General features: G+C 46.9%; 3 protein-coding genes and 2 long non-coding RNA genes across 14 annotated transcripts in view; 2 read left to right on the top strand and 3 right to left on the bottom strand.

Moving 5' to 3' along the window:
- The first annotated feature begins 6979 nt into the window (after positions 1-6979).
- LOC120712035 (myosin-11-like) lies at positions 6980-18037 on the top strand. The gene is made up of 39 exons (XM_039997720.1): positions 6980-7114; positions 7319-7447; positions 7564-7707; positions 7841-7986; positions 8197-8353; positions 8437-8495; positions 8583-8742; positions 8897-9046; positions 9137-9273; positions 9363-9509; positions 9619-9720; positions 9802-9859; positions 9964-10065; positions 10451-10488; positions 10600-10726; positions 10816-10986; positions 11075-11206; positions 11289-11398; positions 11482-11545; positions 11793-11970; positions 12053-12258; positions 12354-12473; positions 12674-12772; positions 12935-13153; positions 13309-13448; positions 13674-13785; positions 13862-13912; positions 14000-14080; positions 14183-14353; positions 14439-14594; positions 15338-15544; positions 15685-15828; positions 15986-16056; positions 16160-16259; positions 16574-16630; positions 16840-16896; positions 16999-17079; positions 17158-17240; positions 17332-18037. The coding sequence occupies exons 1-39, from the start codon at positions 7112-7114 to the stop codon at positions 17453-17455; spliced, it is 4593 nt and encodes a 1530-aa protein (XP_039853654.1). The 5' UTR covers positions 6980-7111; the 3' UTR covers positions 17456-18037.
- Positions 18038-26650: 8613 nt separating this feature from the next.
- Positions 26651-44968, bottom strand: LOC120712031. Of its 8 annotated transcripts, XR_005690608.1 has the most exons (6): positions 44043-44957; positions 43880-43945; positions 43699-43772; positions 42994-43192; positions 35775-35900; positions 35203-35675 (listed from the first exon to the last, which is right to left on the bottom strand). XR_005690608.1 is itself a non-coding variant. In XM_039997719.1 (3 exons), exons 1-3 carry the CDS (start codon positions 44217-44219, stop codon positions 43082-43084), a joined length of 354 nt encoding a protein of 117 aa, XP_039853653.1. In that variant the 5' UTR covers positions 44220-44952; the 3' UTR covers positions 42788-43081. The 8 variants fall into 8 exon arrangements, 1 of the variants encoding a protein (XP_039853653.1); XR_005690604.1 differs by having other exon boundaries at positions 35204-35675; positions 43699-43945; positions 44043-44959; XR_005690605.1 differs by having other exon boundaries at positions 35208-35675; positions 42994-43772; positions 44043-44962.
- LOC120712032 lies at positions 30979-32248 on the bottom strand. Of its 2 annotated transcripts, none has more exons than XR_005690611.1 (3): positions 32057-32248; positions 31430-31764; positions 30979-31335 (listed from the first exon to the last, which is right to left on the bottom strand). It is a non-coding gene; the product is annotated as an uncharacterized LOC120712032 (long non-coding RNA). The 2 variants fall into 2 exon arrangements; XR_005690610.1 differs by having other exon boundaries at positions 30979-31276.
- Positions 36793-42901, top strand: LOC120712033. The gene is made up of 3 exons (XR_005690612.1): positions 36793-36924; positions 42275-42277; positions 42772-42901. It is a non-coding gene; the product is annotated as an uncharacterized LOC120712033 (long non-coding RNA).
- Positions 44969-64085: 19117 nt separating the features above from the next.
- The window catches only part of LOC120712030 (DNA damage-binding protein cmr1-like), a 3145-nt gene continuing 28 nt past the window's right edge, over positions 64086-67202 (bottom strand). Inside the window, exons 1-4 of one of the 2 annotated variants that reach the window (XM_039997718.1) lie at positions 66528-67202; positions 65658-66064; positions 65313-65420; positions 64086-64771 (exon numbers count right to left, since the gene is read on the bottom strand). The exon at positions 66528-67202 is cut by the window's right edge and continues 28 nt beyond it. In XM_039997718.1, coding sequence (XP_039853652.1) covers positions 64510-64771; positions 65313-65420; positions 65658-66064; positions 66528-67184 — 1434 coding nt within the window. In that variant the 5' untranslated portion in view covers positions 67185-67202 and the 3' untranslated portion in view covers positions 64086-64509. The remainder of the gene's footprint in view (positions 64772-65312; positions 65421-65657; positions 66065-66527) is intronic. The other variant, XR_005690602.1, reaches the window with a different exon arrangement.

Below are 67202 nucleotides of genomic sequence, written 5' to 3'. Positions count from 1 at the left end.
ATTTGTCCTGGCTCCAAACTGCCTTTTGTCCTGATTTTGGAACCGGGACTAGGCTTTCGGGACAAAAGCCTAGAGGCTTTAGTCCCGGGTGGTAGAACCAGGACCAAATGTCCCTGACGCTAAAATTTTTTTTGCACCCTGCGGGATTTGATCCCACGACCTCCGGCCTCATGCACAATTACTTTGGCAACCCACCTACGCAACATATGTGACTCAGTATTGAATGTCTTCCTTTTGAACTATTGTGGCAGAACCGCCTAAATTATCCCGGCTCAAGTGCGTAAACCATCACCCTAAAGGCAACATTAGCTTAAACACACTTCAAACGGAACAATTTTTGGTCTGTCGGGTAACGTCCCGATACAACCACCGATTCTCGGATCGAACAAGCATACCCCGCACGAAGGCGAGTCCAGAGATATTACAACCCCAATTTTTACAACTCAGGCATAGTAATGATTACAAACCAGTTGAAAACCTTATTACAAAGCCAAACTTAAGTAAAACAGTTATACAAGCCATGAATATAAGTTCAGAGTCTAAACAGCGGAAGATGAAACACGATCACTACAACACGTCGCCAAAAGTATACCAAGCTAGCCCAAGCCTGGTATCACTCGTCATAGTCATTGCCGGCCGAAGACGTATCCCATTCTACGGACCAGCCAGGAGGCAACGAGCAAGGATAGGTCAAGCTAGCGACCTGATCCTCAAAAGTCATACCTGAAAAAGGTTTTCAATAGCAAGGCTGAGTATTCTAATACTCAGCAAGACTTAACCGACAACGGGTATAAGTAGCCCACCTTAGCTAGACTATGCAAGGCTTTGTAAGGCTCTGGTTTTCCTTTGCTGAAAAGCAATAAAGAGTAGGTCCTTACTTTCAAGTTTTAGCTTCAAGATTCTAGTTGATTAACCATTCTATGTAAGCATCTACTAACCAAACATGGTGGAACTTCTAAGCAAACATCAAGATTAAAAGAATATTGTTGCTCTTATTACTCTGTGTGGCAAAGAGATCAAGCAGTCTCATTTCATCGTGAGAGGCGGACGATTCTGAATCGAGATTCAACCTTGCAAGGGTAACCTAGCACACACGTCTGGAATACCGTCGGGTCATTCCCAAACAACCGTTAACCTTTCTTTCTGGCTTGTGGATAGTGCCACTCTCCCCGACTACAGGGCTCCAAGGCCGAACCTTGTCCCTAGAAGTCGTAGTGTTGCGCAACATATAATAAAACCTATCCCTACTGAGAGAGTGGGAGGTATATCCACTCCCCGGTCCAATCGGCTACTAGGCTTACCGCGTACCATATTTACGGCATGTGACTAGTACTTTCAAAAACTTAACCAGCACTACCACACACCGCGACCTTAGCAAGTTCATCAACACAGACGGGGTCTCACATAGGACATGATATCGAACACAACCCCGTCCGTCGTCCTTATATTGATAACAGAAAGTAAACAAGCAAATTCCTATAAAGCTCGCGAGTGACAGGCAATCACTCGACTTTTACCGTTCCTATAAGCTTAGCAATTACTCGAACTCAAGTCTAGTGTTCAGTACATAGGTTCCTAGGATCATGCATCTAGGGTTTCATTTCAAATCCTAAGAACTGTAAATGCACAAGTAAAATATTACAGTAAATGAAATTAATTTGAAGTATAGGTTATGTCCGGGGCTTGCCTTCTCGGTAGTTGCTAACTATTTCAGCCCTAGGCTCTTCCGAACTTTGGTCCGGGGCTTCAGTTAGTTCCGCAGTGTTCACTTGAGCTTCGAGATCACCTCCGTCAGACTCCGGAATCAACTCGTACGTCCCGTCTGACAAAGTAGTCGTATCTATATGTAATGCAAGAACAACATTATAAACAAACATGGGCAATCGTTTATAGAGTAGTTAAATAACAAATTTAACTACACAAGGCATCATGATCAACAGCACAAATGAAGTTGACTAACTTCATAAACAAGTGAAGGTGATTTCCTATACAATTAAGTCACGGTTTACAAATAAATCAACAACTCAGAGTACAAGTAGAAATAAATTATACCAAAATTACACTAAACAGAACATGAACAAAGTAATCTACCCTACAAAAATCATGCTAAGATATGTAACCATTTAATCACAACAAATCATTTATGCAGGCAACACCTAGCACAAGCTTGAATTATACAGACTAAAATATAGCAAAGTAGAAGCTCAAAATTTAACAGGAGATCTACACAGGGATGATTTATCTACTGTAAATTTCTCACGATTTTATCTACACAGAAATAACTCTGAGAAAATAAACAAAACAGACATCAGTTTATAAAGATTCAATTTTAGCTCCTGTTCTAGCCATTAACTGATGCTCAAACTTCCTGGACAAGCTAATATACTCCAGAAGAACACTCAGGAATATTTTCAGGATTTAACAAGAACAGAAACTATTTATCATAAATAAAGTATACTAAACAAGGATTAAATCAAATAAAAAGCTACAACAAAGAACTGACCATGAAATTTTTATAGCAAAGCTAGTGTAACAAGAGTAAACTACCACCAAAATTTCAGAGCAATATCAGCTTTCATGTATCACATAAGAAAAAAATTAAAGAACTAGTATTTATACACCTAGTAACACAAAACAACACCTACAGAAAAAACTTGCAACTAAAGCCTAACATATTATAGTTCTACTGCATAGAGCTTTTCAAGAGGATTCCAAAACATCAAGATTTGCTAATTTACGAATTTTCTACAAATTGATATTGAATTTCAAAGATCACAGCAAACTATTTCAAACAAGTCCTTAGAGCACTATTCCTCTGAGTCACTGACATCGCAGACAACCCCCTGAGCTTTCTCAAATTCAAAACCGAGGTCCTCGGGTCGGGTCAGAGGGGGAGGCGAGGTTTGACCGGCCGTTTCCCGGCGAGGGGCTCACCGGCGGCGAGGGTGGAGGGGTGCGTGAGCCTCACGGGTTCAAGGCGCACCTCTGGGTGCTTGGAATCGAGGCTAGGGCGGTCGGAGAGGGGGTGTCGACGGCGAGCGGCGGCTTGCGGGCTCGGAGCACGGCGGCGAGGTGGCTCCGGTGGTGTTCGGGTGAGGGGCAATGGCCTGGGAGCTGCGCGAGGTCGAGGCGGTGCTAATGGTGGGGGATGTAGGGGTGGAGCGGGTCTGGGTTGGCGGCTCCGCGGTGGGGTGGAGCTCGCCGGGGTTCAAGCGGGGCGGCGATGGTGTTCTGCAGCGTGGGATCGAGGAGAGAGCAAAGGAGCGAGTGAAATCGAATCCTGGGGTTCTTGTAGTGCTCAGGCGCGCGAAAGATCGAGAGCTGGGCCTCTGGTTTGGGCTCTCCACGGCGGCGTCGCGGTGGCGGCCGCCGGGGAGGTTCTGGGCTCGGCGGGGGCGCGTGGCGAGGGGTGGAGGCTCCAGCGCGAGGCAACAGGAGGGGGAGGAGCTCGCCGGCGACGCGTGGAAGCCAGCGCACGGCGAAGTAATGGCCGGGAAAGCCGGGAAGGCGTCGGCGGGCGGCGCTGTCGGTGGCCGGCGGCGAGAAGCAGAGCAGGGAGTTGAGGTGGAAGAAAAGGTTCGTTTTGCAATTACCAAAAGTTCCAGGGACCCCACTGTAAAACAGCGATAACTTTTAAACCAAAGCTCAAATGAAAAAGTGCCCAACATGAAAGTTGTTCAATTTTTCAAGAGCTACAACTTTGATGTTGTGCAAAAATTTATTTGACCAAAGGATAGAGAGCTAAATTTGAAAACACAAGAGGGATTTTAAACTCTAGGAATTTTGTCTTTTTCAATGCAAAATCACTTCAATTATAGACTTACAAGCAAAATGACTACCATGCATTAAATGCACTGAAATTTTACACAAACACCCTCCACTAAAACTATAATTACACAACCCATTCAACACAACTGCAAAAAGGACCTTGCATAAAATTATAATTACACATATAACCTTTCATAATTACAAAAAGATCCTTTTTACGCATTTCAAGCACATGATGCAAAACAAACCTACACCATTACTGTGCAGACACTTATTTAATTACTGTGCAAACACCCGGGGTGTTACAACTATCGTGTGGAGGGGCCTTTAGTCCGGGTTGGTAACACCAACTGGGACGAAAGGGTCCTTTAGTCCGGGTTGGTGCCACCAACCGGGACTAAAGGGTCAGGAGCCACCAACCGGGACTAATGATGGACTTTTAGTCCGGGTTGGTGGCTCCAACCTGAACTAAAGAGCCCTTTGGTCCCCTAGCTTTTGAAACCAGGACTAAAGGGCTCTTTAGTCTCGGGTCCAATATTTGCTGGGACAAATGTAAAGGATCAATGCCTCTTTTTGTAGTAGTGACTCTAGCCTACCCGCTGGTCGAGGCATCAGCTTGCATGCATGCTCACACCCTTGCCACTAGCTCCACACGCCACCAGACCTGCAGCATGCCGCCAATTGCTCACCCGATCGGAGCTCCTAGCCTCCGCGTGCCGCGCGAGCCGCCGCCTGTGCTTGCTTGGTCGTGCACAACACCGAACAATCTTAGTTCGTGCAACAAGGAATCCCACACGTAGTGAATATAGTTAGCCAACATATGACTACTACTAGAATTGATTCATTTGATTCATTTGTTTCATCCATGATTGATGCATTATATTAGTACAAATATATATGGTCATTATAAACGGCTCATCACCACCGGTTTGAACCAAACCGATGGTGATAGTCTATGACCGCCAGTTCCAAATAAATCCGGTGGTGATGAGTGGTCATCACCGCCGGGTCGTATTATGAACCGGCGGTGTAGGTTTTAAAGCCGGGTCAACCCGGCAGTAATGAGGTCATGCTCCATCTTATCCACATATATCTCCTCTCTCCAGTGGCCTCGTTCCTTCCTTCCCCTCCCTTTTCTCCCTGCTCCCTTTTTGTACCACTGTCCTCTACTCACCCACGGCCTCCTCCTCCTTCTTCTTCCCGCCGCTTCCTTCATCCTCTGTTGCCCCCCTCACCTCTTTCCCGTCACCATCTCTCATGCTGCCTTCCCTCCCTCCCTTCCCACTACCTCATCTTTCTTCCCGTTACTTCCCCGGCCGGATCTGCGACGATAGCTAGGACGCTAGGCCGCGCCCGGCAGTGGCACCTAGCAGTGGCTGAAGGGCCATGCGGAGCTGCACGCCAGCAAAGCGTGGCGTCGGCGATGCACGGAGCTATGCGCGGACGAGCGCGGTGGCTGCGACAACACCGCCGGTTTCTGAATCAGCGGTGAACAGTCCAAACCATCACCGCCGGGTCTGGAACCGGCGGTGATAGCCCCATCCTTTACCGTCGACGTAAATCCAATGTCCCCCAAAAATGGCGGTGATGGCTATTTTGAACCGGCAGTGATGGGTGCACTGGAGTAGTGATGAGGACAAAATGTCGAGAAGTTCATGGGTGTGGATCATGTGGCGCAATATGACAGGGTGTTTTAGCTAGCTACTCTCACTGTCTCAAATTATTAGTTATTTTGGCTTTTTTAGATACATCAATTTTACTATGCACCTAGACATGATATATATTTAGATGCATAGCAAAATTATTAATGTATCTGAAAAAAAATCAAAACAAGTAATAATTTGGGATGGAAGGAGTATACGTCTAAATTTGATGGCTTGATGCTCGTGTGTCATTCGGTTAAGCATAGTATTTTAAGTATACGTACTGTTTCCGTTGTGTGTATGTCCTTGTATGTTTGGACGTGGTTTCTCGTTTCCGATGCCTGCTAATAATCACTTCGGCATTGTCACAGCCCGTGGGCCGTTTGAGCCGGACCGAATATGCGATATTGTAGCAAAAGGCTATTGTAGCGTCACGGGTACTGTAGCAGCGGCACAGTACTTCCCAGTTAGTCTCATCCCGGAAACGGAACGAGAGGCAGACCAAGTTAAATAGCCGGTCGCGAGAAGCTAGTAACTTCGGATCGATTCTTTTGCGCGAATCGAGGACGAAAGCGCAAGAGAGTTTATTAGCAGGTGTGGTCTACTCAACGTGTAGAGTAGATCTTAGCCGTTATCTCGGGCCGGGTCAGGCATGGAGCACCGTGAGTATACGGCCACAGAATAAGTATAGCAAGAATAAACTATATGCAAAGGGACCGTACTAATCCTTTGACGAAGATAAAAATTTTAAGATCGATCAAACTCTTATGACGTGTAGTCTGAACAAACTTCATCAGTTAGCAGGTGTTTATTTTAGTACCGTGGCCATGCAACAAGGTGTACAGAATTTTGCCAATTTTAAAATTTAAGCAGATATGCTAGCTATAGTGCCCCGGGTGAGCTACAGTTTAAGTTGACTAAATAGACTGAAATGCAATACGCAGGACATATGACTACTGTTTCCTTTATGAAGGTACGCCAACACGTGTCTTTGAGCCTACCCTTGATTTTGTATGAAAAGCTCAAAACATTGGGTGGAAGCGTTCAAAGAGAGAGATTTACGGAACATCTGTTCCTGCTTCAAAAACAAAAATCTAGCTTAATTATTAAAAACTTCTTCATATTGTATGACTAAATATTGTCAAGTATGGTCTTATTATAAAGATATTCATACGAAACATACAATGGTACAACCGAAATTTAATTTTTATATTCCATTTGAGATTTACTGTGTTTTCTCAAACTTGTTTTGCTGTGGCTCAGCAAAATATCTCTCTTTCATGCATATATCCCGTCCTCTCTCTCTCTTCTCTCGAGACAACAACAACTAGAAATTTTGTCGCTAACAAATGACATGCAACCCCGCCCATGCACGGATTCCCATCCTCTGGAGTAGATGGAAACCAGCGAGCGAACCGGGGCAGATTGCATGGCGCCCCGTAGAGATCGAGGCGGGGGCCGGTCATGGCTGCTCCACGTACTCCACCTCACCGCCACCCCCTCTTCCCTCTCCACACAGCCTTCTACACATCGCCATCTCCCTCTCCACTCCCCCGCTTTTGCGACGCGCCACCTCCCCTGCCCCCAAGACGCCGACGCTGGTGGTGGAAGAAAAAGGAGAGATATGAGTCCGGTTACTCCCTCGCTCATAGTATTGTTATTCAACTAATTATCCTTGATCCACACCAGGAGCTTGCGAAATGGTGAGTTCCTTCTTCTCGTCGCGTAATGTGGTGTCTAGGAATTAATGGTGGTGCGGTGTTCACCTGTTCGGGTCGTAGCTGATGCTTTTGCATATGGCGGATTTGGTGGAATGCAAATGTTTTATGAATGACTTGTCAAATTAATTCAGAAACTCTTCTAGGCGATACCTGAGATTACTGAGGCACCCAAATTTTCGGTTGCAGGGGACTAAAGTTAATATAATTGTGGGCTCTCATGTGTGGGCTGAGGACCCTGCTATCTGCTGGGTCGATGGAGAGGTGGTTAAAATCAATGGCGAAGAGGCGGAGATCCAAGCAACCAATGGGAAAAAGGTAACATAAATTAGAATTTTGCTAACTATCATTGATGGATAAGTTGGGTCTTATAATCTGCTTCGGGCTTTAAATTTGCTGTATCTCTGCTAATCAGTGTGCTGCCACATTTGTAGATCGTTGCAAATTTGTCAAAACTATATCCCAAAGATATGGAAGCAGCTGCTGGTGGAGTTGATGACATGACAAAACTTTCCTATCTCCATGAACCAGGAGTGCTGCAGAATTTGGCGATCAGATATGAGCTTAATGAAATCTATGTATGTTCATGCATTCCTGTGTTACATAGTGCGGCATGATCACCTTGTAAACGTGCTATTGTGTCTGTTGTAGCTGTCAGTTTTAGACTTTGAGTCTATGTTTTTAATGGCTGTCATTTTCTGGTGTTTGCAGACATACACCGGCAATATTCTCATTGCTGTCAATCCTTTCCAAAGATTGTCCCATTTATATGATCCCCATATGATGCAACAGTATAAGGGAGCACCGTTTGGAGAGTTAAGTCCACATGTTTTTGCTGTGGCAGATGTTGCATACAGGTAAGTCTGATAGCTAGAGGAGGTTTGAGCGTTGTTTCCAGCATGGGAAATGTTAAGTTTTTCTCGTTTTTATACTAGTTCGTTTTTTTTAAAAATACTTATATAGTTTTGTATACTAAAACCTTTAGTGAACTAATAAAATAGGCTGATAGCCAGAAACATTTAGGTGCTTTATAGAGTACAAGATGTCTCATACTTGCAATTTATTAGGGCTATGATTAATGAAAATAAGAGCAACGCCATTCTTGTGAGTGGTGAGAGTGGTGCTGGAAAAACAGAGACAACAAAAATGCTGATGAGGTATCTTGCCTATTTGGGTGGCCGAGCTGCAACTGAAGGAAGAACAGTGGAACAACAAGTTCTTGAAGTAAGACATTCAGTGCTTACCCTGCTTACAAGATAATTGTACTATTAGGTTTTTATACTTATTGCTTATTCTCTTATTTGCAGTCAAATCCAGTTCTTGAAGCTTTTGGCAATGCAAAAACTGTCAGAAATAATAATTCCAGGTAAGCGAACTCTAAATAAGTATCCCAAACCCTAGAGCTGCATATTTGTTTGGATCTCATTGTTTTCGTTCATAATGCTTCGTGCAGTCGGTTTGGTAAGTTCGTCGAGATTCAGTTTGATAAGCATGGGAGAATATCAGGTGCTGCGATCAGGACTTACCTTCTTGAAAGGTCACGTGTATGCCAAATATCTGACCCAGAGCGCAATTACCACTGCTTTTATCTCCTTTGCGCAGCACCTCAGGAGGTAAAGATTTATATTCTCCTTGTGTATTTGTTATGAGCATTAATGCACTTGTGGGTGGTGTCCTTCTCACGTATTTCAAATTTTGATTTTACTATTTAGTAGATATTTGGTTCTTAATTAATACAAACTATATCCTTTGACGTTGAACTTTCAGGAGGTTGAAAAGTACAAATTGGGAAGTCCTAAGACTTTTCACTATCTCAATCAATCAAATTGTTATGAGTTGGTTGGAGTAAGCGATGCCCACGAATATTTGGCGACGAGAAGAGCAATGGATATTGTTGGCATCAGTACTCAAGAACAGGTGGCTCAGTTATTTTCCTAAGCTCTTTTGGTATTCATTTAACTATCTACATGTTTTTCTCACTCGTCTACAATTTTAATTTGTATGCAGGATGCTATTTTTAGGGTTGTTGCTGCTATCCTTCATATTGGCAATATTGAATTTTCTAAGGGGAAAGAAGTTGATTCCTCAGTCTTGAAAGATGAAAAATCAAAGTTTCATCTTGAAACAACTGCGGAACTTCTTATGTGACTACCTATATCTTTGGTTTTGTTTCATAGTTTATGATATTACTATATGCATCTTGTACAGAGTGTTGAGGTGTATCCTATGTCAGGTGTAATCCTGGAGCCCTGGAAGATGCACTTTGTAAGCGTGTCATGGTAACACCAGAAGAGGTTATAAAAAGGAGTCTTGATCCTTACAATGCTACTGTTAGCAGGGATGGTCTGGCAAAGACAATATATTCTCGCTTGTTTGACTGGTAACATAATAATGCCATTTTGTTCTTTGTGATGAGTTTCATAGCATTACGTATGCAATACATAAAAAAGAGTACTGCATCACCAGTGTGACTCATCATTTTTCTATAGGCTTGTTGATAAAATCAATAGTTCCATTGGGCAAGATGCTAGCTCTAAATGTCTTATTGGTGTCCTGGACATCTATGGTTTTGAGAGCTTCAAGTCAAACAGGTAAGCTTTACTGTAGTTTAGTCATGTATCTACAATCCACTGTATTCTTTCTCAAAATATAACGAATCATAATTTATGCAGTTTTGAGCAATTCTGTATTAATTATACAAATGAGAAGTTGCAACAACATTTCAATCAGGTAACATTTATTCACAAGGAATGTTTCATGTGTTCCAGATCCACTAGCAATTTATCAACCAAAAGAAAACACATTAATGTGAAAATTATTTGTGTTCTTTTCAGCACGTTTTCAAGATGGAACAAGAAGAGTACACTAAAGAACAAATTGATTGGAGCTACATTGAGTTTGTTGATAATCAAGATGTTCTTGACCTTATTGAGAAGGTATACATGAAACAAATCTAAATTTAATTAGTAGTTTAATCTAAAGCTCAGAAAAGGTGGGGAATAACTTACATATACTCTTGGTTAGAAGTCAATAGCTTTTTGTTAAAATCTCCAACAAAATTGAATACATCAGAACGAGCATCTGATACTCATAAATTGATGCCACAGTAAGGTGATTCATTGGAAAAGCCCAAGCAAGGCAAAGGATCCTTGGTTTTGCTAGGGAAAGATGCTGAACTCCCTTTTGTTGTACTTGTTTTAGATGTCAAAATCTTTAACACCTAGTTTTCCAATGGATTCTCATTTATTTCTTTACATTTATTACTAGGTTAACAATAAGTGAGACTAATAACTTCTATTTTTATATTTTCCACATTTGCAGAAACCTGGGGGTGTGATTGCACTTCTTGATGAGGCATGGTATGCTCGCTAATCATCTTTCTTGTCTTTCATGTGTGATGTAGTTGAGTTTATGACCACTAAGTAGATGACAACATGATTTATCTCTCTTTTTTTTTCAATTTCATTAAGTATGTTTCCCAAGTCAACACATGAGACGTTTGCCCAGAAGCTTTACCAAACTTTTCAAAGACACAAACGTTTTGTCAAACCAAAGCTATCTCGAACGGACTTTACAATCTGCCACTATGCTGGAGAGGTAGCTTTTGTTGATCAAAATAAATTACATCAGGACATTATTCTCTATTCTGATGTTAGCCAATGCTTACGGAATTGTGGTATATTCAGGTGTTGTACCAGTCTGATCAATTCCTTGACAAAAATAAAGACTATGTTGTGGCAGAGCACCAGGAACTACTAAGTGCTTCTAAATGCTCATTCATCTCTGGATTATTTCCACCTCTGCCAGAGGAGACATCTAAATCTTCCAAGTTCTCTTCCATTGGAGCACGCTTTAAGGTCAAATTCACCTATCCCATTTATTTTCCCCTCTAGTTTTCTATTATGCATTACTGATTTTTCGTTATCTATGCTTTCCATCTGGCAGCAACAACTTCAAGCCCTTATGGACACATTGAATTCTACAGAACCCCATTATATTAGATGCGTGAAACCAAATAATGTCCTAAAACCAGCAATTTTTGAGAATGTTAATGTCATGCAACAGTTGCGTTGTGGTGTAAGTGATTTTGAACAATGATTTATGTTTTCTAAATCTGAGTCTTCCTATATATCCTGACTAAATCACATGCCACCATCAGGGTGTACTTGAGGCAATCAGAATTAGTTGTGCTGGGTATCCTACACGTCGCACGTTTTATGAGTTTTTGCATCGATTTGGAATACTTGCACCAGAGGCCCTTGAAGGAAAGTAAGTCCTTTTGTTGAATTTTTTTGGATTTGTAGTTTCTTAGTGCTTCTAAGTTCTAATAGAGCTGCTATTTTAAATATCAGTAGTACCGATGAAAAGGCTGCATGCAAGAAGATTTTGGAAAAGAAGGGGCTTGCGGGCTTTCAGGTAACACGAACTCAAATCCACTCATCTTATCGCGATATTTGTTTTCTGAAGCAAATTTAAAGTCTAACCTACATTTTAGCCATTAATGATCTAGCAAAGGAACATTTTCTGCTTAAAACTCGTTGACTTATTTTGTAGAGCTTGCTTGGATGTTTACATGCAATCATAAAAGTAGAAACAAGATTAATACAAGACCTTGATAGTTGTTGCTAATTTTCATCACATTAACATGATTTATATTTCTCAGATAGGGAAAACAAAAGTTTTCCTGAGAGCCGGTCAGATGGCTGAATTAGATGCTAGGAGGACTGAAGTACTCAGTGCTGCAGCAAAAACAATCCAGGGGAAGATGCGGACACATATCATGCGGAAGAAGTTCCTTTCCTTGAGGAAAGCATCTGTATGTGTTCAGGCAATATGGAGAGGTATGTCTGGCATATAATTAACTCTATCCCTAACATTATTGACTTAACTAACAAATTAACAATATCATGCTTTGTGTTTTAGGAAGACTGGCTTGTAAACTATATGATAACATGCGAAGGGAAGCAGCTGCCATCAAAGTTCAGAAAAATCAACGTAGGCATCAGGCAAGAAGGTCCTACAAACTCCAATATGCTTCTGTTCTTGTTGTGCAAACTGCATTGCGAGCAATGGCAGCAAGAAATGAGTTCAGATTTAAGAAGCAATCTAAGGCAGCAGTTACGATTCAGGTGATTTTGAGTTACTATAAACAATAATGCAACACATATTGGCTATTGTCTCTAATAAATAATACGTACCTGAATGCCCTGGCTCTCCATGGCAGGCTCGTTATAGGTGCCACAGGGCTCATTCCTACCATAGGAAGTTGAAATGTGCTGCCATTGTTGCACAATGCAGATGGAGGGGAAGAATTGCAAGGAAAGAACTCAAGAAACTCAAAATGGTATGCATTGTATGCTAGTAAATGCACTACTATTATGATCCTTTTCACGAAACTTTATGCTTTGAAAAATTTAGCTGCATGGCAGAGGAGAGTATATGAGAAGCATTAGGTCAATAAGTTGGGAATGAGGCGGCGCCATCGAAGAATGTAAATGGTTGTCATATCTAATGCATTGTAATTTGCTACCATCTTTACTCCAGGAAGCAAGAGAAACAGGTGCCCTCAAAGAAGCAAAGGACAAACTTGAAAAGAAAGTAGAAGAACTTACATGGCGTGTACAGTTAGAGAAACGGCTAAGGGTATTATTGTAAACATATTTGTTTTTTCTTATATCTTCCACCTTGTAAGCGCTTCTAAGCAGTAAAACATATTGCATTGTATAGTTTTGTACATGAACTGATATATTAATATATTATCTATTATATCAATTATTTAACATAAATCATTGTATGTGCATACAGACAGACTTGGAAGAAGCAAAAGCTCAGGAGTTGTCAAAACTGCAGAGCTCTATGGAAGCATTGCAAGCTAAACTGGAGGAGTCAAATACAATGCTTATCAAGGAACGGGAAGCTGCTAAGACTATTGTAGAAGCACCTCCTGTAGTGCAGGAAACTCAGGTTGTCGTCCAAGACACCGAAAAGATTGATTCCTTGACAACAGAGGTGCAAGAACTTAAGGTTTGTAGTCTGCAACCATTGTTGTCTTAAATATCCTAGCATTGCTTGTTCTATCATTTCTTCAATAACACACCACCAGATAAACCTAATCACTTTATATTTAAATGATTTAATACTTGTACCCATTTTATGACATCTGATTCCATTTTTTGTAGAACTCATTACAATCAGAGAAACAGAGAGCTGAAGATTTAGAAAAGAAACGCTCTGAAGAAGAACAAGCAAATGAAGAAAAGCAAAAGAGACTAGAAGAGACTGAAATAAAAATGCGCCAATTTCAGGACTACCTGAGAAGGTTATGCAATTCACATGCTCCTATTTTCCTTTTATGTTATTTTCACTGAAACTTCTTTCTTTTGTCCTTCTGTGCTAATCGTTGTAGTGTTTGTTTACTCTTCTATGGTTCTACCTAGCAGGTTTAACTTGGTTTGATCATTTTTTGAAAAATATGTATTGCTGTTATGTTATCCAATATCCAATCCTCACCTTATGTGTATGTGGTTTGCATATTCTCATTCAGGCTAGAGGAGAAACTCGCTAATGTGGAATCTGAAAATAAAGTGCTCCGTCAGCAAGCTGTCTCAATGGCTCCAAGCAAAATTCTATCTGGCCGCTCTAAGTCCAATTTACAAGTGAGTGTTGTTGTGTTTTTTCCCCTTCCATATTCGGATAAGCAATCAATTATTTGAACCTTTTGCTTGTTTACAGAGGAGTTCTGAAAATGTTCAAGTATCAAGCAATGATCCAAAAATAATTCTAGTGAGTTCATTTCTATACATTAAGAACAAATACTAAATTAGTGAATAGTCATCAAAATTAACCATTGTTTCTTTGTTGGTGCTTTAGGAGTCCAATAATACGTCCTCTCCGAAAAAGGAATATGACATCGACGATAAGCCACAAAAATCTCTTAATGAGAAGCAACAGGTGTGATCTGCTATCTAATTCACCCTTTATAATTATGGCATAGATCCTTTAGGTTCATTTTTCTCTTTTATCTTTCAACTAATATGTTCAGAACCTTTACAGGAAAATCAAGATCTATTAATTAGGTGTATTGCACAGCATTTAGGCTATGCTGGGAACCGGCCAGTTGCTGCTTGTATTATATATAAATGCCTTCTTCATTGGAGATCATTTGAAGTAGAACGGACAAGTGTTTTTGATCGCATCATTCAAACCATAGGACATGCAATTGAGGTTACAATGACGTGTGCAACTTTCTTACAATTATCTGCACTGATGCTCAAGCATCATAATATCTTTTTTTTTCTGCGATATCCAGACACAAGACAACAATGAAGTTTTAGCATATTGGCTTTCAAATGCTTCAACACTATTGCTATTGCTTCAAAGGACATTAAAGGCTAGTGGATCAACCGGTATGGCTCCACAGCGTCGACGATCGTCATCTGCTACACTTTTTGGACGAATGACACAGGTATATGTTCAGATTTCTGCCATCCTTCTATTTTGTTCTTCGTTAACTAAGGCTTTGTGACATACCGGCCCAACAAGGATGAATTTGAGCCCACTAGTGGTCTCACCAATATATAAATCCAAGTGCCAAGTGCATTTCAACCTCCGGGTTAACTCTTTTACGCGAAGCGAGGACAAAAGGGTAAGTGGGGTTGGTGTGGGTGCGTGTTTTACTCAACGTGCGTAGAACTTAGCCATATTTGGGACTGGGGGAGTTACAATTGGTGTTAGCCGACCCTCACGTTTACACGTGCGTGTGCGTTCTAGGGACGCGGACATGTGGCGCGTGTGGATCCTTGTGTGGTCGCACGGCAAGGCATTATGTGCTTGTACTTGGCGCATGGACGGCGTATGCTAAGAGGGAAAGTTTCTGGTCAATTGTCCTCGGGTCTTTTAGGGGTGAATGTGACATCCCGGCCCAACAAGGATGGATTTGAGCCCACTAGTGACCCAAGTATGAGTGACATGACATATGTGGGGAGTTATCCCACCTTGTTAGTTGAGAGTGAGTCTCACCAACATATAAACTCAAGTGTCAAGTGCATTTCAACCACTCGGTTAACCCTTTTACGCAAAGTGAGGACGAAAGCGTGTGAGTACATGTTTTACTCAACGTGCGAGTAGAACTTAGCCATATTTGGGACTGGGCATTACAGGCTTCATAGTTAATTAAGAATGAACCTGTTACTCCTTTTCTAATTTCAGAGCTTCAGAGGAACTCCACAAGGTGTAAATCTCTCTCTCATAAATGGAAGCATGGTTAGTGGAGTTGAAACACTGAGGCAAGTTGAAGCCAAGTATCCCGCTTTACTGTTTAAACAACAGCTTACAGCATATGTGGAGAAGATATATGGAATGATTCGGGATAATTTGAAGAAAGAGATTTCTCCCTTGCTTGGTTTGTGTATTCAGGTATTCGTGATTTCTGAGTACAGAGAACAATAGCCATATTTTTCGTACATTTTGTGTGTTGTGGGATGACCAATATGTGTACCTTATTTTGTCTATGTGATGGCTTAATGTAATTCTCCATTCTAATGCAAACACTACAGGCCCCAAGGACATCAAGGGCAAGCTTAATGAAAGGATCTTCACGTTCAAACACCAATACTGCTGCCCAGCAGGCTTTAATTGCTCACTGGCAAGGGATTGTGAAGAGCCTAGGAAATTTCTTGAACATACTGAAAGTGAACAATGTCAGTCTAAAGTTTCCTTACCTTCATTTATTAGGATAAATCTTTTAAACAGTTTCAAGGGCACTATTCATATAATTTTTTTGCGTGATTATAAGAAACTTAATTAAAGCTGTATAATGAATTCACCATGGCTTGCTTATAATTATCGCTACTGCAGGTTCCTCCTTTCTTGGTCCGAAAAGTATTCACTCAAATATTCTCATTTATCAACGTACAACTATTTAACAGGTAAAACATAAGAAACAGAGCACCTGCTTAACATTGACTTGCCAAACCTGACAAATGTCTTATTGAGTTTTCTTTGATGATGCGTCTGTCTGTCTGTCTTCAGTTTGCTATTGAGAAGGGAGTGCTGTTCATTCAGTAATGGTGAATATGTAAAAGCGGGATTAGCTGAACTTGAACATTGGTGCTATAGGGCTACTGATGAGGTATCATTAGCTATTATTTCGTAACATGTCTCGATTGATGCTAGACAATATAAATATATTCATGAAGCAAGATTGCACAAAATGTGTTATATAATCCAGACCTTATGTCCACATGTCAGTATTTATATTTATGCTTTTTTTTACAATGGCAAAATGAATTAAAGATAAGATACTCATCGCAAAAAAAGATAAAGATAAGATATTTTCTATTTAAAATACAGAATAAAGATAAAATAGAATGTGGTTTTAATGTTCAAACGCTTGCAACTAAGCATCAATATTGATTTCTCATCTAGTGCTTTTTCTACTTATAGTATGCAGGTTCAGCTTGGGATGAGCTTAAACATATTAGACAAGCTATTGGTTTCCTGGTAATTTTTTAACCAATTTCCTCCAATAATTTCTGGCATGAAATTTTTTTTGTTACCAACAAAGTAGTTAGGTTATTGCTGGCAGGAGAAGTTGTACAATGAAACATGAGTAAAGACCGTTCAAGATGTGATATAGAAAGTGTATCTTGCAGCATGAAAAATAGCCAAATCAAGAAAATATACAGTATTCATGCATATTTCTATTACAGGTAATTCATCAAAAGCCAAAAAAAACACTGGATGAAATAAGTCATGACCTTTGTCCGGTAAGGGAGAAATAGCTATTGCCTAATTTTCTTTTATCTGCTTTGGTAACAAAAGATGGATTTCCATGGAAATTGTTAACAACCTCTTGACTTATTTTTCAGGTGCTTAGCATACAACAACTATACAGGATTAGTACTATGTACTGGGATGACAAGTATGGAACACATAGCGTCTCGCCAGAGGTAAGGTTCACACCGTATTGCATTGTGTATTTCATTTCACCTGGACAAGAACTGAGTACATATGATTTATTGTATTAGGTTATATCAAACATGAGAGTGTTAATGACAGAAGATTCCAACAATCCTGTTAGCAATTCATTTCTGCTAGATGATGACTCAAGGTTACTATCTCTTTGCTCCTAACAATTGTTTGCCCTATCCTACCTATTTGAAGTGCTCTTCTTATGTGACTTTCCTTCCTCTGTAATGCAGCATACCATTCTCCGTCGATGACATATCCAAATCCATGCAACAGATTGACATATCTGACATTGAGCCACCTCCATTGATACGGGAGAACTCAGGCTTTGTATTCTTGTTGCCACCACCTGAATAGATGCGTGGCAAGAAGGCCAACTTGATCAATGATTGAACCCAGAATGATGCTTGGGCCACTATCCATACAAACCAAGATTTCTCAAGTTAAATGCCCAAAGGAATGTGGTGCATGGCTTCCACGTTAGCACCTTCGTGGTTTTACAAATAAGTTGATCATATACACCATAGCAAATGTAGCAAATTAAATACACTAGTTCTTTGTGGCATGCCTGGCCTCACCTAGTGTTGATCCAACTCTAGTCTACATAGTTGTACCCAGTGTTATTATTTGGCTTTTTGTTGCTATTCATCTTTGGGTTTCGATCAATTTCCAAAGTTCAGAGCTGTCATACGCTAGTTCAAGTCTAGTCTAGAAGGTCCTAGTGAAGTTAGTAGAAATTCACCCTTTCCTTAGGTTACTTTTAGTTTCTAGAGCACTCTAAGGTGATTTGCAAGAGCTGGGCAATAGGATTTTATTTTCCTCTGGAGTCAATGGTCCTGTGACTTTATTGTACTACAACAGATCTTGTGCATATGGCAACACTGAACACTGTAATGATGTTGATGATTACTTTGAATGAAATTAACATGCGAGTGCCACCGAATTTTTTTCTGAGTTAATTGGATTGGGGCATTATAATTTTCCCATTTTCGAAGCGCGCCATTACTATTCGTGAAACTATGCCCACACCATTACAATTCTTCTCAAGTTTGAGCCATGCCACTCTATACGCCGACAGCGTCTTAGGGCCACTTTCAGGCGTATTCGAGTCAAACGTATTTCCGTATGGAGTCTTTTGCCCTCGCCTAAAAGGATAAGGTGAGCACCTCATCTGTCCATTCGACTGCCTCCTCTGTCCATCAGCTTCTCCATCTACTTCCCGTCCCCTTCTTCTTCCTAGTCCCTAACCATAGACCACCTGCCCCTGTCCCCGTCTTCTTCCCGGTCTTGATCTTCGCCGACGACAGGGCTCTCTATCGGCTTCTCCGCTCTCCATCACCTGTGCCCTGTTTGTTTTGGGAGATGGCCAGCGGCACATCATCCAGCAAGGCTCAGATTGGTGACCTCCCTAGGATCAACTGCCCCAAGTGCAACCTCGTGGTGATAAGATGCAGAAGCAAGAACAATGATATGTACTACAAGTGCCCAAACCACTATGCGGTACGTTGGTTGCTTGGCCCTGGTTTGCTTTCAATTGCCTCTGTTTGTTGGCTTGAGCAAGGTTTCTTTTGTCGCAGAATGACAGCAGCAAATGCCCATACTACTGGTTTGAGGTTTGTTGACGCCTAACGTCACCACTGAGAGACAACGATTACGCCAGCAGACGCCAAGGGGGTGGCAGGTATTTCATGGACCACGAATAAATCCGTAAGCGCACGGAATACCGCAGTAGCATTTTACCCAGGAGTATACCGGGGTGTCATTTATATTTCCGCAGGGAAGGCGGCGAATGAAGATACATAGGCTATTTAATGAACTTAATCTAGATTAGATATTCAATTGCATAAATAGGGATAAGATAGATAATATGGTAGGAGGTAGTGTGACACACACACAAACTATCTTCAAAATAAATAAATAAGAGAAATGCTATAGGCAGGGAGAAAGGCAGAAGCTAGAGTCAGATGTGCTAGGCTAGCTATATCTATGCTATCTTATGGTTAGATTGTCAGGGATTAAACTACACACCCATGAGTCCGCTATCTAAATGACGGGAGGAGTCCGTGCACCCAGACGGTTTTATGTACCTCCTACTCCCCAATCCGAACGTGGAGGACTACTAGGGCTAGAACAGGGCTGTGACCACCGGCTACCTCTACAAACCATGGAAAAGGTTGACATCCAGCAACACTTAACTAGTCTAGACACCATGTCTACACTAGTAACCGATACTCTAGTGTCCCGCGCAGAGCCCCCACCCTCCGGATGGATAGGCACCATACTAGAGCAAATATACGAATACTGGAGGGGTTGATAGAGTTCTAAGGCTAATATGTTAACCATCGCAAGCACAGGGCGATCATGCAATGCAAGCATCGAATGATAACGCAACCAGATCACGAATCATATATCCGATAACTTGGAATATACTTCAAGCAGATATCGGTAACCATAGTCTAATTTTATTACAAACAACCGAATATTACAAGAGAGAACTAGAGATGAATCCATACCAGAACTCCCGAGCAACTCCGGGGACTTGATGACTCCTAGACTTCTCCTAAACTCCACTAAGCCTATAGACTAAGCAAGAATGCCTTGAGATGAGATGTGAGGTGAGTGTGTGTTCTAGTCTCTACCCCCTCCCATTGTATTTATAGGAGGAAGCCATGGGCTGAGACCTGCAGAACCGACATGGGGAGCCAATGAGGGAGTGCCACGTAGCTGAGCTAAGGCGGTGGGGCCCATGGGCTGGTCCGACGACTAGGGTGGTCGGCCGACGGCCCATGGCCACAAACCGCCCCCAGCTTCGGCTGGTGGGTTGTCCTGGGCTGCCTTGTCTGATTGTTGACGGTCACTAATGACCTATTTTGACCGTCAACTCCTGCACAAAATTAAACCATAATGTGGAATAAATGATAGGATAGACTTATTTACTAACGAATTTCACAAATGATGTTCTAGAATGTGTGTATGTGATTTTTAGCTAATTTTGCAGCATAATGGTGTGGCATGATCCAAGACACGACGTTCCAGCGAATCAGGACGCGACACGTGTCAGAACATGGAATGGAGGGCCCACTAAGCAAGAAACCGATATACCAGAAGCCAAGACCAGTGCCAATAACAAGTGGGCCCCACCGCCTCAAGTTTGCCACGTGGAGCTTGCTCATTGGATGTATAGGTCGGTTCTTGGAGGTACACCTGCAGATAGAGCTCCCCTTGGCCGTGGCTCCCTCCTATAAATACAAAGCGGGGGGTGAAGGAATGAACAACACACACAATACAACTCAACTCACCTTTCTCCCTTGGAGCTTGAGGCCTTCATCCTAGATGCTTAGGTAGTCTAGGAGGTGTAGAAGAAGAGAAGGAGAGTGAGGAGGAGTCGGGGGAAGTGCCGAGTTTGTCGGCACTCTTCTCCGCTTATATCTCGACGGATGCTTATTCGGTTGTAAGTGTTCGAGACTTTCTTATCTAGAATTAGAGTTTAGATTGCAAGTTATCATCTATGCCTTATATAAGTTGATGTGTATGCTTAAAGAGTAGCATTTGATCTTAGCTTAAGACCCCGGATAGAAAAGGCAAGTCTTGGCCAGGGCTAAGGTTAGTAGGGAATAGCGTAGACGTGGTGTCTAGGCTGCACTATACCACTCAGTTGTCTGATAGTCCCACGGTTTGCAGAGGTAGCCGGCAGGTGGTGATAGCCCTGTTCGAGCCCTAGTAATCCTCCACGTTCGGATATTGGATAGAGCATGTATTATTGGAGCTATCGGCTTGTATAAGCCGGTCGAAACCAGTAGCTCGAAGTATAACGGCGACGTGATCTCTTCTTCTAAACATAGATTCTAGATCTTAGAAAGTCTTCTCTGTCCTATCCTTCCTACACCGGCGTGTGTGTCCTTGGATGAGCCTGAACCCGTAGATAGTGCACTCACATTCCTTAGTGGATACGATACCCTGGAATACTCTTGGGTGAAAGCTACAGCGGTATCCGTGCGCTTGCGGATTTTATTCGTGATGTTACAAAGTGCCAACACTGATCCCCATTGGTCGAGTAGATGACCCAGAAGCAGCCGACAAAGAAGAAGAAAAAGACACCTGTCAAGAAGAAGCTGAAGAAGGTTGCCAGCTCACCTGAAGCAAGAGTGGTCAGAAGCCTAAAGTGCTGGCTTGGCGTCGAGTAGATGACCCAGAAGCTTATCTGGGCTTTTGATGGTCTAAGATGATGTGTTGTTGCTAGCCAACTCATGAATTGTGCCTCTTGCGAACTATTAAAGTAGCACCTGATTTATCTTTTGTGGTCATGATCATGATGTGTAGACATGTTAAGTAGCACTGGTATGTTATGTTGCATGGACAAAACCAACTTGTTATGTTATCTGGTGATTTCAGATTAATATGCATGTTTGCTCATCTGATATGTTATTATCGGAGGCATGCAGTGGCAATGTTGTATCGACTCACAAACATATGAAACATGTATCATTCATTAAGATAACAGCTACATCCACCCTTCAGGGTTCAGATAACCAGTGCTGCAATACATATCATCCACATTGAGATGAGGGTTCAGATAACCACATTGCCATGAGGGTTCATATAACAGCTACCATTACAATGCCAACTAAACTAGGATACCCACTAAACTAACAGCTAACCTAACTAATGCGACAAGTAAGCACTGGTGAGGACTTATTTCCCTTAGCAATCTCTTCCTTGATCTCTTCCTTGACGTCCATGATCTTAACCATCATTTGAGCAAGCTGGGCCTTCATTTCAGACATCTGGAACTTCAACTCAGAGATCTCGAGCTTCAGGTCGTCATTGACCTCACCTGCTGCTGATTTCACTTCTTCTGACGAAATCGGATTCATCAATTCAGGGTGATTCGAGCGCAGGTATTCCACATAGGAAACCTTGTTGACTCTCACTAACGACCATTTCTATGCGTCAAATTGATCAGAAAATCATGAGATTTTGTATTTCTTACATGCATCTTTATCCAAATAAATCCTTAAACCACACTTTACTTCTAGAATATGCAAGATGTGTTTTTGAGCTAATATGCAGGTTGCAAGCACACTTTGGCTCGACATAAAATCACAGAAAATATCAAAGCATGGATGGAACTCTGTCTGCATATGCTACTCTGAACATGGCAACAGAGTAGTAATGGTGAACAAAATCCTTGATTTGCAAGCCTCTGTTGGACAAGATCCAAGAAAGTGCATGTCTACATGGTTTTCCACTGACCTGCCAGCCAAGAGAGCATGCATCACGACATTGGCTTTCAAGTTATACTTCCTCTATCGGCTGCCCTTCTCCTATCTGCTCTTGTGCATGCATGGGAAGATAATGGTCAACACAGTGTAACTCATCGGCTCCAATTCTCTAAGTAGGCCTTTAAAATAATCCACAGGTGATAGACTTCGACCAATACTAGCCATGAAAATTCCTGTCAGCTATCTAGAAATAGCCGATGGATCAATTTTGATCAGCTCCCACAGGTAATCTTGAAGTATATCGGGTGTACTCTACCAGCTAGCAAGTAGCCGATTTATCCTTCCAAACTTCTTCATGTAGCCGATCAAACAAATCGGCATGCTATAAACTTCTTGTATACCTTTGTACATATCTTGATGTCAGCTAACGGAGGTAAACTATATGTGCTCATGCAACTTTTGTCCACCCAGCTTCTGTTGAAATAAACTCGGATAGGACCCTTGCTCGTGTATGGTAAATACTTGGGCCACTGGTTTGGAGCCGATAGATATATTGACTATCTTGTTGTTGGCACATCTGTCGGCACATCTTTTCTTGCTGTTGGATCAATATTCATTCAATATTATATCTAATCTCTAGATCGACAATCCCATATGCACTTCCTAGCCGATCAATCTTCATCGGCTGCAGTATTTAATGCAGTTGCAATTCTGTCGACCTGGATCCCAGGAAAAATAATCTCCAAGTAGCCGATAATTCTGAGCAATAATATTTCTGGGAGGTGGGCAATAATTATTCCAAGAAACCATCTTCTTCCCTAACTCTACGACCTCCATCCATCCATCAACTACTTCAGGCTGGAAGAATAAAATATTGGTCACTCTTGGCAGACGGCCATCAAGCATAGCAATTTCCATTGATCCAGACCTCTCAGGTTTTTCTTCGACGTATGAGCATGAAGTCAGCTTTATAATCTTTACACATTCAGTCAAGCCGATTTTGGCCTCTTCCCTCTCAATGTCTGGAGCTTCCTCTTCGTGAGACTTTTCGAAACTATGCTCTTTTCCACATCGGTCTTCGTCTTTGAATTTGCTAACCGATATTTGCGAGTTGATAGCAACAGCTTCCTTGTCCTGGAAATTACAGCTTCATAATCAAGTCTCTCATCCTGATTGTCAACCTCGACCGGTGGAAGTGGGCTTTCATCAACTTCTACTATATTTTCAGAATCTCCAGCATTAACCTCTTCTTGTTCGGTAGCTGAACGAGCTGGATGAGCTACCAATTTTGAATCTCGAACGGTTAATGATGGCTGTTGAGCCGGATGACGAACCATTGGCTGTGGACTAAAAGCAGGTAGTCGATAGTTGTCTGTTTGATGTGAATAACTAGTCATCGGCTGTAGAGCAGATACTGATGACGGATTTTTATTTGGTTGTTGCTGTACTGCCGATTGCACTCGATGCATGATTGGTTGCGTCATTGACCAGGGATCTGATACTTGTGTCTACATTTCCTGAACCATTGACTGAGAAACCAATGTTGATTCCTGGTGAACAGCTGGTATATGCATCGATGCTTGTAGCTGCCAACTCTGATGCGGTTGATAACCCATTGGCGAAAAGGGCCGACGTTTGTAGCTGATTGGCTGATGTAACTGATAAACTATCGGCCACGTTTGCTGAACCATAGGTTGCGGCTGTTGAACTGTTAACCATGGTTGCTGACAACCCATCGGCTGTGGAGCCGATGCATAATATTGACAACCGCATATCTGACCCGATGCTTGATGCTGAAAAACCATCGGCCGCGATGCATTATGATTATACTGATGGGATAAATTGCTAGCAATTGTACCTCTAACCACACTGTGTACTGTGTTTGACAAGCCATTAGATAAATTGATCATCGCTTGATGCACAGCTTGATTAATCACCTCCTGGAACTTAGTCATATCCATTGGAAAATCCATGATGATAATTCCACGTCGCGTCCCACCGGGCGTGCCAAAAGATGTGTTGACGCAAAAATCAACACACTGGAATCCGAGGGCAAGTGTTCGCCAAGCTTCAGAAAATAGACCAAGCATGCCAGTCAATCTGACTTGTTGATTGACAAGGAGATAGAGTAAACGTTAAATTCGAGGGTGTATCGGCTGGAGTTCCGATTATCCCTCATAGGCCGTATCGTCAGGCGATTACCGATACAGAAGACGACAAAATCGGCTCGGTCAGCCGATTTGAAATAGACGATCGGCTAGGTCAGCCGATGCACGTAGAGAGCAATGTAAAGGCTACGAATATGGACTTTGACTTCGCTCGTGTTTGGCATGCGGTTGGATGGGATGACTTTGTTCCCATTGAGGAGAATGATTCTCGTCTCCTCACCATCCAGTTTCTTTGCACTCTTCGGGAGGTGGATGACGGTGTTTGTTTCCAGTTTTACAGAAACAAATTCTATTTTAATTTAAAAAATTTCAGCCACCTCCTTGGTTTTAATACCCGCTTGCCAATTTCCCTTGAAAAAGCTTGCCGCGGTTTTGATCGACATGAGTTTTGGGGTTTGGTTTCAGGTCAAGTTGTTCATGGCAAGTTTGCACCTCGGTGTAATGACATCCAAAATTCAACTCTTTGTTTCATGCACAAGTGGGTGGCCATCACTCTCTTTCCAAGAGATGATCCACGAACCATGTGCAACGATGAGTTGATGATATTATACGCCATGGTTAACAAGATCCGAGTCTCCCCTGTAAAAGCAATGGTTAAGCAATGGTTACAAATTTTAGGATGAGGGGTCCTATTGAATGCACTTCTTTGGTTACCCGCATCGCATCGAACATGGGAATCTTAGATGGGAACCCTGTTCCCTTCAATGAGGATCCCCGTGCTCTGATCAATGATGCTTATTTGGTTCAAGGCCACATACACAAGAAAGGCCTGAATGATTCCTTGGTTTTCTTTTCTCTTGGTTATGCAAATGAGATTCCGTTGCCAAACGCGGGGTATCATTGGTATAACTGCCGTTCGCTAACCACTCCTCTTGTCCCACAAGAGGAATGCTGCAAGCAAAGTGTTTCTTGTCTATCTGGCAGGGTCACAAGAAGCAGGACCTGAAGGGAAGGACTTCAGCAGCCACAACCTCAGCCTCAACCACAGCAATATGAGGCTGGTGGTTCGTCGTGGTAGAGTGCCAGCTCCGCTGAGTGGGCACGGCAGGCCCCAGGGAGCCGGTCCACTAGTTCTAGCTCTAGTGGACTCCCGATCTCCGCCAGATGTTCAGCTTCATCTAGAAGTTTCGCTACTCTGACTCAGCAGATAGGCGAGCTGAACATGCTCACCAACAACATCGACGAGTCATTAGTCTAGCACATCCAGTCAACCAAGAACTGGCAGCGACACACAAGCGAGAGGATCCACAACATGGAGCAGCAACAGCAGCAGATACAGGAGGACTGGAGGGCTTACTACCATTGGGTTGGGTTCAACCCCAACCAACAACAGTGAGCCTGAAACTAGCTTAAGGGAGAACCCCACAATTGCTAATTTGTATCAAACTCTATCTTTTACCGCTTTGAAAACCATTGCATGAAACCAAATAAAAATTTGCAAACTCTGAAAATTCATAAAAAATTGCATAACTAAAATCAAATAAAAATAGGCAAAACTTAGAAAACCCCAAAAAATATTTACTTGCTTTTCAATATGTGTAGTAAGCATGTGTAGTTTTTTCTCGTTGAGATGATGAATAGTTGCTCTGTTAGTTCTTTTCTTATGCCTAGTTACAACCTTATGCTCTGCCTAAGTTTTGAGTTTGGTGGCTAATTGTTCAAACCTTAAGCTTAAAACTTGTGAGTAGCAGAAAGCAGAATCCAAATCTAGGTTGTTGTGGGTTATGATATGGCTGAAAAGAGTTGCTATGATCTTCTCCTACGTGATGTTTGATATCCGGAGTATTTCTTTTCAAAAATACAAAAAAAAATTAAATAAAGTTCCTCGGTGATATGAAATCCCCATCCAGAGTCATATGAGTTACAAGTTTGAAAAGCCTTTCCACATATGCAACTTGTTTTCTCATTGAGCTCTGTCAAATTGTTGTGACCCTTTGAGAGAGTCATTTCATACGCCCATGATCAAGATCACGTACACGTCTACTCACATGCTATACTTCTACACTAGAAGATAGCAAGTACACCCATCCATCCATCCACAAATAAAACTCTATGTCATACCATGATTAGCTCTCTCCAAAGTTATCATCAAAAAGTATGGGCTATACAAAAAAAATAAAAGATGCATACCCAAATAAGGTATGCCACATGACCACAAAACATGTCAAAAAAATGATGAAAAGAAAAGATGCATACCCAAAGAAGGTATGCCACATGCCCACAAGGCATATCAAAAAAAAAAGAAAGAGGAGAAAATATAGCCCGTACCAAAAAAAAAAAGTGTACAAGGGAGCGAGAAATCATACAAAGGAGTTCCTCCACCATCCACCAAAAATATCCACACACCCGCACATCTTGACTAAGATTTATGACTTGTTTCTTCTTTGGATCCGGTCTTTGACTCAGCAAAATATGAGAAGCAGGTTTGCCTTCATATCCTTCATACCTACAGCTCCACCAAAAAGAAACCTTTAGGAGTAGGATGGAAAAGAAAGGCTCATAAAAAGGCCTTGGTGAGGAATTAAACACTTTTGAGCGATCCAAGAGATCATCCGAGGAACTTACAAATTTCTTTTCAAAAACTTTAAAAACCTCCGGATTGATGGTTGAGCAAAGGAGTGAGTAAATGATACTCTACAAGCCATTCTAACCCTCAACTGCCAAAAATGAGGATGATGCTATAAGCCCCATATGAGTAAGGTAAAAGGTGCGAACAACGCCAACTTATTCAAAATCAAGGTGAGAAAACTCGATTGTGTCTGGCACATAAGTTAGGAATGCGACATTGTAGTAACTCCTGACAACCTAAGTTTAAAACTTTGCTCAGGACGAGCAAAGGGCTAGCTTGGGGGAGTTGTTGACGATCATTAAGTGCCAAATTTGACCGTCAACTAGACTCAATAATAAAGGAAAACTATACACCTTACTCACATATTTGTAACACTAACTTTGCTCCACATTAGTTTTCAAGTTTTATACATTTCAGATGAGCAAGAACGGAATAAGATGAAAACACGCAGCAAACGCCGCACAACTACGCAGAATATCACATCCAGTGTCACACACTTACAAGGAGGGCCCATCTGGCTGAGCAAACGGGAGTGCCACGCAAAATGCATACAAGAAAAGAGATCTGGGCCCACATGTCAGCATGCCAAAAGAGGATGAGAATGAGAGGCAGCTAGGTGGGGCCGGCCAACCCGCTGGGTCGGCCGAACCTGGCCGGCCTCCCATCCAGGTGCATTTTGAGGAGGAGTCGCCACCAATTCTCCTGATCACCTTCCATATATGCATTTGGCAGGAACCGACCTCCACTAGTATAAATAGGGCTCCCTCTTACCCCTCTCAACACACACACACACACACCTCTCATTCCACTTCGCCAAGGAGGCTCTCTCTCTCTCTCTCTCTCTTGCTCTCTTAGCTAGGTAGTGGAGCTAGGCTAGTTCTTCTTTAGCGAAGCAAGTCGTCCTTGGGGTCGTTGAGCAATCCTCGGCTCCTAGTATGGCTTTGTACTCGACTTGTTAGCTTTTTATTCATAATATAGAGTTGTGCCATGGTTGCTTTACTATTTTGATAGTTTATCAATCCATGCTTAGTTCGTTCGTGAGTTGTGCTACAGATTTGGTTAGTCCAGATGATCCGGGTACGGATAGAGGTTCGTTGTGCTTTCGGGCTTGCTCTAGCGTTTTACTTGTCCATCCAAATCGTGGGAGACCCGGGGACGCTAGGGTAGTGACTTCATACACGAGCGTGGTGCTCGGGTATGCGGGACCCTTCGGATATGACCGTTCTCCACTATGTGACTGGGGTAGACAGCAGGTGGTGACAGCCCTGTCTGTCCGGTATAATAGCTGTGTTGCATTTAGTGTATTCCCCGACGTTCGGATTCGGCGTAGGAGTTCATGCAAAGAGTTAATGGGACTGGATGTACTCCAGTGTGGAACCTTCTCCCCATTATCCCATTTTTGTGGCACCTGCAACCCTAACCATGTCCTAACATGACCTCAACTTTGGATAGAAGTGCTAGGACACCTAACCAAGCCTAAGCTCCAGCTGACTTAACATAGGACAATTTAGTCTTTCTTTTGTTCTTTCTCTCTTTTATTCCTTTCTCCTTGGATGTGGTTGTGTGCTCTGTCGCATTACCCTTGCTTATTTGTTATCATGTCTTACCCTTGTCAGAGCTCTGCCTATTGCTTGAGGCACAATGTCATGATTAATGTTAAGACAATACCTTTGCCACTGCCATTCTTTGGGAAAATATAGATAACGATACCTTTACACTCCGGGTGAAATGCTACAACGGTATGTCCGCGCACTTGTGGATCCTTCTGTAACTGTATAGATTATACCACAAGAGTGGCATTCCTTTGGTGCAGTTGCTAGAATGGGTCGGCGCCCTCGTTTCTAGTGATTATACTAAGGAATGCCAATAAGCATTTCTGAGGCCATTGCCGGGAACACAAAATTCTGGTAGCGACTTAAGAAATGCCAACACTATTATTAAACCAAAAACATCTCCAACAGACTTTATAAATGACTCTCCAAATTTAGTGGCTCTTCATCACACCTCATTCCCTCTCTATTTTTAGATAGTCTACCTCTGTGGTTTCCGTTGCCTGAATCGAGCCTACAACTGTGCTTTGGGCATGGGGCAAGCAAGGGAGTTTTTTCACGCACACACAAGTGCGCACATCCTCCCAGCCGAAAATTCTCCTCGGAAGGGGTTCAAACTCCGACCGGTAGGGTGCGAGCGCATAGCCTAGATCAGCCAAACTAAAGCCCTATTTGGAACATTAGCCTAGAGATAATTTGAAGGGCTAATGTTTAGCCTAAGATGGGTTGTTTGGATGCATGGGATAATTGTTGGTTAATCAGCACAAATCCTAATAAATGCACCAACTCCCACCCTCTCTCTCCTACTCCCTCCATCCCCCTTCCCGCTCCGACCGCCGCCCCACCCTCTTCCCTTCCCGCTCTGGTCGCCGTGCGGGGGCCTGTCGCGCCGCTCTCTTCCCCTTCCGCTCCGGCTGCTTTGTGGGGCCCCGTCGCGCCTCCCTCTGTCCCCACTCCAACCACTGCGCAAGGTCCACCACCTCGCCCTCCTCCCCTCCCGCTCCAGCCACCATGCAGGGGCCCACCACGCCACCCTCCTCCCCTCCCTCTCTGGCAGCCCCGCTGCGGCCCGCCACGCCGTCCTGCTCCCCTCCCGCTCCGGCTGTCACACACGGCCTGCCATCGCCCTCCATCTCCACCGCGGGAGGTCGACCACGGCGGTGGGCGAGGTGGTTCTGGTGCGACCAAACCGACGGCAGCGCGGATCTCTGTTGTGATGGGGATGGCCAGATGGGTCAGGGGTCGGCGGTGCAGATGAGTCAGGGCGGCGGTGGGTTGGGAACCGGCGGCGTGCGGTGGGAGCGAGCGGCCCCGATGCGGTGCGAGCCTCGGGAGGGCGATGGGGGTGGAACCAGTGGAGTCAATGTGCCTGGGAACTCACCCTTTCTTGTTGAGCCCACAGAAAATTTACCCTATTATCACCTCTTGGAGGGGCTAAGGATTTGGGGTGAGATAATTGCCTTTAGCCCAAAATTATCCTAGTTGTTTGATATATGAGGGATAATTTTGGACTAAAAAGTGAGGGATAACCATTATCCCTATGTATCCAAACAGGGCATAGGTGCTGCTCGCGTCAAATCTATTTTTGAGAGTAGCTAAATCAGTAAATTTGACTAGTGTTTTTGGCTAATCTATTAGAGATGCTAAGTCATTTGCAAGCGAGAATTAAAGACCAGTCGTACAATGATTTGTCTCTCAACGCATTCGTAGACTTAATTTTTCTATTGAACCGAACCCACTCATCAGATTTCCATTCTCACACAGGAGGCGTTGGGAGAGTTAAACAATTGTTGCGGGCCCAGCATTTGTTTTGGGAAACGTGATCAGCTGGTCACTTGATCAGTCGACAAGTTTTCTTTTTCTTTGCATTTCTGATTTGGCTGATGTAATCTGTCGTTACGACCGTTGAGCTGTCCCTATTGGACGTGCTCTTATCAAGTGATAAGGGATTCCGTGACTTGAGCATTTTTAATCAGGCTATGTTGGCTCGACAAGCATGGATACTTCTGCAATTTCCAGGCAGCTTGTCTGCTCATATCCTGAAGAATGAAGATTTCTGGTTCCACTAGGTGAATACCTGTGCGTTGCAACTAGGGGTGGTAAATGGCCTAAAATTTTGAATTAGAAAATCTAAAGACCGGACTCTAATTTTATACAATTTTGTACTAAATAATTGAAGGTCCTTGTTGGGTTGTGAAAAGGCCACTAGGGTCATGGCCCATTACCACCCCTAGTTGCAACAGAAAACAAATTACATATGTACGAGCGATATATTCATGCGATGGTACCAAAAATCAATTCAACAAAAACCATTTCACTCAAATTTATAGTGATCCTTTTGTTACATGTAAATGAATGTGTAAATTTCACATCCTTCGAAAGTATTTTTTATCATTTGACATTGAACAAATCAACTTTCTCATAATAACAAGATAAATAAATAATTTACTGTTATCTCTACCACCGAAATACATGTAACAGCTCAAAAGCTTCGACAACGTGCACTGCTTTTTTTTAGATTGATTTCCTTGCTTTGTTCAACATCGAGCTAAAAAATATAATAGCAATTCTCAATTCTAATTAATCTAGTGCAAGTCCCTCTATACACTTTCTCATGCAAGGACCTGAGCTTCTCTTGCTCATGCACCACTTTCTCCGGGAGAACAGCACTACAATAGCCAGAAATCAATCAGCATTCTTTCATCCAATTACCACCGGGAGGAGAATACTGACGCGGAAGGCAATCGCATCATGCTTTGTGTGTTGATTCAGAGAAAAAGTGAATCGAATCTAGCAAAAAGAAGGAAAAAAAAAGAATCTACCTCACGAAGTATGGCTCTGGCTGTCTCCAGCATTATCACCGGCTTTCCTCACGCTCCCCATCTCCGTTTCCTGTGTCGTCTGGTGCTCGTCGGTTCTCGACACCAACAGGTTCTGCCCATACTTGCTCGTCGGCGTCCGCTGGCTGCCGCTCTGCACGCCCCTGCCACCCAACGCCATCTTCCAGAACTTCTTCAGGTCCTCATTGTACTGGTTGGTGTCGTCGTCCGAGGACGAGCTGCCATATGATCCCATAAACCGGCTGTGCCTGGGCCAGATGCCTTCGTTCAGATCATCCAGGGACCACGAACACGTCATCTTCCAAGGCACGAACAACCTGCTGAATCAGATAGCAACATATGATTTCTCCTTAGATTACATCCAAGTAGCAAGAAATTAGCCGAACCAACACTGCTTGGATCGGATAACAATGGCAGGGTATAAAGTTGCAACACTACCATGCTGAAAACCTGAAACATTAACACCTCTTATTTTGTTACCGAATAACTGAGACTGGAGTAACTATTGTCCGTCTCTAAGAGGATTTTTTATAATTGACTGAAGATTTTTGCTACAAGTTGTTAAGCATGATTCCAGGAATTGAAGGTTCAAATAGAAGGACAATGAACCTGCACTGGCGATGGCAAGCAAATATACAGTAAAATAGTTCACTTGTATACTTGACCCATTCATGGTCGCCGCCGTGCAGAATGGCGAGCACATGCAGCTGCACAGGCTATCATCCTTGCCATCTATTATCATTATACTCAGCTTCCCAGTCGGGGATCCACTATAAATGCTTTTGTCATTAGAGGCTTTGCCTGCAGGTGAAACACAATGAGATAATTCAAGCAATATATCAATAAAGTCCACTAAAGTTTGCATGTAGTTTTCAAAAAAAAAAATTAAAGTTTGCATGATGATGAACAGCCTGAAAAGAATAGTTACAAAAAGGCATATGCGATCAAAATAGGAATGCCATGGAATCCAATCAAGAAGTGACAAAGGACATCATTTTATCCCAGATAGATAGGAAGTCTGTATAATTTCTAATCAAGACAAAGCATGCAGCTATTAATTACAGACCTCAAGAATGCCTAGATCAATAGGAAGCAATGTATAATTTGTATCAAGATAAAGCCTGAAGGTATTAAATACAGACCTCGAAAATGATAGTATCACAGTCACAAGATTAATTGCAGTAAAAAACTGTCAGTACCGTGGACAGAAACTAGTTGTCCCCGCTAGCCACAGTACTGTAGAAAAAAATCCAAATAGCTTGAACACACAACTTATCCAATCAGCGAAGTTGTCATCCATAGGTGCTTGTATCGAACTTATAGGACGCCGCCCAGTTATTAGCTCAAGAAGCATTACTACAAAAGAAAAAACATCTGATTTCTCAGTGAGCTAAATGCTAAATGTGCTAAATGCTTCAAGCTTGAAATTACTGAGAATTCAAGGTTCGATGCAGTCAGTTGCGCCTTCTATCATCAGTTGCAATCTAAATTCCTGCTCTAAACTATACTAACTGCATCATATCGTATAGATAAATAAAAGAACTGACTATAGTTTAGAATGAGAACGCCCCTTTGGATCGTACCCAAATCCACACATCATGTGCTGCACTGCAAGAACGCCAACAAAAATTACAACGCACAATTTAGAATGAGAAAAAACTGAACCAACATGCGTTCTGGAAGACCCGTTCTGGAAGCCAAATAAGGGATTAAGGGTTACGTATGGTCGTTCTGGAAGACCCGGCGCTTGTGCTCGAGGGTGGGGCGGACGCATCGGCGCCGACGCCAGCGGAGTGGTGTCTCACGGCCGCGGCGTGCGCCGCTGCCGACTTGCCCTTGGACGGCGTCCCCGACGGGGCGTTCGCTGCGGCGTGGTGCCCCCTAGGGATCGGCGCCACCCGCCGACTTGCCCTTGGACAGGGCCACCACTGGGGCGGGCGTGGCGGGGTTCTGCATCCCTGCACCGGCCATGGTGTACGCCGAACACTGAGGAGAGCAGGGAAGGAGGGAAGAGAGTATGGCCGCCTTCGCTTCCCGGACGACTGGGGAGGAGTTCGATTTCGGAGAGCAAGGGGGGTGAACCGCTGTAGCCAAGGGGTGCCGAGCGCGCGCCGCGCAGTCGCCCCGGCGGCACGGCGGAGGACTCGGAGAGGAGGGGGTTGGGGGTGCCGTCGTGCCGAGCGGAGTGGTGAAGGAGGGCGCCGCGAGGGTGAAGGCGGCGCTGTAGCGAGGGAGGGAGGGAGTGCGGGGTGGGAACCGGGTCGGGTCGGGGGGAGGGTGTGGGAGTGCTCCGATGGCTCAGATCGCACGGGGAGCGATCCGCGACCGTCGGAGGCATAAACAAATAGGGGGGGAATGTAGACGAAAAAAATGTCACCCTTAACTTTTTTTTAGTTTTTTTAGTAGTACTACGTTCATAGCAACCTCAACCAATCATATTATGCAAAAGAGCTTACATATTAGTCTTAACCAATCTAAGTGACATATAAATGCATGCTTTTATAATTTCCATAGTTACCAGATTTATTAGGTAAGAAGGTAAGCATGGATGAATACATGGACTCAACCATAGTAGTCTCAATCTATTAGAATTTTCAACCCTACAAATAGGATACTGTACACATCATATATCCAAAACCAAGAGTGCCCATCATAAGGGGCACGGCGTGCAGCCCAGATCCATGAGCATGCAGAACGGATCCTGCCGGTGGAATCCCGAACGCGGGGACCCGACGATGTGGCTGCTTCACTGCGAGTCGCCTTGCTGTTTAGCAAAAGCACCATGAGAATGAGGCTCAAACATTAATTATCAACAGAGGTGTAAGAAAGTAGTTGTTTCTTAATGCTTTAACATACATGTAGCACTGAAGTGGTTTAACTGAATGGACCAAACACAATATGCAGTGCAAAGGAAAAAACACTATGTTGTTGGTAGAATCTGGTGGCCCTGGAAAGAAACAATCATAGTAATTGCAGCCTAGGTATTTTACCATTAGACTTAACGTGGGTATAGAAAAACAAATGGACAACTAACGTAGTTTAACTATTCAAATTCAGGAATTAGGCTAGCAATTTACTGAAACAAAGCAAGGAATTAGCACTACCATAGTTTTTTTTTTTGGAAACACCAGCAGAGTCAGCTTGGTAACTAACACACTTCATTCACAATCTGATGAATCGACCAACTGAGAAAGTTCCTTTGAAAAAAAAAACTACCGCACGATCATCTGAGCTCGATGGTAAATGAGAATAGCTGTTTCTTTGGGGAAAAAATGATGTAGAGAAGGGCAGGTGAGAGCACGTGTTCTATCCTGAGAGAAGAATTTACCTTGTGAGTCAAAGCATCCACAAAATGATCATCTTGGGCAGGGGCGGCGCCAGGGGTATGCCCCTGTATGCCAAGCATACCCAAGATTTAGGGGAAAATGTCAACATGTATTCATAAATGTATATACTCTCTTTATTGCACAAAGAGTTTAGTTTTAGAAAATTCAAACACATTACTCATTCAAAAAAAATGACTTTGTTACCCATAATTATTTCTACCAACTGTGATTGAAAACTGTATTATTTATTTGGGTTTCTGGATCCATAATGAATGCATAGACATTGAAACTAAAAAAATAATATCTACTGAATATTTGATTCGCTCTATACGTTCTTTTATGCAATGCTTTCTTGGTATACTTGATATTGCTTTAATTAGATGGATTTCATTACAAACTAAAACTGCATTTTTTGTGGGACAAAATTTGAATGCCAAAAACTATACTTATTTTGGAACGGAAGGAGTATCATATACAACTTATGGACCCAATTCAACAAAACCTAGCAAGGAAGCCCCAAATGCAAAAGAATCATTCTCTCCGTCTCTGCTCGCGGCTCGCCCTGAGCCCCCCTGGCTCCGTGTTCGCCCCAGTGCACCTCCGGCCCTCGGATCTGAGCCCTCCGCCTTCGGCCCGCGGCCCTTCGTCTGTCCCCTGGATCGGTGTCTGGCGGCACTCCGGCGACCGGCGTCCGGCTTTCTCATCCTGATCACCTCCCCAACTCGGCAACGACAACTCCGGCGGGGGTAGGCCGCAAGCCCCTCGCCGTCCCAGTGCCAGCGCCCCAGCATCAGTGCGAAGGAGGCCGCCACCGGTTGTTATTCGCACCGTTCAACTGCACTATTGTTGCACGCTCGGCTGCAGCTACCGCGTGTTGCGGCAGCGCAAAATGGCGGTGGCAGCTGCAACAGTAGCCGAATGGTGCGATTATGAATTTGTTATGCAACTTATCGTCAACTATACTGTGTATTAGCTTCGAATTTTTTTTATGTTTGGCATACCCAGCCGCAAATTTCTGGCTCCGCCACTGATCTTGGGACAGAACAGAAGTGATCTCTTCAGTGTGCCTTTAGTCGTTGGCCTCCACTTGCTAGTTAGCTTCTTCTTACCATAAGAATCCTTTTCACCTGATCAAGAAGAAGATCTAGATTAGTCACCTTCGCCTGCATTACATAAGAAGGTAATGAAGCATATACATCTGGAAATTTCTATGAATTGCTTATAAAGACAAAAAGTTTACGGATGCATACTATTCTAGAACCCTAATAATCTATAATTCTGGACCAAAAAGTGCCAAGTCATTATCAAGACCACGATGGTTCCCTAATGAACTTCTTAACTCAATATCATCAGGGTAATGTTCAAGCTTTTTCCTCCTTGATGTTGAATCTAAGGAAATCTAAAGAGCAATACAAATACTGAGCGAGAGGTTACTAATCACTATTATATTCGTGAGATTTTACTGAAAAATTGATATTGTATTTATAAAAAAGGCCAGCATTGGAATTTACATAGGTTACAAAAGGACAACTCTTTGACAAGAAAACAATATTCGTGAGACTATTCTTCCTTGCAAGCAAATGCAAACTTTGTAATAATGCCCTTGTCAGGGTGACAATTGAATAAAAAAGCCAACCAAATTATAGTTCTCACTCTTTTCCAAACACAAGTGCGGTCTGCGCAATTATGGTTCCATGGTATAGTACAATAATATTAATGAGGTAAAGTAGACTTATTCCTTATTCTGTGGCAACATATTTTCCACTACTTGTATTCCTGGAAAGAGGAATAGAGGAAAGCAGCACACGTGCTAGCAAATAGGCATGCAGATGAAGGTACTCACCCCATTGTCACACAATGATTGAGTCACATACTATTTTAAATCTGGAGCACTTAAATATGGAACACTTCTTAAAACTAGGTACATAATCATAAACCAGACCAGGAACATGGATATCCTCACCAGCTTGCTCTCCTTTGCTAGTCCTACAACCAGATGGGTGCTCTCTTGATCAAAATCAGGAGCAAAACCAAGTCTCTCGGTCCACACACTACTTAATTGTTTATATGATATTTTGTTCTTCTTGATCACTTCACTGAAATTTTATTGTGACACAAGTTAGAATGGAACTGCAGATGTACAAGTTCCATGTTAGAAGCTCAATTCTAACTCTCATTGAGCTGAGAGGATGACAATGAACTTAGGGCAATTTTCTGGGTTTTTCTTCATTCACAAACTCAAAGCCATGCCATCCCAAAGGGGGCTGGGGATACATTTATACAAAGGGCTGCAGGGCAGCCAAGCTAGATGCTAAGGACACTAGTCCAAGATGCTAACTGCTAGTCCTAACTGCTGTCCTAGATGTTGTCCTAGATGCCAACTGAAAGGTAGTCAAGATGTTGTCCTTGCTGTCCTCTAGGGGTAGCAAAGCACAACGTGCTGCAGCAAGAGCATCTCCTCTTGTGCAGCCCCACAAAAACCAATTACACAGACTTATCCATCATTCTCCCCCTAAGTCTTGTGCGTCTTCTTGTGGGAAGATTGAACCATCCCGGTCCTGGAGCAGAGCTCAAGGAACTTGATCCTCCCAAGGGGCTTGGTGAGCAGGTCCGCAAGCTGATCCTTGGTGTTGATGTAGCTCGCCTTGATGCTTCCTTCCCCCAAGCAGCCTCGGATGAAGTGATACCTCACCTGGATGTGCTTGCTCCGTTCGTGGAAAACGGGGTTCTTCGCCAAGGCCAGAGCGGACTTGCTGTCCACCCTGAGCTCCACTGCTCCAGTGTCTATGCCGAGTAGATCACCAAGCAGTCGAGCGAGCCAGAGCGCATGAGTCGACGCGGTGGAGGCCGCTATGTACTCGGCCTCGCAACTGGACAAGGCCACCACCTGCTGCTTGACCGACTGCCAGCTAACGAGCCACTTGCCGAGGAAGAAGAGGATCCCGCTCGTGCTCTTGCTGGTGTCGATGTCGCCGACGTGGTCGCTGTCGCTGTACCCGACGAAGTGTGCCGCTCCAGGGCACCTCGGGTAGTGGAGACCGTGGTCGAGAGTTCCCGCAACATAGCGGATGATCCTCTTCACGGCATGCTGGTGCTTCGTCGTCGGTCGCTGCATGAACCGATTAACGTAGCCGACGGAGAACGCGAAGTCCGGCCGTGTGTGGGCGAGGTAGCGGAGGCTCCCCACAAGGCGCCGGTACTGAGTAGCGTCCACCTCCTCTGCCATGCTGTCACGGCTCAGCTTCAGCCTCTCCTCCATCAGAGTGAGAGCTGGGTTGCAGTCGGTGAGCCCAGCGAGCTCGACGATGCGCTTGGCGTAGGCGGTCTGTCGAAGTGTGATCCCGGAGTCGTCCTGGTGCACCTCGATCCCCAGGTAGAAGGAGAGAGGCCCCAGGTCGCTCATCTGGAAGGTGGCCTTCATCTCCTCCTTGAACGCCACGACCTCCGCATCCTTGGTGCCGGTGATCACCAAGTCGTCGACGTAGACACCCACCAGCAGGACATTTCCGTCATTGCCCCGCCGGTAGATGGCCGCCTCGTGCGGGCTTTGCTCGAAGCCCATCCCCTTGAGCGTGGAGTCCAGCTTGGCGTTCCACGCCCTCGAGGCCTGCCGCAAGCCATAGAGGGCCTTGCGCAGGCGTAGCACCTTGCCCTCCTTGCCGGGGATCGCAAACCCCGGCGGCTGGTGCACGTAGACCTCCTCCCTCAAGTCGCCGTTGAGAAACGCCGACTTGACGTCCATGTGATGGACGCGCCAGCCCTCCTGGGCAGCCAGCGCAAGGAGAAGTCGCACGGACTCCATCCGTGCCACGGGAGCGAAGGCATCGTCGAAGTCGACCCCCTCCTACTGCACGAAACCTCGTGCCACCAGGCGAGCCTTGTGCTTGACGACGGTGCCGGCTTCATCCCTCTTCAGCTTGAACACCCACTTAAGGGTGATCGCGCCGTGACCACGAGGGAGGTCAGCAAGCTCCCAAGTGCGGTTCTTCTCAACCGCGTCCATCTCCGACTGCATCGCGGCACGCCATGCCGCGTGTCCCTCGGCCTCTGCGAAAGACTGAGGCTCGCCGTCGTCGCACGCGAGGTGCAACTGCGCCTCCAGGTCGTGAGGCACCAGTCCCGGCATCGGCTGATCACCGAGAAGGTCCTCCATCGTACGGTACCGCAACGGCTCACCATCGTGGTACGCGTCGACGCGCTCCTCGTCGTGAGAGAGCGGAGTAGCGAACTCCACCGGATTGTGCTCAGCACGAGCAGGTGTCGAAGTAGACGTGCCCGGAGGAGTGGCTATCGGTACTGGAGTGCGCGGCGTCGCCGGCTATGGTGGTGCAGCCGAGGAACTCGGCGTAGCCGGAGTCGTAGCTGAAGGGCGTGGTTCCGCCGGTGTGGCGGGCGTCGGAGTCGGTGAAGGCTCAGGGACCGGGGTAGGCACGCTCGGCGAAGAAGAGCTGCCTACTCCCCCAGCTCCCTCGAAGTGGACGTACTCGACGGTGAAGTCGTCGTACGTCGGAGCCGAGCCGTCGTCCACCGCCTTGTCCCACGCCCATCCTCGCCCTTCGTCGAACACAACGTCGCGCGCCGTGCGCACACGCTGTCTCCGGGTCGAGAATGCGGTAGGCCTTCGAACCCTCCGCGTAGCCGATGAACACTCCCGGAGTGCTACTGTCGTCGAGCTTGCCGATGTGGCCAAGCTCCTTGGCGAACGCGAGGCAGCCGAAGACCCAAAGGTGGGAGACCGCCGGCTTACGCCCATGCCAAGCCTCATACGGCGTCATGCCGTCGAGTGCCTTGGTGGGCGAGCGGTTGAGGATGTAGACGGCCGTCACCACCGCCTCTCCCCAGAAGACAGCCGGCATCCCCCTCTGCTTAAGGAGGGCCCGAGCCATCCCCACAACCGTCTGGTAGCGCCGCTCGACGACGCCGTTCTGCTGCGGGCTGTACGGCGCGGAGTAGTGGCGCTGGATGCCCTCATCCGCGCAGTACGCCGTGAACTCGCCGCCGTTGTCGGTGCGCAGAACGCGCAACTTGCGGCCGCTCTCCGCCTCCGCAGCGGCCTGAGCACGCCTGATGGCGTCCGCAGCCTCTCCCTTGCTACCGAGGATCATCACTCACATGAAACGGGAGAGGTCGTCGACGAGCAGCAGGAAGTAGCGTCGTCCTCCTAGTGTGACCGGTGTCACCGGGCCACACAAGTCCCCGTGCACGAGCTCGAGCCGCTCCTTGGCTCGGAAGCTTGCCTGCTGGGGGAAGGAGTGCCGCTTCTGCTTCGTCAGTACGCAGACGTCGCAGAGCTGCTCCACGGGGTCGAGGCATGGGAGGCCTCGCACCATCTCCTTGGCGCCGAGCCGCTTCAGGGCCTCAAAGTGGAGGTGCCCAAAGCGCTCGTGCCACTGCCATGCCTCGTTGTCCCTGCGAGCTGCAAGACAAAGAGGCTGGGCCACCCCGATGTGGAGGATGTAGAGGCGGTTCTTCTCTCGAACCACCCTGGCGAGAAGCTGGCGACGGTGGTCCCAGATGCGGAGGACCCCGCTGTCGATCACCACGCGGGAGCCGCTCTCATCGAGCTGCCCAAGGCTGATGATGGAGTTCCGCAGCGCCGGGATGTAGTAGACTCCGGTGAGCATCCGGTGCTCTCCGGACTTGGCGGTGAAGATCACGGAGCCCACGCCCTTGATCTCCACGGCGGAGGAGTCCCCGAACCTGACGGAGCCACCTACGTCGACGTCCAGGTCGGAGAACTCCCGCCGCCCGGTCATGTGGTGCGTGGCGCCGGAGTCGAGGTACCAACCATCGACCCTGTCGTCGTCAGAGCTGTTGCCGAGGAGGACTCGGGCACGCGGCTCGTCGAGGTGTAGAGCGGTGGCAGGCGGTGCCGCCGGATGCTGCTCCATGTCCCCGTGGAGTTAGAACAGAGCCGGCTCTTCATCCGGCTGGGCCTCCGCGACGTGGGCTTGGCCCCCACGCGTCCGCTGTGGGCAGTCCCTGGCCCAGTGGCCGGGCCTGCCACAGTTGTGGCAGGCGTCGTCTCGTGCTGCAATGGGCCTATCGGCGGCGCCGCCCTGAGCATCTCCGCGGGCGCCACCCTCGGCGCGCCCTCGTGCCCCGGCTTGGGCACCTGCGCGCCCCTTTCGCGGCTTGCCGCGCTTGCGGCCACCCGTCGAGGAAGAGGGCTCCCCCCCTCCTCCTGTCACCGCGCCGAGCCTCCCACTGCTCCTGAGTAAGGTGGAGCTTCCCACCGATGGAGATGCCTCCCGAGGGAGGCTGTGCCTCATCGCTGTCGACGACCTTGAGGCGACCTATCGCCTCCTCGATCGTCATGGTGGAGAGGTCCAGCAGAGACTCGATCGAGCGAGCGGTCTGCCTGTACCTCTCGGGGACGCAGCGGAAGAGCTTCTCGACGGCTCTCTCCTCATCGTAGGTGTCGTCGCCGAACTGCACCACCTTCTGCAGCAGGGTGTTGAGACGGAGGGCGAAGTCATCAACATCCTCACCTGGCTTGAAGGCCAGGTTCTACCACTCCTTGCGAAGTGCCTGGAGAGTGGTCTTGCGGGCGCGGTCGCTGCCGATACGTGCCGCAGCGATGGAGTCCCAGGCCTCCTTGGCAGTTCGCTTCTTGGAAAGCGTGAGCTGCATCTCCGGCGGGGCTGCTGCGATGAGAGCATCCAGCGCCCGTCAATCCTCATCGTAGTCGACGTCGCCGTACCGGACTGCCTCCCACATATGCCGCACCTGGAGCTTCACCTCCATGACCGCGGCCCACTCGACGTAGTTGGTCTTGGTGAGGGTGGGCCACCCACCGCCGGGACCGACGTCCCAGACCACCGCCTGGAGGCCGTGGTAGCCGGGGGCGCCGCCGCGCGCACCCCAGCCAGGAGCGCCGCCACCGCGCTAAGCGCCGCCGCCAAGGGGCGCGGCCTCCGCCGCCGGGTGCGCGGCCCCCTGGACCGTCGCCGGGCGCGCCGCCGTCCAAGCCGCCGCCGGGCGCGCGGGCCTCTGGACCGTCGCCGGGCGCGCCACCGTCCAGGCCGCCGCCGGGCGCGCGGGCCCCTAGACCGTCGCCGGGCGCGCCGCCGGGGTGGGCTGCTGCCCACCGCGCGGTCCGCTCCCGTGCTCTCTCCCTCTCCAACTCCTCAAGGTCCTCGTCGGCAGTGGCGTCGCCGGCGATGGAGCCGCTGAGGCTGCCGCGCAAGGTCTCAACCTCGACCTCCGCCGCACGCGCTGCATCCTCCGCCGCCTCTGCTTCCACCTCCGCCCTGGCCGCCGCCAGCTCCGCTGCAGCCAGCCTGGCCGCCCTCGCCGCTGCTGCAGCGGCTTGTGCCGTCGCTCGCCTGCGCTCCTCTGCCGCGGCGAGCTCGGCATCTCGCTGACGCCGTGCGCTCGAGGCGACCGAGCGCTGAGACGGTGCGTCGGACAGGGCGCACCTCCAAGGGGCTGCTGCGTGGAGAAGACGCAGCCTCAGACGAGCTGCTGCTCGTCTGCTCGGGTGAGGAAGGTGGAGCAGAGGGTGCAGCGGGTGCTGCTGCGCTAGCTGCTACTGCTGCGCTAGTTGCTGCTGCTGGTGGCTGAATTGCTGCTTGGGAGGGAGAAGAGCAGGAGATGTCTAACCTACAAGAAAGTACGGCTCGGATACCAGATGTTAGAAGCTCAATTCTAACTCTCATTGAGCTGAGAGGATGACAATGAACTTGAAGCAATTTTCTGGGTTTTTCTTCATTCACAAACTCAAAGCCATGCCATCCCAAGGGGGGGCTGGGGATACATTTATACAAGGGGCTGCAGGGCAGCCAAGCTAGATGCTAAGGACACTAGTCCAAGATGCTAACTGCTAGTCCTAACTGCTGTCCTAGATGATGTCCTAGATGCCAACTGAAAGGTAGTCAAGATGCTGTCCTTGCTGTCCTCTAGGGGCAGCAAAGCACAACATGCTGCAGCAAGAGCATCTCCTCTTGTGCAGCCCCACAAAGACCAAGTACACAGACTTACCAATCATTCCATAAGGCAAGGGAACACGCCAGAGTCAATCACAGGTCGAATCTTGTCATTACGTCCATCGGATAGGCATAAAACAGCCCATCAGGCATCTGTTAGGACCTCATCCTGAGAGTGGATGAGGCACCTCATTGCGGACAGACCGACTCGACCAGAAGCAAATAAGCAAGATCATTCAAAGAATCAGTTTTGGCCAACACAACAAAAATAAACATGATCCCGGATAGAAACCTTATCAAAGTTTGGCTGTGGCTTCCCACTGCAGAAGTTGGATAGAGTCCATGTCCCATTTCTAAGCATCAGCATCCTCACTGGAAGTTTAGGAGATTGACAAGGATGGGCACAACACCACTCTCCACCAGATCGCAACCACCTTGGCGCTCTCTGATGTGTCTGATGAAATTTTTGTTAGTGTCCATGCAGCCTCAACCTGTAGCCAAATAAACCAAAAGATATAGATTATCTTGTACTCTCTTTGGTAAATACAGTTACTTTATACTAAAATATTTACAAAACAAAATGTGAGTATTGTATTATAATGATTATAGCTCCAAATATCTTTTGTCCTGCTAAAGTCACAATATGAACAAGATCTGAACCTGACTATAGCAATTGACTAAACCTAAATTCTCCAGCAAGTATCTGCTTTGCATAGCTCATTGATGAACACAGGTTGAATCAGAAAGTATCTTTAAGAAAAGTTACCTCTGTCATGAAACCATTCTTGCAATATCACGGGTGTTTTACTGTGATGAAAATACTACTGTTACAATACCAAATTAGGACTCTATATTTATCACAGTTCTGTAGGGTCTATAGTCAAATATGCAACTCCTAACGAATAATTGATCCATAGCAGATACAAATTACAGAGCATAGAAATTGTCATGGGTCAACTGACAGGCAAACCAAAAACATTGCCTGCATAGTGCATACCCACTAAGTTCCTGCATTTCATCACTTCAACTCTAGAAGTCAGTAGCTTTACATCTAGCTAGACATCCCCAAGCCTGCACGATTAACAGCCAGTACTATAGATGATGCACAGAGGTGTTTCTTCAGTAACAAGCTGCAAGTAGATACATTTAGCGCAAGCTATACAGAAAGAGTGACTGACTTGAAGTGCAGGGTTGCCCTCGAAATCATTCAACGTCCAGAGCTTCTCGGTCAGTGGCTCTAGGAGCTGCACGCCCACCACAAAGGCAAAGTTGCCAAGCACCCCAGCATCAGGCTCAAATGTCAGCCAATACCTTATCAAGAACCCACGCCGATCGACATACCTTGAACTGCGGCGTGCGGAAGTTGACGGCGACGCCTGTGGACTCCGGCCTTGCGCACCCGAAGCCGCCAACTGCCTGAAGCCGGCGGCAAGGTGAGGGAGCTGCGTGGCGGCGGTGGCACGGCAGGTGGGGCGACGAGGAGGCCGCGAGGGAGGAGGGGACGACGAGCTGCTCCATCAGTGAATCTATAGGGCTGCTACGATTTGGTCGAAGGAGAGGCCAGCCCGATCCGCCCTGAGAAACTCCTCACGCGGGTGGACGGGAACACGGAGAGCGGCGACGGATGGGTTGATGGCGGCAAGTGCTCCTTGCTCGAGCTGGTGGCGTGCCCATCTCCTGCAAGCTGTCGCCGGCACCGGGCGACCCGCCTCCTCGCGCGGGCGGATAGCAGTACCTCACTGCGGAGGGCGGCGGCGGCGGCGGACGGCCAACCTCGCGTTCTCGGCGGCAGATGAGGGAGGGTGCCGAGCGCGCGGTTGGTGCGCGGCTGCACGTCGATCCGCCTGCGCCTCGCGAATGAGGGAGGAGAGGATCTGCGCAGGAGACGGAGAGTTGTGGGAGGGCGGCGGTATCCTAGATCGGAGCTCCGAAGGATGAGGGGGCTCGGCCCCCACAACTCAGGTTCCCGGCACGGAGGAGGGTTGGAGGAGAGGCCGCCGCGGGTAGCCACCGCGCCTGCCATTCCGCCCGCCGGCGCGAGGGCACGATGCGTCGATGGCGAAGCGGAGAGCCGGTGATCCGCACTTGTCGATGGCGGCGAGCGGCGAGCGGCGTGCGCTGGGCGTGGGCGAGGACGCGATTGGCGAGCGGAGGTGAGGGTGAGCGCTGAGCGGAGGCGAGGGCGAGGGATGCGGCGGCGTGAGGGGAAGGGCGGGCGCGGGGTTGGCGATTGTGATGGATTGGTTGAGGTCTGATGATCGAACGGATACGCTGGTCGCACGGGCGATCTGCAGCCGTCGGAGGCTTAACCAAGATGGGACGAAGGGATGAAGCAGAGATGTACACCAAAAAAAATATCACCTTTAGCCTTTTTCTTTTTAGTGGGGACATATCTAGCGCAAACTATAATTTTATGAAAATCCGTACAAACTATTCCAAAAAAATTGTCTAAATTCACTAAAAAAATCACATATATAGATGATATGATGATAAACAACTTTGTAAAATATTTTGTCCAAACTCGACTTCGTTTGTGAGATATAAAAATAACAAATTCACCAAAAAAATTTGTTCTTTTTATATCTCACAGACGAAGTCGAGTTTGGACAAGATATTTTATAAAGTTGTGTACCATCATATCATCTAGATGTGTGATTTTTTTGTGAATTTAGACGATTTTTTTGGCGTGGTTTGCACGGGTTTTCATGAAATTGTGGTTTGCACTAGATATGTTCCTTTTTTAGTAGTACAGATACATATAGAGATAGAGAATGGTATCCGGTAGGGGTTATCCTGTACCTCCATTTGCACCTCGAGATCTGAATGGTGCCAGAATAAAATAGATTTACATCAAATCGTGTACTCTATACGTGTACATATACAGCTAGTATACATAATAAAAATCGGTACCCTCCCCCCTCATCTCATTTCAAAATCATCTGAACCATTTACTTTCTATGTCCCCTCTCCGTCTCTCCCTGTTCGCGAGGGCGGCAAGCAGCACTGGCGGCGGCGCGGCCAGATCCGGTGATGGCGGGTCCCGATCCAGTGTTGGCGGGCCCAGATCCGGCGGTGCTGCGTGCGGCGGCTGGCGAAACTGCGATCGTCGGTGCTGCGTGCCATGTCGGGGCGTGACCGCGTCCTGCGGGGGAAGCGCGTGCCGGCGGGGCGCTACCGCGGCCGCGGCCGGTGGAGCGCGCGCGGCGGCGGGGCGTGACCGCGACCTGTGGCCGCCGTAGATCTGCACACCCCGAGCTTCCTCGGTGCCGTTCGCGCTACTGAGGCCAGATCCACCGGCAAGGTCGAATCCGACAATGGTGGGCTCGATCCGGCAGCTGCTAGGGCCGGTGACGTGGAGGCCAAGACGCATGTGAGTGGACGCGCGGCGAGCGACTCCGCATCAAGCTGCGGCGGGGCAGGTGGCCCAAGTCGCTGGCGAGGCCATCGAGCTCTGGTCGGCTGATTTGAGATTGGCTCTTGAGAGAATGTGTCAATATAGTTTGAAGATAAATCCACTCAAATGTGCTTTTGGTGTATTGGCTGGGAAGTTTTTAGGCTTCATTATTCATGAGAAAGCCATAGAGATTGATCCAAAGTGAGTTGAAGCCATGAAGCGTGTTGAGGCTCCTACTGGCAAGAAAGATTTGCAGAAGTTTCTAGGCAAGGTAAATTACTCGAGGAGATTTATATTTAACTTGTCTGGAAAGATTGATATTTTTACTCCTATTCTTCGGTTAAAGAATAAGGCCGAATTTACTTGGGGGCAGAACAACAAGAGTCATTTGAGAAGATCAAGGATTATTTGTCTTCGTCGCCGGTGCTTAAGGCGCCTAGGAGAGGAGTTCCTTACAGGCTTTATGTGGCTGCAGAAGATAGGGTTATTTGTGTTGTTTTGACTCAAGAAATTGAAGAAAAGGAGTACGTTATTACCTATTTAAGCCGACGACTTATTGATGCGGAGATAAGATATATATTTATTGAAATGTTGTGCCTATCTTTGTACTATGTTTGTACCAAATTGAGACATTATTTGTTATCTAGTACATGCATAGTTACTTGTCAAACCGATGTCATTATATTAAACATATGCTACAAAAACCGATTTTGAGTGGAAGAATCGGTAAATGGGCTTATGCACTTGTAGAATATGATTTGGCCTATGAGTCTTTGAAATCTGTAAAAGACCAAATTGTAGTGGATTTTATTGTTGAACATCGGATTAATGATAAGCATGATTTAAAAGTCGGTTATATTACTTGCACGCCATGAAAATTATATTTTGACGGATCGGTTTGTGACGATGGGAAAGGAGTTGGTATTGGTAATGTTCTTATCTCTCCAAATGGTGTTGTTTTTGAATTCTCAAACCAATTGGAAGAATTTTGCACAAGCAACCAAGTTGAATATGAAGCACTTCTGTTTGGCTTAGAATTTTTGCAATCCATGGGCAAGAAGCATGTTGAAGCCTTTGGTGATTCACTTCTGGTGGTGCAGCAAGTATCTAAGGTATCACAATGTTATAATGATCAAATCCTACAAATTCCTACCTCTATAAGTTGGGGCACGAGAGTAACAAGGTCTGGCGAACTGATGACTTCCACCACGTCAAGGTGACACTCTACCGCTGAGTTATATCCCTTTCCTGTCCCATCGAGAAAGAGAATTAACGAATCCTAAGGCAAAGGGGCGAGAATGGAACTTTAAATGCATATCTTGATAAATATCTTGATATTATCTCTTGATTTGATGAATTTGTAATTCGACATATTCCAAGGGAAGAGAATGAGAAGGCTAATGCTCTGGCTCAGCAAGCATCTAGATATAATGTTATAAAGAAATATTTTAACATTGGAAAGCCGATGCGAGTTAAAGCCGAGTTACTGGTTCTGGACGAACCGATCCGACAGGGCGCTGAGACCGGTCTGACCATTGAGGGCAGTAAGAACAGTAGTTCAGCTAGAAATTCTGATAAAAAAGATGAAGCCGAAGTGCAAGATTGGAGGGTGCCTATCATAGCAAATTAAAAAGATCTTGGTCGTGGTGCAGATAGAAAAAATCGGCGTTTGGCATTTAAAAATATTTTGATTGGTGATGAGCTTTATCGTCGAACCGCCGATGATCTACTTCTTAAATGTTTGGATGCCGATCAGGCTCGTGTTGCTATGGGAGAAGTTCATGAGGGCATCTGTGGTACGCATCAATCGGCTCCTAAAATGAAGTGGTTGCTTAGGAGAGTCGGTTTTTATTGGCCAAGTATGATTTCGGATTGCTTTAGATATTATAAGGGGTGCAAAGAATGTCAACGGTTTAGTAATATTCAGTTGGTGCCTGCTACGTTGTTGCGTCCTATTATTAAGCCTTAGCCATTCAGAGGATGGAGTTTAGATTTTATTGGTCGAATTAATCTCCCTTCTTCAAAGGGACATCGCTTTGTGTTAGTTGCGACGGATTATTTCACTAATTGGACCGAAGCAGTTTCTTTGAAGAATATGACACATAGAGAGGTAATTGAGTTCATTACGGAGCATATTATTCATAGATTTGACATCCCTCAAACTTTGGCAACGGATCAAGATTCATCGTTTATATCAAAGGAGGTACAAGAATTTTCCGAATCTTACAAAATTAAGATACTCAATTCATCTCCATATTATGTTCAGGCAAATGGTCACGCCGAGTCTAGTAATAAGATTTTGATAAAGCTCATTAAGAAAAAGATAGAGGAAAATCCTAGGAGGTGGCATGAGGTTTTATCCGAGGCTTTATGGGCTCATCTCATATCTAGACATTGTGCTACTAAAGTTACTCCTTTTGAGCTTGTTTATGGTCAAGAGGCCGTTTTGCCCGTTGAGGTGAATCTGGACGCTTATAGATTGGCTAAACAAAATGACATTTCCGCTGTTGATTATCATGACTTGATGATGGATAATATTAATGAGGTGAACAACAAGCGGTTGCAAGCTGAAGCGTCCCCTCATAAGAGAGAACTTAAATGTGATACAAACATCAGTCCCAGGAGGCTGATGTCACATTTATTACATCAGATGGTTCAAAACCATACAAACATTGGAGGACACTCGATACAGATAATGATAATAAGTAACCAGGCTACAACATAACACCAGACCGCAAACCACATGGGGTCTAGCACAGGCTCAGAGTACTGCGACAGCGGAGGCATCTCGACAGGGCCGGTACCACAGGCAAGGTTGGGTGCAGAACGATAACCCTACTCGGCGTCTTCTGGTACGAAGTTTGGGTCTTCTTCTGTAAAAAGTAAGAATGGGGTGAGTACGAACGTACTCAGCAAGTCCAACCACACCCACGGAGGGGGTTATATCAGAATAATATGCATAGGTAAATCAAGGATAAGGTTACGGTTTAATTTGCAGAAAAACGATATTTTATGCAGGGGTTTATTTAGCAAAAAACCTTTTAGAAATCAGTTTTTGTTTTGAGTAACACGGAGTTTAAGTCTTAAACTGCTACCGGACTCCCCGTCCGTCGTAGCACACGGCACAACTGCCGGACACAATTCCAAACAACTCACACCAGCCCATCCCAAAGAAACACTAGTTATGTGACCACACCGTAACTCGCCCAATACCGTGAGCATGGCTATTCGAATAGATTCTTAACTCTGCAGAGGTGTGCAACTTTACCCACAAGTAGGATACCACAACTCGAACACCGTCGTGTCGGTGTAGATCCCAACATAGCCATCACCCACCATAGCTAAGCCTGACTAGCCATCACGGGATGCACCAAGGGGTCATTGACCGTTCACTTAGGTATAACCGGGCATAAGTCACTCGGGGTTTATCCCTTTTCCTCAGTCACCCGTTGCTCCCAGCTCTCCTGATGGCTATCACACCAACTAGGGGGATTTATGCTATGCCGTTGCCCATTCAACGGTCGAGTGGTTTGCACGATAGTGGAGTTAGGTGAGATGACACACCAACTCGGTCCTTAGACACGACAAGATGGATCTCCCTTCTTTGCCCTGCCACACAGGCACAAGCACACCAATCGGCAAATCACACAGAAATGCCGTCCATCCCGTCTATACTCATCTTTCAAAAAAATCCACAATTTATCCCTTCCCACACAGACGCATTTTCTTTATAAAAGTAAATCGTATTATGGGTAATATCCTAAGCGTTCTAATATCGATTAACGTCCAAGCAAAATCAGACATTAATATAGGTAGTCAAGGAATGGTCATCACAAATCAAGGGGTGGCTATCCAACCGTGTTTCCATGCAAGCAAAACATATGCAATTTTAAAAAACAGGCCATTGGGTTGTGTTTATAAAAACTAGGTCAGAAACATGCATCAAAGGATGGGATTGAACTTGCCGTCTTCGCAGCCTTCGGGGAAGTCCTGTCCTTCGGGCTCGGGGTCGCGGAACTGGTCCTCGTTCTCCTGCTCACAGTACGGCTCGTTGACGGGCTCCCCTTCGTTCACTCCGTGGTCTACAGCGTACACAAACAAGCACACAATAAAACACACAGAAAATAAAGATTTGTCGTCGAGCTCGAAACGGGGACACATAAAATATAGAGCATGGAGTGATATTTTTGGGTGTTCTTCTAATGGCATGGTCAAAACTATATTAAGAGAGATGTGGTAAAGGTTTGGGTAGATCCGAGGTTGTTAGGCGCATAAAATGATAGGTCAAAGGAGTGTTTAGGGCCTAAACAGGGCTCCAGGGACCTAATTGTAATTAAGTTTATGAAGGCAGGGGCTTGGTTTGCATTTTAGAAATTTCTTGGGTTAATCTAAAAGAGTCAGGGGCTTATTTATAAATATTTTCATAAAGTGGGAGGGTCTTCTTTGAAATATTATAAAAGCTAGGGCTTATTTTGCAAAAAGGTCAAATGGTGGGGGTTTCTTTACTGAATAGGGGAAAAGCTAGGGGGTTTTGGGCATATTGCCCTGTCTTCTCCCTTCCCCCGCACTGGAAACAGGGGAGGAGGAGGTGCTCGTCGGCGGCGGCCGATTCGGCCGCTCTGGGCCATGGCGGCGACCGGGGTGAGGGGGAAAAGGAGCAGGGAGGCACGGCGGCTCGATTCCCCCACCTGGCTCGTCCTGAGGTGGAGCGAGGCGGCGGGTCTTCGGGAGCGGGCGGCGGCGGCCACCGGGGTCCGGCGGGGCGACGTTGCAGCAGGGGGGAGGAGGGCCGCGGGGATAAGTGAGGTCGGAGTGGGGGTGCGGAGCTCGGAGGCGCCCCCTTGGCCCTTTATATAGGCGGCTAAGGCGGCGGGGGTGGAAGCAGGGCGGTGGCGGCGTCAACAGAGGCGCTGTGCTAGGGTCGCCGGCGTCGTACGTGCACATGCGACGGCGTGCGCGGCGAGGCGGGATGGGACGCTTCGGCAGGCGGCGACCGCGCGCAGGCGACGCTGTTCCGGGGTCGTCGGCGCTGTGCGGCGTCAACGGCTATCGGCCGGTGGCGTGGCGTGCGCGGGCCGGGGTGAAGCACGGCGCGCAGGCGAGCAGGGCCGGACGGGGTGGCGCTGCGCACGCGACGGGGTGGCGCACGGGCCGATGGCGAGTTCGCGCGCGTGTGCGTGCGCGCACGCGTGCGACGTCGCGGTGGCGCTGGAGCGGCTTGGGTGCGGCGGGTTTGGCACGCGCTGGTGCGTGGGGCTGCCCTGCAGCGTGGGCGCGCGCGGCAGGGGTGGCGCCGAGCTGGTGCGGCCGTGGCGTAGTCCAGGGGGGCGTGCTCGGTGGGGAGGAAGGCAAGGGAGGGCCGAGCGGGTGGCGCTCGGGAGCGGGCAGAGCAGAGACAGAGGGGGGGCCAAGCGCGCGGGGTGGGAGAAAGGAGAGAGAGAGGGAGAGGGAAGGAGAGAGAAAAGAAAAAGAAAATGGAAACAAGAAAAGAAAAAGAAAAAGGAGGGGAGAGAGAAAGGGCGGGATTCGCGCCGACGCGATGCGGCCCCGGCCGGCCATGCGCGACGGTCACGTGCGTCGATTGCAGGCGGGATTCGCGGCGTGGTCTACGGCTGGTCGGCCACGCGCGTGTCGCGCGGAGAGGAGGATGGGACAACGGGTGATCGGGACAAAGAAATGATCTCGGGATTTGAGGTTTAGGGTTTTAGAAGGATCTCGAGCTCCACGACGAAACACAACTTTAGCGCATGATTTATTTTAGTAAATTTTCGGGATGTTACAAACCTACCCCACTTAAAATGAATCTCGTCCTTGAGATTCGGCTGGTTCCTAAACAGGTGGGGAAATTCCTTCTTTAGAGCGTCTTCGCGCTCCCACGTAGCTTCTCCTACTCCGTGTCTGCTCCACTGAACTCTGCAGATTCGCACTTCGGAGTTTCTGGTCCTCCTGGTGACAGTATCTAGAATCTTGATCGGTACTTCCTGATATCGTAGGTCTGGCTGTAGATCTATCACTTCTACTGGCACATGCTCTGCCTCGGGTACCCTCAAACATCTTCTCAATTGCGATACATGGAATACTGGGTGTATATCCGACATTTCTTCTGGTAGCTCCAGACGGTACGCCACTGCTCCGACTTTCTTCAGGACTCGGTATGGTCCAATGTACCGAGGGGCCAATTTTCCTTGCACCTGAAATCTTCGGGTTCCTCGGATGGGTGATACCTTGAGATACACGAAATCTCCTGGGTTGAAACCTATTTCCCGTCTTTTCTTGTCCGCATAGCTCTTCTGCCTTGACTGGGCTGCCTTCAGCTTTTCTCTAATCTCAGCAACTCTTTCTTCCGCTTCTTTTATAAGCGCGGGCCCGACTAGGGCACGTTCTCCAACTTCTGACCACATCAGCGGAGTTCTACACTTCCTTCCGTAGAGAGCTTCAAACGGTGACATGCCCAAGCTTGCTTGGTACCCGTTGTTGTATGAGAACTCGGCATAGGGTAGACTCTGCTCCCAATCCTTGCCATAGGTAAGGACACATGCTCTCAACATATCTTCCATAATCTGATTAACCCTTTCTGTCTGACCATCTGTCTGTGGGTGATATGCGGAGCTAAAATCTAGCTTGGTGCCCATAGCTTTATGCAAACTTTTCCAAAATCTAGAGGTGAACTGGGTCCCTCTATCTGAAACGATTCGGCTGGGCACACCATGCAATTTCACTATATTCTCTATATAGAGCTTGGCTAACTTCTCCCCGCCATAGTTGGTCCGTACGGGTATGAAGTGAGCTGATTTAGTAAGTCGATCCACTATTACCCATATGGAGTCATGTCCTTTCTGGGTTCTGGGCAATCCTACCACAAAATCCATTCCTATTTCATCCCATTTCCAAACCGGGATGGGTAGGGGTTGCAACAATCCTGCTGGCTTTTGGTGTTCAGCTTTGACCCTTTGACACGTATCACAGCGGGCGACGAATCGTGCAATATCCGCCTTCATTCCATCCCACCAATATTTTTGTCTTAGGTCCACATACATTTTGGTGGATCCTGGGTGGATGGAGTAGGCTGAGTTGTGAGCTTCGTCCATGATCATTTGCCTGAAATCTCCCTTCTGGGGCACACAAATCCTATCTTTATATAATAGCGTCCCCTTATTATCCACTCTAAAATCTGGTGCCTTATTTTCTCCAGTCTGCCTCCGGATTTCCATCAGCCTCTTGTCCGATCTTTGTGCCTTTCTGATTCTGTCCTCTAGTGTGGATTGGACGTTCAGTACTTGGCTGGTACCTCGAGGGACAATGTGCACATTTAATCGTGCCATTTCCTCTCGTAAATGGTCATTCTTGGGCCCGTAGGATTTCCGACTAAGGGCGTCGGCCACTACATTTGCCTTTCCGGGGTGGTAATGGATTTCCAGATTATAATCCTTAACCAACTCCAACCATCTCCTTTGCCTTAAATTCAGATCCGGCTGGGTGAAAATGTACCTTAGGCTCTTGTGGTCGGTATAGATTTCGCACTTATTTCCAATCAGATAATGCCTCCAAATTTTAAGTAAGTGCACTACGGCTGCAAGTTCCAAATCATGGGTCGGGTAGTTTTGCTCATGGGTCCTGAGCTGACGGGAAGCATATGCAACGACTTTCCCATCTTGCATTAGTACACAGCCCAATCCTTGTCGGGACGCATCACAATAGATGACAAAATCCCGATGAATATCCGGCAGGGTTAGCACTGGGGCTGTCGTTAATTTTCGCTTCAACTCCTGGAAGCTCCTTTCACACGATTCCGTCCAGGTGAACTTCTTTTCTTTCTTGAGCAGTTCTGTCATGGGCCGGGCTATCTTGGAAAATCCCTCAATGAATCTCCGATAATACCCAGCTAATCCGAGAAAACTCCTGATCTCACTGACATTGGTTGGTTGCTGCCAGTTGGAGACTGCTTCGACCTTCTCGGGATCTACTGCTACTCCTTCTGCGGTCAGAATATGACCAAGGAAAGCTACTTTCTCCAGCCAGAACTCACACTTGCTGAACTTGGCGTATAGCCTATGCACTCTCAGCTTTTCCAAAACTACCCTCAGGTGCTGCTCGTGCTCCTGAATACTCTTCGAGTAAATAAGTATGTCGTCGATGAAGACTACGACAAACTTATCTAACTCGTCCATAAACACCTTGTTCATGAGATTCAAGAAATAAGCAGGTGCATTTGTCAGCCCAAAAGACATCACTGTGAACTCAAACTGTCCATACCGGGTGACAAAGGTTGTCTTTGGGATATCGCTCTCCCTAATCTTGAGCTGAAAATATCCGGACCTGAGATCAATCTTGGAGAAGTACTTGGCTCCTTTTAATTGATCGAAAAGGTCATCGATCCTAGGAAGAGGGTACTTGTTCTTGATGGTGACTTCGTTTAGTGCCCGGTAATCTACACACAACCTCATACTTCCGTCCTTTTTAACAAATAGAACCGGGGCTCCCCAAGGAGACGAGCTTGGCCTGATAAAGCCAATTCGTTGTAGTTCTTCCAGTTGTTTCTTTAATTCTGCTAATTCCGAGGCTGCCATCCTATAAGGTCTCTTGGCTATAGGGGCGGTTCCAGGAATAAGATCAATGACAAATTCTACGTCCCTATCTGGTGGCATACCGGGAAGTTCTTCGGGAAAGACATCGGGGTACTCATTCACTACTGGGACTTCATCCAAGTCCTTGGCTTCCATACTGAATACCATCGGGTTTGCTCCACTTTCTCGGGTGTGGCAGGTCACTCGGACTCCCTCTGGGTTTGTTAGATGTACTACCTTGTCCGTACAACCTATGAGGCCATTGTGTTTGCTTAGCCAGTCCATTCCAAGGATCACATCTATCCCTTCTGACTTAAGTACTACTAGATCTGCTAGAAACTCTACCCCACTTAAATTGATCTTTACCCGTAGACAACCCAGTTGACACCTGATGTCTCCTCCGGGCGTCCGGGTTAATAGGGGTGTTTTTAGTAGTACTGTAGGTATTTTATGTTTCCCCACGAAACTCGAGGATATGAATGAGTGTGATGCTCCAGAATCAAACAGTACTGTTGCAAGAGTTGAGCTGACTAGGTACTCACCGAGTACAACGCCCTGAGCTCCTTGAGCTTCCTGCGCGTCGATGTGGTTGACGCGGGCTCGTCCAAAAGACTGCTGGGATTGCCTCTGCTGGTTGTTGCTGTTGCCGTGGAGGGGCACTCGGTTGGCACCGGTCAGGACTGGCTTAGGTCCGTTCACTGTGTTGGAGAAAGCTGAAGTAGCAGGCTTGTTCTTGGCATAGGGGCAGTCGGCGATGAAATGACCCGTCTCTCGACAGTTGAAGCAGGCCCTCACATTGCTGTTATTGGTGGTGACCTGGCTTGCATTACTTTGCGGGGCCCTCATGGTGTTTTGGCTCCTGATCTGGGTGGTGGGGGGCCGTGGTCCTGTCACTTGAGACTGAGTTTTGTACTGCATCGAGGCTTGTGACCTTGGTGCGTTGTAGCTGAAGCTTCTGGGTTTCTGAAAACGATCCTGCTGGCGTGACTTACTCTCCAGGAACTTGCGCTTGTTCTCTTTCCTTTCATCAATCTTAGCCTTCTCGGTGAGGATTGCCTTGTTCATCAAGGTGTTGAAATCCGGATAAATCTGAGGGGTGAGCAGGGTCCTGAGTTCTGGGTTTAGTCCCTTCTTGAACATGTCTTGTTTCTTTTCGTCGTCATTCACTTCTTCTGGTGCATAGCGAGACAGTTCCATGAACTGGTGTGTATACTCTTCCACCGTCATATTCCCCTGCTGAAGTGCGCGAAATTCATCCGCCTTGTGCTTCATGGTGGCCGAGGGGATGTGATAACGGCGGAATTCCCTCACGAATTCATTCCAGGTGATGGTGGAGGCACCTCGGGCAGCAGCGCAGTAATTCTCCCACCAGGCTAAGGCAGTCCCGGTGAGTTGATGTGCTGCCAGAAGAACTTTATCCCGATCCTGGCACCCAAATGGCTCGAGCTTCCTCTGGATCACGCGGAGCCAGTCGTCTGCATCCAAGGGGTTGCTGGATCCGGCAAAAGTGGGTGGTTTGGCCCTCAGAAAAGCTGTCAGCTTATCATTAAAGGTCTGCTCTCATGGCTGCCTGTTCACTAGAGCATTGGCCAGTGTCTCCAGTATGAGAGTCTGGTTATGGATTATTTGTGCCAGATCCGTGAAGGGTGGTGGTGGTGGTGGTGGCAGCTGTGCACCAAGATTTTCTCCTCTGCCCTGACTCACTTCTTGTTCTTCCTGAGGATGGTTTTGCCCGTCAGGGTGTACTCCTGCATCAGCGGCTGCAGGGTCCCTGACGCGGGAGGCCCTCGTGATGCTCCGGGAAACCATCTGCAGATCGAGTGGATTGAGACTAAGATTAGGTGATGTTTAAGTTGTTTAATTCGTATTTTTGAAAGGGCAGTATCTAATTACTGCCAGCAAGCACACAAAACCAAACAACAAGCACAACCACTTAATTACTACAAGGGAGGGTACAACATGGGTAAGGCCAACCGCGTACTACACGTCCGGGTACACAACTTCAAAAGAAAAAGGGGTACAGATCTTCTTCGGACCACACGGCTTCATCCCTTGAAGGTCGCTAGCACATTAGGCAGACTCAACGGCTTGAGTGGGTTCCTCCCTCGGAAGGAAACTCACGTCCTCCGGGGAAAAGAGTGGTCCTGGCTCGCCGTCCTCTAGATCTCTGTTTTCCCGGGGTTGTGTCGTGGCTTCTCTTGCGGCGGCAGCCGTAGACCTTCCAGGGTTCTCGGGTGGGGCTAGTGGGTTTCCAACGAGTGGTCCCCATCCTATGACGGGTGTTCCGAGCAGAACATGGTCTTCTCCTATTGCCGGGACTGGAGTTCCACTACTAGCCCATTCTTGCATACGCTGGTCCCGGGCTTGCCTGAGGCTCTCCTGAGCAACTGCCTCACTGCTGACCGCTGTTGCGGCTCTTGCCTCGGCTTGGACTGCTCGGATCTGCTGCAGTCTTAGCGCGAGCTCTGCTTGCTCGGCTCGATGGGTCTGTTCCCTCAGCAAGTTGGCTTGCTCGTCAAAGAGCTGATCCAAGGAGGCTAGGTAGGTAGCTACTTGGTACAGGAGGACTTCTTCATGGCGGCGCCGTTCCAGGCTTCTCATTCGAGCTTCCCAAACTGGAGTTCTGATGGCTGGTGGGAAGAACCTCATTGGTGTGGGGGTGAGGTGTCTTTCGAAAATCCGGCACAGGTAACGAAGTGCTTTCCTGACGGCTAGGGGATAGGTGTTCTGGTGCCTAAACCCTGTAGCAGTCACTCGCCATGACTGGATGTCGGGGTAGCGATCACTTCTGGCGACGACTAGGATCACCCTGCAGCGGAGAGAGCCATGATGCTCGTACTCTCTGCTGTAGTACCTTGGGCGCTCCGTGACTCCAAGGCTTTCCAGGGCGTTGATCAAGAGGCTGGGAAAACTAGGTGCAGCTTGGCAATCGCCCTGGGTCCATCCTTCCTCAGCCATCTGAAAACAAAGATAGGGTGAAAACTTGCACAAATATTTGAGGTACACAAAAGGGGTAGATGACATTTATTATTGCAACATGGTGGGGTACAACTTCATGGGTACACGATTATTAGGGCAAAGGCTCTAGCTTGGGGTGCTACCCCTATCATGGAGACTCTTCCCCGATCCTATGAGGGCGCTTCTTCAGTGGGAGATACTGATACATCATGTCGTCCTCGGTCTGAGTACCTTTATCCCAGTGGGTTTCTTCGGGTTCTTCTTCTTCGGTCTGAGTTCCAACATCCCAATGGGTTTCCATGGGTTCTTCTTCTTCGGTCTGAATGCCTACATCCCATTGAGCCTCTTCGGGTTCCTCTTCTTCGTCTTCCTCTATCCATCCACCTATTCCCCAGCGAGCCTCGTACCTCCGTATTCGGGCTTGGAGAGCGGCTAGAGAATTCTCGGCGCGTGTGACTCTTGCCTGTTGTTCTTCTAGTTCCGCCTCCTTTTCTTCCATCTGGACTTGGAGGGCGGCTAAGGAATACTCGGCATGTACGGTCCTCGTCTGTTGTTCATCCAGCTCCTGGGTTGCCTTTTCTGCTCTGTGGACTTGCTGCTTCAGTTGTGCTGCTTGCTCGCGGTAGAGCTCATCCAGGCCGGTGAGATAGATGGATAGGTGGGATACTGTGTCTTCCAGGTCTTCTTTTTCTCTCCCAAGTCCTCTCATCCGGGCAATCCATGTGCGTCCTCTTCCTTTAGTTGGCGGGAAAAATCCCATAGGAGTCCGCTGGAGGTGATGCCTGTAGATCACGCGTAGCCGTCGCAGGGCTTTGCGGGTGGCTTTCCGATAGGTATCCGGGAAACCGAATCCAGTGGTGGAGATAAACCAAGGGTCCACATCAGGGTAGCGGGTGCTTCTTGCTATGAAGATCATCAGGTCACACCGAAGAGTGCCTTTAGAGTCGTACTCCCGATAGAGAAACTCTGGTGGGTCCACAACTCCAATGCGTTCCAGGCTGAGTATCAACAACTTAGGAAGGCCGGGCTCTGCGAAACAGATTCCGCCGATCCATCCATTGTCAGCCATCTGGAACAGGGCAAGAACCAAAGGTAAGTGTTTGTGTGAGGAAAGGATTAAAGATAGAAAAATCCTAAGGTGAAAGGTCCTGAAAACGGGTTTCGCTCCTAGCGTCACGTCCTACGGCCAACCTACGGCTCTGATACCACCTGAAGCGTCCCCTCATAAGAGAGAACTTAAATGTGATATAAACATCAGTCCCAGGAGGCTGATGCCACATTTATTACATCAGATGGTTCAAAACCGTACAAACCTTGGAGGACACTCGATACAGATAATGATAATAAGTAACCAGGCTACAACATAACACCAGACCGCAAACCACATGGGGTCTAGCACGGGCTCAGAGTACTGCGACAGCGGAGGCATCTCGACAGGGCCGGTACCACAGGCAAGGTTGGGTGCAGAACGATAACCCTACTCGGCGTCTTCTGGTACGAAGTCTGGGTCTTCTTCTGTAAAAAGTAAGAATGGGGTGAGTACGAACGTACTCAGCAAGTCCAACCACACCCACGGAGGGGGTTATATCAGAATAATATGCATAGGTAAATCAAGGATAAGGTTACGGTTTAATTTGCAGAAAAACGATATTTTATGCAGGGGTTTATTTAGCAGAAAACCTTTAAGAAATCAGTTTTTGTTTTGAGTAACACGGAGTTTAAGTCTTAAACTGCTACCGGACTCCCCGTCCGTTGTAGCACACGGCACAACTGCCGGACACAATTCCAAACAACTCACACCAACCCATCCCAAAGAAACACTAGTTATGTGACCACACCGTAACTCGCCCAATACCGTGAGCACGGCTATTCGAATAGATTCTTAACTCTGCAGAGGTGTGCAACTTTACCCACAAGTAGGATACCACAACTTGAACACCGTCGTGTCGGTGTAGATCCCAACATAGCCATTACCCACCATAGCTAAGCCTGACTAGCCATCACGGGATGCACCAAGGGGTCATTGACCGTTCACTTAGGTATAACCGGGCATAAGTCACTCGGGGCTTATCCCTTTTCCTCAGTCACCCGTTGCTCCCAGCTCTCCTGATGGCTATCACACCAACTAGTGGGATTTATGCTACGCCGTTGCCCATTCAACGGTCGAGTGGTTTGCACGATAGTGGAGTTAGGTGAGATGACACACAAACTCGGTCCTTAGACACGACAAGATGGATCTCCCTTCTTTGCCCTGCCACACAGGCACAAGCACACCAATCGGCAAATCACACAGAAATGCCGTCCATCCCGTCTATACTCATCTTTCAAAAAAAAATCCACAATTTATACCTTCCCACACAGACGCATTTTCTTTATAAAAGTAAATCGTATTATGGGTAATATCCTAAGCGTTCTAATATCGATTAACGTCCAAGCAAAATCAGACACTAATCTAGGTAGTCAAGGAATGGTCATCACAAATCAAGGGGTGGCTATCCAACCGTGTTTCCATGCAAGCAAAACATATGCAATTTTAAAAAACAGGCCATTGGGTTGTGTTTATAAAAACTAGGTCAGAAACATGCATCAAAGGATGAGATTGAACTTGCCGTCTTCGCAGCCTTCGGGGAAGTCCTGTCCTTCGGGCTCGGGGTCGCGGAACTGGTCCTCGTTCTCCTGCTCACAGTACGGCTCGTTGACGGGCTCCCCTTCGTTCACTCCGTGGTCTACAGCGTACACAAACAAGCACACAATCAAAACACAGAAAATAAAGATTTGTCGTCGAGCTCGAAACGGGGACACATAAAATATAGGGCATGTAGTGATATTTTTGGGTGTGCTTCTAATGGCATGGTCAAAACTATATTAAGAGAGACGTGGTAAAGTTTTGGGTAGATCCGAGGTTGTTAGGCGCATAAAATGATAGGTCAAAGGAGTGTTTAGGGCCTAAACAGGGCTCCAGGGACCTAATTGTAATTAAGTTTATGAAGGCAGGGGCTTGGTTTGCATTTTAGAAATTTCTTGGGTTAATCTAAAAGAGTCAGGGGCTTATTTATAAATATTTTCATAAAGTGGGAGGGTCTTCTTTGAAATATTATAAAAGCTAGGGCTTCTTTTGCAAAAAGGTCAAATGGTGGGGGTTTCTTTACTGAATAGGGGAAAAGCTAGGGGGTTTTGGGCATATTGCCCTGTCTTCTCCCTTCCCCCGCACTGGAAACAGGGGAGGAGGAGGTGCTCGTCGGCGGCGGCCGATTCGGCCGCTCTGGGCCATGGCGGCGACCGGGGTGAGGGGGAAAAGGAGCAGGGAGGCACGGTGGCTCGATTCCCCCACCTGGCTCGTCCTGAGGTGGAGCGAGGCGGCGGGTCTTCGGGAGCGGGCGGCGGCGGCCACCGGGGTCCGGCGGGGCGACGTTGCAGCAGGGGAGAGGAGGGCCGCGGGGATCAGTGAGGTCAGGGTGGGGGTGCGGAGCTCGGAGGCGCCCCCTTGGCCCTTTATATAGGCGGCTAAGGCGGCGGGGGTGGAAGCAGGGCGGTGGCGGCGTCAACAGAGGCGCTGTGCTAGGGTCGCCGGCGTCGTACGTGCACAGGCGACGGCGTGCGCGGCGAGGCGGGATGGGACACTTCGGCAGGCGGCGACCGCGCGCAGGCGACGCTGTTCCGGGGTCGTCGGCGCTGTGTGGCGTCAACGGCTGTCGGCCGGTGGCGTGGCGTGCGCGGGCCGGGGTGAAGCACGGCGCGCAGGCGAGCGGGGCCGGACGGGGTGGTGCGGCGCGCGCGACGGGGTGGCGCACGGGCCGATGGCGAGTTCGCGCGCGTGTGCGTGCGCGCGCCCGTGCGACGTCGCGGCGGCGCTGGAGCGGCTTGGGTGCGGCGGGTTTGGCACGTGCGCGTGTGCGTGGGCGCGCGCGGCAGGGGTGGCGCCGAGCTGGTGCGGCCGTGGCGCAGTCCAGGGGGGCGTGCTCGGTGGGGACGAAGGGAAGGGAGGGCCGAGCGGGCGGCGCTCAGGAGCGGGCAGAGCAGAGAGAGAGGGGGGGCGAGCGCGCGGGGTGGGAGAAAGGAGAGAGAGAGAGAGGGAGAGGGAAGGAGAGAGAAAAGAAAAAGAAAATGGAAACAAGAAAAGAAAAGAAAAAGAAAAAGGAGGGGAGAGAGAAATAGAGAGAGAGAGAAAGGGCGGGATTCGCGCCGACGCGATGCGGCCCCGGCCGGCCATGCGCGACGGTCGCGTGCGTCGATTGCAGGCGGGATTCGCGGCGTGGTCTTCGGCTGGTCGGCCACGCGCGCGTCGCGCGGAGAGGAGGATGGGACAACGGGTGACCGGGACAAAGAAATGATCTCGGGATTTGAGGTTTAGGGTTTTAGAAGGATCACGAGCTCCACGACGAAACACAACTTTAGCGCATAATTTATTTTAGTAAATTTTCGGGATGTTACACAAGCTTTGAGGGAGATTGAGAAAGATAAGCTTCTGGTGGCTAGAGCTTACAATAAGAAGGTAAGAGCCAAATCTTTTCAGGTTGGTGAGCTGGTTTGGAAGACAATTCTACCTCTTGGGACGAAGAGCAACAAATTGGCAAGTGGTCACCAAGTTGGGAAGCACCGTACAAGATTGTTAAAGTCATCTTCGGGAATTCTTATATGGTAGAGACGCTGCAAGGTGAATGTCTACTAAAGGCATTGAACAAAAGATACCTGAAGAAATACTACCCAAGTGTTTGGCAAGACGCTTGAAGATGAAGATGGCTGATATTTGAATATCGCCCTTAGCATTATTTTATAGGCTAATATTTGATCTTGTAATTCTGTATTCTTGGAGCATGTTTAGGTACTTGCTTTTTGGCTTGCAAAGCTCACCAAAAAGGCAGATGGCATATGTTGGAGGCCAAAATTGGCAAATACCGTGGCCGACCGGTCTAACCGGTTGGGCCGACAGGTCAGACCGGTCTGGGCCTGTATAATCTGAGTAGGGTTAGGGTTTGTGATTTAGAGTCCTATTGTAACCCGATTTGGAAGGATTACGTCCTCCCCGGCCTATAAATATAAAGGTTGCGGCCGATTGAGAGTTTTTCTAACCACAATCGAACCAAAATTATTCTCTTTACTCTATTTTCTAAACCCTAGCTTTTTCAACCCCTTTGCTATTCTTTGCTCGTCTCTACGGCGTTCAAGGGCGTCTTGGGTAGCCTGCCGACTCCAAGACAACCCTAGATCTTCGAGCTTCGACGGGGTCCCTCCCGAGCTTGAGGTTCTAGGTATTCGTGAGTTTCTGCGTCCAATCGGTCTGACCGGTTAGAGGAATCGGTCTGACCGGTCCCGTCTGAAGCTCACTAGTGATGATCGTTTGCGATCCGCGCGTTCTAGGTGTGTTGACCAGAAAAGCGTCAACACCATTCAATTCCAACAAACAGTTCAGAGTGATCCCAAGCCACCTTGCCTGCAGTCATGGATTGAACAAAATCACACCCCCCCAACCCCCAAATTTTGAAACAATTTAGGTTGTGTGTAAAGTTAAAATTCTTTGACCACAAATTTTTTATATTAATGGTGATTTTAGCAGTTTTTTTAACAAAAAGTACAATAAAAAAAGATAAGAAATATGGAACCAAGAAGATGAGAAAAATTATAAAAAATTTTATTCAGACAACTTGTATGCCTAGCCAGATTTCAAGACCCAGAGGAGAGGAGGATAGAAATTAACTGTCAATTTGCAAATAAATAATCCACACAAGTGAGTGTGAGCTACAAACCTTGCAATGATAAGCAAAAGATAGAGGAGGCATTATATGGGAACAAGATGATTTTCTGTGACAATACTCCAGCATGGAAGCTCTATGTTCCAGCAAAGTATCACAAAAGCAAAAAAAGAACAACCAAAGTGGTAGATTTCAGTTTATTAGGAACTTCAGAAAAATTGATATCAAAAAAGAAGGTAGGCAAACATTGAGATGTGAAATAAAAGAATTTATGTAAGCTACAACATTAGAAAAAAAATCAAGAATTGAAGATGATTTTTTATATGGATTCAATTTGTTTGATCCATATGGGAATGAATTCTGTAAAGCGTTCGCTTGAACAGCTCTCGTGCGTAAACATGGGGGCATGGACAATCAACGTCACTGCTCGTACTTTGATGGCACGAACAGCAATGACGTTGATGGCAAGTTCTCACTGTCACCAACGTTCAACTCAAGTTGAGGCAGCAAGGGGCCGTAACCAATAAATGCTGTGCAGCTAGCTAATAATGAAGCTTCATTTCATTTCCAGCGATGATATCCTGAGCTAGAAATAGTTTTGGGGTAGCCTAACAGAATGACATCATTTGGTCTCAGGTATAACCTCTGAAGCTTACAAGCAGATTAGGTACTTTGGGCCACTCTGAACTACCAAGAAAATCATATCTGATGGTTTTGAGCTCCAATTACTCCTGTTTTGGCAGCATCAGCGTTAAAACAAAAATGAAGAAAAAATATGTAAGGAAAATTAAAAACAGTCCGTACGAGCCAAGCATCGTTGGAAGTGGAACCATCAATCCGAACAATGAGTAGAGTACCAACCAAAACATAATAAGTCAAGGATCGTCAAAGTCTAGAATTGATTAGCACTAAAGTAAACATTCTAGCATTCTAGAGCATTTCTTCCAGGCCACTTAAACAAAATATGCACTTAAGAGCTTGTTTAGAAGCATCGGTTCCGGCCTAGCCCTAAATCAAGGTGCGCGGATTCAAGTCAACCTACCTAGCACTAACCATTGTACTAGAATTTTGATGATAGCTAGCGCTCAAATGATCATCAGGTCTTCCAACCATCAACTCATCTAAGAGCCCCCTGATCCTCAGTCTGGATTCTGGACTAGACCAATGCATCAACGCCTGAACTGGCAGATAACCAAATATCACTACTCGGTCAGATAGGGCATTTCCTCCTCCGTATCCTGCTCCGGTGTCCAAAGGAACACCTTATTGCGTCCCACACAGGCAAGATGCCCAACTCGGTATGGATGCACAGAAAACAGGCCTGGAGCCTCACTCATGTATTCACTTTCATGGCGTGCTTTGCAGGAAATGGAGATACTATCATTTCTTAGATCAATAGAGGTGATTTGTATGTCCCTTTCGGTTCCAAGCAGAAGTTCGGAGTCATTAAATCCCCAACTTGCCCTGCAACCATGGGATTAAGAATATACGGATGACATTATTTTAATCACATAAACTATGCATTAGTGGAAAAAAAATGCAAACAGAAACAGATCTGATTTACATTTTTCTACTATCTTCAGTCCCAAATAGATATCCTTCTTTAATATGTGCAGTCAAAGGATAAATTTTCAATTGCTAACATACCCAAAGTGCAGTAACTTTATCTCGCAAAAATGGTATTGGTAGATTTGTCATAAAAATACTTTATAATCATTAGTAAAATACATGTACAAATGTTCTGACCAAATATGTGTAATGGAGACCTTTACAGAAGGGTAAGTAGCAAAGTGCTATGAATGAATAAACAGCTACTCCACACATGTAAATGGTACTCCCTCTATTCCAAATTATAGATTATTTTGGCATTTTTAGATACATGACATTTGCTATGCATCTAGATATAAGCTATGTTAGTATGTATCTAGAAAAGCCAAAAAAACTTATAATTTGGAATGAAGGGAGTATTTCTAGATAAAGAAACAAGTAAAATGTGATGTCATACCTGAATGTAGTTGAAGGACAAGAATGCTGTTGAAAGCATGAATTGTTGAAGTTGAGCACACTTAAAATTCCAAGAGTATTAAAACGAGTTCCAACAGTATTAAAACGACTGCACAGATGAGAGTTAGTTAGCATATCTGTATGTAGTTATTCTAGTACAATGGGTAAACGACGATTCTACCAAAGGAAGCACACAGAAAATGAATCATATACCACATGACCATTTGAATGGCATTCTAGCAGTAATGTGGTGGACAAATACATCCAACCGGAAATAATTGATTGACAAATCACATCCCACAGATGCACTATATGGAGATTGAATAAACTATGTGAAAAGTAAAACCTTGTTGTAGCAAGAAAGCTCCCGCTTGGTGAGAAATAAGCTGAATGAACACTATGTTCATGTTTGACAACCTTCAAGCTCTCTGGTTTCAGCAATTTCATGTTTCTTAAATCCCATAAACAAGCCGTACTATCCAATGAACTAGTTGCAAGCATATTTGGGTTCTCTGGATTAATGTCTATTGAGCAAATGGAATCATGATGCAGTAGCCACTTGCTTGAAACTTTACCCACTCTCTCATCGAAAGCCTTAAGCTGCCCATTCCCTTCACCAAAATACAAACAAGTGGCATTATCTGGTGCTTGGCAAAGGGAGAATGCAGGATAGTCGCACAGATATATCGCATTGAAAATCTCCTTCTCCACGTCCATGAGACAAACGTCACCATCATGGGTACAGCTGTACATCTGGAAGACAAAATAGTCAATATGAAGGCACACAATGCTGAATTTCCTAGTTAATCAGGGAAACATGAGAACCAAAAGAAAAGAACCCAATCTTTACTGCTAAAGAAGAGCATCCCAATATACACATGAAAAGTGGGATAGCAGTCCTCCCAATTCAACTCATTGAATGCACTACTACATACAGTATGTATGGATTTCAAATGTACTACGAAATTACCAGGAAAATTACTGATTATAATATAGTGACATCACTTTCGGACATTAAATCACATAAGCACAACATGCTTTCATCTTTACTATTTCGCTGTATCAGAATTAATTAGACAAACAACACAAAAAACACACAGTTAGCACTGCGCCACTACATTTCAGGTAATAGCGTGGTCGTGCTACAAACATGAACAGAGCAAGCGCCGCTACACACAACAAACCATGCTAGCGGAATGGAGGAAGTCGGCATCACCTTCCTTGGAGCAGAGGGGTGAGCCGTGATCCCCCCAACGGATCCTGTGTGCGGGTGGTACATGAACACGCCGTCGGAAACACCGCGGGTACCGTACGCTTGGCACAGTCGCGGTTCCGGCCCGGGGCCGTCCGCGTCCCAGAACACAAGATGCCCCTGCATTGTCCCTGCGGCGACCACCGTGCGGTCCGCCAGCGGCAGCACCCGCGCCACCGCAATCACGGTCGTCGCCAGCTTCCTCACATTCTCCGGTCTCAGAACCAGCTCGCCGGGTTCGAAGAGCGAACCCCACCCTCGGTCGGCCAGGACGCGGCGAGGATGGCGGAGGTAAGCGGCGCCGAGGCGTCCGTCACGGCCTTGGCGACGAACACGTCGGGGATGGGGAAGTGGGAGGACCGGGGCTTGAGGCGAGCGGAAGGGAGAGCAGCGGCGGAGGACGGCGGCGGCGGCTGGAGGCGCGTGCGGCCGGAGCGGCGCGGGGGGGCCGGCGGGGGCGGGCGGGGTCGCCCGGGGCTGCTTCTTGGGGCGGGCGGGGGCGAAGAGGGCGGAGACCTCGGCAGCGTCGCGGCGGAGCTGGGCGAGGATAGCATTGTTGCGGAGGATATTCTCCTGCCGCCGGCGCTCGCACTCCGTCGGGGCGGCGGGGGTTTCCGCCATTTCCGGTGGGGAAAGCAG

This window comes from Panicum virgatum, chromosome 6K (assembly GCF_016808335.1).
Source record: "Panicum virgatum strain AP13 chromosome 6K, P.virgatum_v5, whole genome shotgun sequence".
In the NCBI taxonomy this organism is placed as follows: domain Eukaryota; kingdom Viridiplantae; phylum Streptophyta; class Magnoliopsida; order Poales; family Poaceae; genus Panicum; species Panicum virgatum.
Note: the sequence above shows the minus strand (reverse complement) of the source record. Positions and strands in the feature narration are given on the sequence as shown.

Bases quoted from the DNA above. Each gene is read 5' to 3' on its own strand.
- LOC120712031 (XM_039997719.1), bottom strand. From the start codon at position 44,219: ATGGAGCAGCTCGTCGTCCCCTCCTCCCTCGCGGCCTCCTCGTCGCCC. The intron at 43,946-44,042 runs GTATGTCGATCG...GTGGGCGTGCAG, and splicing joins TCCGCACGCCGCAGTTCAAG to CTCCTAGAGCCACTGACCGA. The intron at 43,193-43,879 runs GTCAGTCACTCT...ATTTGGCTACAG, and splicing joins AGGGCAACCCTGCACTTCAA to GTTGAGGCTGCATGGACACT.
- LOC120712035 (XM_039997720.1), top strand. The intron at 10,066-10,450 runs GTATACATGAAA...CCACATTTGCAG, and splicing joins TTCTTGACCTTATTGAGAAG to AAACCTGGGGGTGTGATTGC. The intron at 11,207-11,288 runs GTAAGTGATTTT...TGCCACCATCAG, and splicing joins TGCAACAGTTGCGTTGTGGT to GGTGTACTTGAGGCAATCAG.